The sequence below is a fragment of the Diabrotica virgifera genome, chromosome 3, assembly GCF_917563875.1.
Source record: "Diabrotica virgifera virgifera chromosome 3, PGI_DIABVI_V3a".
In the NCBI taxonomy this organism is placed as follows: Eukaryota; Metazoa; Arthropoda; class Insecta; order Coleoptera; family Chrysomelidae; genus Diabrotica; species Diabrotica virgifera.
The window spans coordinates 15,271,586-15,343,674 of record NC_065445.1 but is presented as its reverse complement, the minus strand read 5'-3'; the positions used below and the strand labels follow the sequence as shown (position 1 = coordinate 15,343,674).

At 33.1% G+C, this 72,089-nt stretch overlaps 3 protein-coding genes across 3 annotated transcripts in view; 2 read left to right on the top strand and 1 right to left on the bottom strand.

The window, feature by feature from the left end:
• Positions 1 to 2,174, top strand: part of LOC114327144 (protein-L-isoaspartate(D-aspartate) O-methyltransferase) — a 39,912-nt gene extending 37,738 nt beyond the window's left edge. Inside the window, exon 4 of the mRNA XM_028275662.2 lies at positions 1 to 2,174. This exon is cut by the window's left edge and continues 1,641 nt beyond it. The gene's annotated coding sequence lies outside the window, so the exon portion shown is untranslated.
• A 7,872-nt stretch (positions 2,175 to 10,046) lies between these two features.
• LOC114327143 (erlin-1) lies at positions 10,047 to 21,360 on the top strand. Its single transcript, XM_028275661.2, has 5 exons — positions 10,047 to 10,456; positions 10,516 to 10,596; positions 11,152 to 11,260; positions 15,727 to 16,031; positions 20,206 to 21,360. Exons 1-5 carry the CDS (start codon positions 10,334 to 10,336, stop codon positions 20,590 to 20,592), a joined length of 1,005 nt encoding a protein of 334 aa, XP_028131462.1. The 5' UTR covers positions 10,047 to 10,333; the 3' UTR covers positions 20,593 to 21,360.
• A 19,626-nt stretch (positions 21,361 to 40,986) lies between these two features.
• On the bottom strand, positions 40,987 to 65,791 carry LOC114327142 (probable serine hydrolase). Its single transcript, XM_028275659.2, has 3 exons — positions 65,481 to 65,791; positions 48,107 to 48,163; positions 40,987 to 42,047 (listed from the first exon to the last, which is right to left on the bottom strand). The coding sequence occupies exons 1-3, from the start codon at positions 65,512 to 65,514 to the stop codon at positions 41,203 to 41,205; spliced, it is 936 nt and encodes a 311-aa protein (XP_028131460.1). The 5' UTR covers positions 65,515 to 65,791; the 3' UTR covers positions 40,987 to 41,202.
• Between the last annotated feature and the right edge of the window lie 6,298 nt (positions 65,792 to 72,089).

Below are 72,089 nucleotides of genomic sequence, written 5' to 3'. Positions count from 1 at the left end.
ATTCAAAAATTTATAAAATTAAATTTGAATGTTTACGTCAAATTTTACATTTTCAAAACGTAGTTTCACTTCAAGCCGACAGTGGCGCTAGCGGCAACGTGCTTCCAGATTTCTGTGGGAGTTGGATGTATTACAGTCAATAGTATTTGATATTAGTTCTACAGTAAACAAAAACAAAGACAAATATATCTGACAAGTAATGATGCCTAGCTTCCCACTGTACAAGAAACATGATGAAAAGTCATATTCTAACGTTTTGGAAATGGTCTGACGTCAGAAACCTTAAATGAGTAAGTGCGTTTTTGTAATAAAAAAACTATAAGATGTTTAGCTGTGTCATCATCTTCTTTAAAATAAGGATCTTTTGATTGCCATATGTTTTTATTTCGATCGCCGTTTGCTTTCATTTTACTGAATAGGGCTTTTCAATTCTCATTCTCATTTGTTTCGGGCTTTTGTCATAATATATGTCATATAATATTAATATATCTATGTCATACGTTATTTGTATATACCAATGATACAAACCAAAGATGTATGACGTAGATATATTAATATTATATGACATATGACAAAAGCCCGAAACAAATGAGAAGCGTTGAAAAGCTCTATATGTGACGTTACTTTTTATCATCTTTGTATATTGATCTTTTGATTGCCATATTTTTTTATTTTGATCGCCGTTTTCTTTTGGTTTTACTGAAATTATTTTACTTCAGTACTTTTTATTAGTCGTTTTTCAAGCAGATTTATAATATGAAACTCTTCATAAAATAAATTACAGAAATTGCTGTTTTTCGTTTCCGTTTTCTAATTTTGTTCTTAATAACTCTTTTATATAATTTCTTTATAAAGTGCTATCATGAGCACTGGCTACACAATACAAAATTAAAAGTAAAACTACTTTATAAAATTGATATTGTTTGAAAATTCTGTATATAAGTACTAGCTTGTTGAGTAAGTTTCACGATTACCACTATCTCTTCGTTCGATGGAAAACATGAATTTTTCTGAGATGTGGTAACGGCCAGAAGTCAAAGGAAGCTAAATCTGACGAATAAAATGGATGTTGCAACAACTGATTTTCGCGATCTTTTTTTGAACTGTCTGAGATGTAGTGTTGCCTTTGAAAATATTATTTTTTCTTTATTTGCTTTCTGTAAGCCGTATTTTTTCTGAAAACTTTTAGGTACATTCAACTGGTCCAATAGGTTATGATAACAAACTGATCATTTTGGAGGTAATCCACCAGCAACATTTCTTTTAAATATCTAAAACATGACGTTACTTCCTGGTCATAACCTGTTAATTCGTTTCGTGACTGAAACACGTTTTAGCCTCTTCTTTTAATGCGTTTTTATGCCTTAGACACGGCCACAATTCCCTTTCCATTAAAAAAGTCTTCTCTTTTTATCCAGGATCATGCTACCAGATCTAAGTTTCGTCCATAGCGATGAAACCAAGAATTAAGTTGTGTTTATCTTTTTTAAACATTTTCTAAATGATGTTTTTGTACCCTTGTTAGTTAATATTGCACTAAAAGCTAGGTACATAACTTTTTGAAACCAAAACTTCATCCAAAATATTACTCACAATACCTAATGAGATCTCCCTCTGTTACAAAATAATATCCTGTATTTTTGCTATGATTTCTGATGTTGAGACACTTTTTAGGTGTTCTTCGCGTAGATCGCCTTCGAGACTTGCATGAGCCATGTTTGCACCCACTAACCTATCTTTTTATGATTCTAATTGAAGGCAAAGTGTCTTTATATGCCTTTAACGTTGTAGCGCCATCTATTATCAAACGACAAAACTTATTTAACAGCCTATTTTATACATGATATTGGTAGGGTAAATATCAGCCCTAACACATTTTATTAAAAACCTTTCAGATTGATATGACAGTTTGCAAAAGGATCGAAAATGAATCACAGGAGAACATAATCTGATCCATTTAACTCCCGCAGAAACAAATACATTTTTTTATAGTTCTTTTATTTTAACTAATGAGATCTTAATATTTTAAGATAGGTACTTATATTTAACAATTATATTTTTCTATTGAATTACGATTATGAAATTTTACTAATTGGTTGTCATAAACCTATTATTCTAATTTTCAATGACTTACATACTTAAGAAGATAGTGAATAAAAGGAATGTTAAAATTATTTGAGTTTTTTTTCTTCTACGTCTATGTCTTTATGCCCTTTAAAACCTTATAAAATGTAAACAACTAACCAGACATTCAAAGATACAACTATATATCGCACCCTCAGTGCAAGACTGCAGTAACTCAAAATTTTATGAAAATGAAGTTATCATGGAATTCGATTGTAAACATGCATATCTATCCCCTGTAAAACTTTAGTAACTTTCAAATGCTTAATGGGCTAAATATTGCAACAACAACAGTTTAACTGTTTTGCGTTTTTGAACATAAGTTCCGTGCAAAACTGTTGTAACTCTAATGTAACAGTTACAACAGTTTTGCACGGAACATTGCAACGCATTCGATAACAAGCAATGAAAAAAGTAAGATATTTGTTAGTTTAATATCTATATCTGTGGTGTTTAATTTTAATATACAGCTCATCTACGTAATCCATTAACGGCTGAGACAACAAACAAAGATTTTCGAGACCAATCTATTCATGTAAATTTTATGTCCTTTGTGTAATACAGTAAAACCTGTCAATAACGGTCACTAAAAATGACAGAACTATTGGCCGATATAAAAAGGTGGCCGCTAATACCAGGTTTTGTAGTCCAAAAATTTTGGTTTGGGGAACTTTGAAGCTGGCCGGCTAGTTCAGGTGGCCGGTTTTGACAGGTGGCCGTTAACACAGGTTTTACTGTATTATCATTTATTTTCCATACGATTTTAAAAGGAAAAACAGTTATCTTAAAACTTGTGTATTGACAATACTGAGAGGTCAAAAATATCTATTCTCAGAAAACTTGCCAAAGAACAGCCAAAAATTCAAAACGCCAAAAAAAGATTTGGTATACTTATGCCATTCGGGTATGATACCAGAAGCCCACCATAGTTTTTATAAAAATATTTTGGCACAAGATGATGTACGAGAAGAGGACAACAACTACGGTTAAACCTGTCAGCAACGGCCACTAAAAATGAAAGAACTATTGGCCGATATAGAAAGGTGGCCGGTAATGCCAGTTTTTGTAGTCTAGATATACAGTAAAACCTGTCAATAACGGTCACTAAAAAAAACTTTTGGCCGATATAAAAAGGTGGCCGCTAATACCAGGTTTTGTAGTCCAAAAATTTTGGTTTGGTGAACTTTGAAGCTGGCCGGTTTTGACAGGTGGCCGTTAACACAGGTTTTACTGTACATAATTGGTTTGGGTAATTTTTAAACTGGCCGTTAGTAGAGGTGGACGTTGTTGGCAGGTGGCCGGTAACACCGGTTTTACTGTAAAAGTAAATGTGTCTACGCTTTTTACAATTTTCTCCGTGCAAAACTGTTGTAACTTTGAAATTCTAATACTAAATGTGTAGTGATTAACAGTTTTTTCCGTGCAAAAGTGTTGTAACTTTGAAATTCCTAAATTTTTTGCGTTAATATTATTTTATTTAAATTTCTATTTTTGGTTAATGTAATATAGGCTGAAAAGCATCCAAAATCATAATTAAATGTTAATTTTTCTTAAAATGTGTGTCTTATTTCACCGATATTAGCACGAAAATAAACAAAATCGTCTTTATCTCGAAACTTACTTATTTTGACTTACTGCAGTCTTGCACTGAGGGTGCGATATACCGGGTGGTGAATTGGAAAACGGGCCATAGGAAATTCAATGTAAAATTTTAAACGGTTGAATTCCTGCTTTCCTAATTATTTTACATCAAAAGACATCAGAAACTATTTCTAGAAGATTAAAATCTATATTAAAAACAACTGTTAAAAATATGCTACGAATTAAACATATTCCAAATTTTTTTAAAAATATAATAAATTTTTCACATAATCACGCCAAAGTTAGGCTACACACAGTGCCATAATGTGTATCGGTTGAGTTCGGTCACAGTGAATTTATAAATATTAAAAATATTTGAACTGTCAAAAATTTTTATTTTATCATTTCTTGTTTAACACGTTCAGTGCTACTCATATATTAATAACATTCCTGCCGGCCTGATACATATTTTTGAAATTTTTGGATCTCCATTATCGTTAATATGTGTGTTATTATAAGAGTTAAAAACAAGACAAAATAAGTACACACATTACCACAAGTGCTATCACTCCTACGATACACACACTACAAGTGCTAGCACATAAATAAACATTATATTCGATATGGTATGTGACGCACCGGTGCGTCATCAGCACTGAACGTGTTAAAAAATAATAAAATTGATAAGATACCCTCAGTTGAGGAGAAAGTATTAATAACGAAGATGTTTTATTCAGTCAACAGAGAGTTTTTAAGCCTCTTATTTCAGCAACGTTAAATGTTATACGCTATTCTGCTCATGCGCATTAACTGAAAAATAACGTATTACTTTATTAGCGGATAAGGTATCCCCTTTTATTTAGGTAGAAATAAGGTTAACGTTATTAAGGGATTACGTATTTGTAAGATTGCCAAATGTCATATATCTAAATAATAAAAAACGAAAAAAGTCATATGAGCTGAACCAAAGACAACTAGAATAAAAAATATAGTAACGATGTATATAATTGTAATCAAAATTTGTTTTTCTTAAAAACTATCAGGTAAAAAACATAAATATTATATAATTGAATATAATCTGCTTGGCAACCCTGGTAGAATAATTCTAAATTACACCATTTCTTGAGAAATCTGACGCTTGATTGAATTGTCTTGTTAAACTTAAGATAGATGTTTTGTGTTTCTAAAGTAGTAAATTGTCTTTGGTGAACGTCTTAATAAATTGTCTTCCATTGTGGCAAATAATTCAATAAAGTGCGGATTTTCTGAAGGGTTTCAAAAACTATTTTAAGCAAACACGTTATCCCTTATTTATCACTCAATGCGCATGACAAGTATAGGTCTGGATCCCGCGTATGAAAAAAAAGTTGATTAATAGCAAGCTGAAAATTTGTTAATAGTTTAAGGGGTCTAGTCGGATAAACTTTGATATATGGGAACACTGGAACTGGGGCAGTTTTAATTGTGGAACAGATTAAAAATTTGGAATGGTCACACCACGAAAACGGCACATTTAATTTGTCCGACAGAACAGACTTAAACTCCCCGAACAGAGATTAAACTCTCATGCAAAAATCAGACTGCTACTTATCACCTGTCATAATTCCTGTCATTTGACATATTCTACATGTTCCACTCATTAAAACGAGTTTAATCTCTGTTCGAAGAGTTTAAGTCTGTTCTGTCGGACAAAATAAATGTGCCGTTTTCGCGGTGTGACCGTTCCAAATTTTTAACCTATTCCACAATTAAAACTGCCCCTGTTTCAGTGTTCCCATATATCAAAGTTTACCCGACTAGACACCCTTAAGCTATTAACAAATTTTCAGCTTGCTATTAATCAACTTTTTTTTCATACGCGGGATCCAGGCCTAGTATAACGTTTTACGTTTAACCATTTATATAAAAATACCCGTTTAACGTACGTCAAAAAGTAGAGGGTCTAAAATCTCTCTATTAGTGTCAGGGCCATAACTACAATGTTGGGGGCCCCGGGGCAAACGTAATCTGGGGGCCCAGCGCAAGGGGGGTCCGGAAAAATGTTTGATATTTAACCCCTTGAAAACGCATTTTCCCTCCTGTGTGAACGCCACACTCTCTTCTTTCTTTTTTTTCAGCATTTCTTGCAATAATTATAAAATTAGCAGCGCTAATGAATACATCTTCATCTGTATCTGACATTGTGGACGGATCATCAACGAATGCGTTCGTACGCTACAATGTAAATGGTCTTACTTTGTAGCGAACGAATGACCAAGCAAACGTAAATGCTACCAAGCAAAAGGTGCCTTAAGAAACTGCTACTCATATAGAACGGCGTCGAGATGCCAACTGTGACGTATTCACATGTCTGGTTGACTTTGAGAAAGCCTTCGACAAAATACAACACAAAAGGTTTGTAAACCTAATACGGAACACAAAAATAGATGATCAGGATGTGAGAATCATTACAAATTTATATTGATATCAGAAAGCCATCATTCGAGTAGACCAACAAAAATCTAAAGGGATTCCAACAAGAAGAGGAGTACGACAAGTATGTGTACTATATCCCCTCTATTTTTTAATATGTGCTCATCAATTAACGGAACACTATAGTGAATAATCTCAGATATGCAGACGATACAATACTCCTTGTGGACAGCAGAAAACTCAGAGAAAGGCTGCAAATTTTGGTTGAAAGCACTATGCATCAGTATTGTGAGATGTATGGAATGGCTCTGAACACAAAGAAGACAAAAATCATGATTGTCAGTATAAGAACAAGATTGAAGACGAAACAATCTACGTTAAAGGAAAAGCTTTAGAAAAAGTATCCAGATACTTGAGATGTGAGCTAAATCGGTAGGTATTATGGAATGAGAAACTGGGAATTGAAATTAGAACTAGAGTATTGAGATGTTACGTATTTTCTGTCCTTGTATGTGGAGATGAAACCTGCGTACAATTACGGTCGCAACTAAAAAAGATTTGCCAGTTTTGAGATACGGTTATACACGGGAACATTAAGAAAAATAAAAAAGAAAAATAAATATTCAACACTATAAAGAAAAGAAAAATGAGCTACTTTGGTCACGTACTAATGAAAAATATGGGTTAATGTGATTAGCTACACAAGGGAAAGTGTAAGGAAAAGGGGACCGGGGAGACGACGCACGGTAGGACACACCGTTTTCTAGAAAAATCGATTTGAAAGTTTTTCGTTTTTGGAATTTGAAAAAAAATTGAAAGATCTTTTCAACAAAAAAACGAAGTATTTTACCAACATAAAGTAAGAGTAACTTTTAGTACTCGAATACCTCATAATTTAATAATCTAGTGTCAAAAATGCTCAAAAATTCAAGACAAAAAAGTTATGCTATAAAATAACTGTTGACCTACCCAAAACGGACGCCTATGACCAGTACTAGAAATTCGCAATTAATGAAATCGATTTATCTCTGGACTATAAATAAATGTACCAGTTTTCGTCTTTCTAAACAGTTTTTTTTTAAATTTTTTTTTTAATTTAAAAAGCGAAAAATTTTCAAGTCGATTTTTCTAGAAAACGGTGTGTCCTACCGATTTAAAACAAGAGTACCTTTAAGTACTAGAATACTTCACAATTTCATAATCCAGTGTCAGAAATGCATAAAAGTTAAAGATAAAAAAGTTATGCGATAAAGTAACCGTTGCCCTACCCAAAACAGACGCCTATGATCGGTACTAGAAATTTGCAATGGATGGATTAGATTTACATCTTGTAGATAAATACGCGTACCAATTTTTGTTTTTCTAAATACAAGCGTTCTGGAGGTATTTAAGAAAAACTAATTACAAGACGCCATCTTCAAAGAGCTCTAGCTCCCTTAGGAAGCATTTTCGGACTAAGTGAATTGGGTTAAATTATCTTAAAATTATCTGAAGAATCTCCTGTCTTCGTTTATCGGTAGAGTTTCTGGACACCCTGTATAATGTATTTGGTATTATACTGATTCTGTGGTGTGAATTTTTAAAACTTTTTAAGTGTGGTTTTTGACCGTTGTGGGAAATTATTTATTTAGTTTTGTGTTTATAATTTAAACTCTTGTTTTATTTTCAAAGTTTTTTTGCTGTACCTAAGTAGAAAATGAATAATAATATTTTGTATTATACTTAAATAAAAAATACAGTATTTTCTGAAATGATATTTTCCAAATAGCTTATAAAATGGCTTAGTCAAAATTATAAAGGCTCAGTAAATAATAACAAAACAAACAATTACTTGTATTAATAACAAAATATTTTGTAATTACCCATTTTAAAAAGATCTCCATGAAAAAAAAATATAATTAATTTCATCATTTTCGTGTCTCATAATGTGGCGTAGCTACTTTTGCTACTACCCAACGCTTAGCTACTCTACATACAATTTGTACCTATTATTTTATTAAAAAAAACCAAATTTACTCTACAAATTATTGTATATATTTTGCTTTGCATTTTCATATAAAAAAACTGCGGTATAATATAATAATTATTATAATATAATATAATATAATATGTATAATATATTAAAGATTTAATATTGATAATCCAGATTTAGCCATACGACTCACACTCCCTTTAAGGGGAAAATTGACTCCATCCCAGGTACCTAAGGTATTAAAAGGATTGAGCTCTGGTGGGACTCTTTCCATGTTAACGAGCCCTAGGTGACTTGGTATGTACATACTTAATGTAAATAAAAAACAATGTTAAAAACTTTAATAATATGTATTAGCAGTATTAAAAGCTGTATATTATATTATAATATAATAATTATTATTATAATATAATATAAAATTATTAAAGTTTTTAACATTGTTTTTTAATGTATTTTTTTATTAATAATTATATTAGATACCTAATTACTATTAGACTAAGAGCCGCTATAGGTGAAAATTCTTAATCATTTTAGGCACGACGGGACCCTATAACTTAAATAGTAGAACCTAAAAGAAAACGTTTGAACACTGTGCCGTCACTTTTAAGTGGCACATGCGTCTACAGTGGCGCATCAAACTTTCCACTTATGGACGGGATACATAAATTAAAAAATACCCTCCCTAATTACCAGAATTTATTTTTTTTTCATTTTTTTAAGTTTTATGTGATTAAGACATAAGATTCATCGTAATTTTAACCCAGCACCCCCTTCTCCCTGCCCCCACCACCAAAAACTTTATTTTTCGATTTTATTTTTTTTTGGTGGGATGCAATCAATTTTAAAATTTCAAAAAATTTACACGCATAGTTAAGGGTTTTATAAAACACGTCTATTTTTTATAGACCTGTAGGTTGAGTGTACATAACCTCAAAAAAATTTTAAATTTTTTTTTTTTGAAAAAAAGTATATAACTTTTTTTTGGGGATAGCTGCAGATCTAATTTTTTCTTAGTCTTGTGTATTTTATCAAAAACTATATTTCTGATTTTTTTCAGATTTTTCTGTAACGTTGGTCACCTCCAAAAATCCAAAAAACTGTTTTTTAAGGGGGTTTTGGGGGGTTTGAACGTGTTTTTCTGATTTTTAAATATTCTAAAGAACTCAGTTACTTCAAGTTACATATAACCTATAAAAACAAAATTGATTTGATATATTATGAAGTCTATAAAATAGGGAAAATCCCCCAAAACCCCCCAAAAAACAGTTTTTCGGATTTTTGAAGGTGGAGAGACTTACGGAAAAATCTGAAAAAAATTTAAAATATAGTGTTTGATAAAACACACAAGATTGAGAAAAAATTAGACCGGCAGCTGTTCCTCAAAAAAAGTTATACGCTTTTTTGAAAAAAAAAAATTTCTTTTAATTTTTTGAGGTTATGTACACTCTACCTATGGGTCTATAAAAAATAGGCATGTTTTATAAAAGTCTCAACTATGCGTGTGAATTTTTTGAAATTTTAAAATTGATTGTATCCCACCAAAAAAAAAAAATTAAAACGAAAAATGAAGTTTTTGATGGTGGTGGCAGGGGGAAGCGGGTGGTGGGTTAAAATCACGATGAATCCTATGTGTTAATCACATAGAACGTAAAAAAATAAAAAAAATTTAATTCTGTTAGTAAGTTCTGTTAACTTTTAATTTATTTATCCCGTCCATAAGTGGAAAGTTTGATGCGCCACTGTCGACGCATGTGCCACTGAAAAGTGACGGCACAGTGTTCAAACGTTTTCTTTTAGGTTCTACTATTTAAGTTATAGGGTCCCATCGTGCCTAAAATGGTTAAGAAAGCGGCTCTAGTCGTAGTTATTTACAAACAAATTCTCTCCACTCGACCCTCGACCAGCCCACGACCACACAACTCGAAACACAAGTAAGTAAGTACGGTTGTGTGAAGCATGGCGCGAAGCCATGGAATTTATAGGACTAGCTCGGTCTGTAGATCGTTGTTCAAAACGTGGCCGTAATTAATTATTTATTCAGCTAATTTTCTGTTTTGACAACTGGTCGATGCCTTAACCTAAGTCCTAAATTTCAGGGAAAATGATTTTGAACCACACAAATAGTAAATAATACGTTTTTACACGTAAGATCTGCGGCTTTTTGATCATTATAGGGTATCTATAAAAATAATAATTATTATATTAATACTTATTAATTCTTGATAAACTTAGATTACATTTAAAATGCCGAGGCCTTCTTCATTAACTGAACATTTCATTATCGGCACAATATTGTCTTGTATTTTCTTAATATTTAATTACTCCCTTCATAGGATTGAGGAAGGACACGTAGGGGTTTATTTTAGAGTAAGTTATAAATAATATATAGATGGATTTAGTCTGATTTTCATTACTTATTTTTTTAGGGTGGTGCACTCCTACCTTCAGTTAGCTTTCCTGGATATCATATGATGATACCTCTATTAACGAGCTTCAAATCTATGCAGGTAAATTAAAAAACACTTTTATTTTTCTGTCTCTCGGCAGACAAGTCAATTTTTGAGAAAAAAAATTTTATTTATTAAAAACCCCAAAAAAATCAAGCAGTTTCTATTTCCAAAAACAAAAACTGACCTTATCTCGCTACATACATACTACTTGTAATTCCTAATTTCTTTCATAGTTTTTATCAAGGCTTGCATACGAATTCTACAGCTCAAAATAAGCATCGCAATATCCCAATCTTGTAAATAGTAAATGATGAAGAAATAATTTTTATTTTATAAGTAGTTTGTTCAAAATAAAATAAGATGTAAGTACCTAACTATACCAGTCAATCAAAATCCAAAATATTTAACTATGTTTTTCTCATTTCGTATTATATTAAATGTATTTCATATACATAATTGTATTTAATAAAAGCTGCATTTACTTATGTATTTAATTTTAAGATGTTTTTTTTCACATTGAAAAAACTCAAATTTTGACTTGTCTGCTTTCGTCTGCTGACCAAACTATTATCTTTAGTGTTTGATTATTAAGATCAATTGTGTTGGTTGTAGATAACATTGCAGACGGATGAAGTTAAGAATGTACCTTGTGGTACCAGTGGAGGTGTAATGATCTATTTTGATAGAATAGAAGTAGTAAATCATTTAAATCAGAACAGTGGTAAGTATTTGTTAAAGGGAAATTGTCTATATACACTTGCGACCAAAAAAGTCGGATTACTCGATGAATTATACACGTTAGATGTCTCGAATTTCCTAAACCTGTTGTCCGATTTGAGTGATTCTTTCAGTATGTTATAGCCATATTATTTAAGGAAATCGATGTAATAATATTGTTGCTAGACAGGTAAATGTCATTTTATACCGGGTGTAACAATCATACTGTGTTTTTTTCTTAAAGTTTGGAACACCCTGTGGAATTTTCTGGCATATATAAAATATTGAAATTAAAACTCAATTGTAGCATTGAACTTTATTAACCTTTTCTTTTTTGATTCATTTGCTTATGTTGGATAATAAAAAAGGTAGGTAAGTACATTAACAACTATTCGCGGTGTGCAAGTACTTGGAAAGGGAAACGAGAAACGACCGTGCGCGAGTCGCGGAGAAATATTGCATCTATCTTAAATAATTCATATTGTCAATTGAAATTGGCAAATTGACGTATATTTCATACCTTCTGTCATTGACGCAGAAAAATTATATATTGCTCCATAATATTGATATGATATGCAATTATTATATAAAGGTAAATTTAATTAATTGTATTTTGCTTGCAGTACTGCATTTTAATAACTGATTTTATTTACTACATACAATTGTTTACGTTTGCTAAACATAACCTGCATCTTATTTTTTCTTCTTATTATTTTTTTGGACTATGGTCTTGACAATTATCCAGCAACCAGGACTAATATAATTGGCCAATATAATTGGCCTTACACCTAAAGGTAGAAAGGCTTAGGACTAAGTAAGTAAGTAATTAAAAGTGCGAATAAAAGTACAAAGCGTAGTACCGAACTTGCACGGTCCCAATAGTATTTTTACTACAAAAACGTTATTACGTAGGTCAAAATTTTTGACGTAAGAGAACTGTCAAAACATTAGAATGTGACTTTTCATTATTGCTATGTTTATTATAAACACGGCAATAATGAAAAGTCACATTCTAATGTTTTGACAGTTCTCTTACGTCAAAAATTTTGACCTACGTAATAACGTTTTTGTAGTAAAAATACTATAGCCATGTTTTTCACCAATAAATCCTCATTTTCCACTTAGTTTAATAAACAAGCCTAAAGTAGGCTATGAAAAATTAACAATTTAATGTGACTATGACTAATGGATGTCAAATTGTTAACAGGCAAAAGTGTCTGGTTTGTTGTGAAATTTAGCAGATTTATTATTTAAAGTTACAATTAAGTCCGTATTTTTTTGTTTAGTGGAAATGGAACACGCTACAAGGAATTTGACCCACGATGAGTGTGTTCAAGCAGTGATCTTACATAGCGAAGGACTTAGCTACCATGCTATCGGCTCCTTATATTGGTAACAATTTTTTGCTAATGCACGGTAATGCAAGACCTCATGTTCACAAACTGTAACCGCAGACAGCATTTGTGGGACACAATTAGCAGAAGAATACGACAGTGTTTGCCACCTCCTAGAACTTTACAAGAGGTAGAAACTGTAGCTCTCGAGATTTGGAATGATATTGATATTGAAGACCAAATAGCATACCTCATTTGTAATATAAAAATACATATCTCTTTTATTATCGAACATAAGCGAATGAATCAAAAAACAAAATGTTAAGAAAGGCTAAGACTACAATTGAGTTTTAATTTAAATGTTTTATATATGCTAGAATATTCCACAGGGTGTTCAGAACTTTAAGGAAAAAACACAGTATGATTGTTACACCCGGTATAAAATGACATTTACCTGTCTAGCAACAATATTATTACATCGATTTTCTTAAATAATAAGGCTATAACATACTAAAAAAATCACTCAAATCAGACAACAGGTTTAGGAAATTCGAGACATCTAACGTATATAATTCATCGAGTGACCCGATTTTTTTGCTCACAAGTGTAGCTCATCGAATATTCAATGAAAATTTAGTTTTTGTTTATAACTTCGCAAAGTCTATTCATTTGTTCATTCCTTTGTGGATCGACTCTGCAATACTTGGAGCTGAGCTACCGATGAATTCCTATGTAGCTTTGTCCCCTGAATCCAAATCTGAAAATGGTATTAAAGGCTTAGGTGTGTTTACGTAGATTATGAATATCGTATTGCCAGTTCGATATCTTGCACCAAATTCGATATAGTCGATCTCAAAGAAAAAATTCAATCTTTCAGCTTACAAATATAAATAGTAATGTAGAAATAATGCTTGCTAACAGTAAACAAAGTTTTCGTTATGAAAATGCTTGTATTCTCAGATTGTTTTTTCTATAAGAAACATAATCCTTTTTATTGGTTCTTGCAGTTTCCAGTAAACTAGATAAAAATTTCAATCAATCAATTGGAAAATCAAACAAAATTAATTATTGTAGAGCTTAGCATATTGAAAAGGTTAGCATTCTGAAAAATATTGTTTTGAAAAACTTTATTATCGAAGTAAAAAACTTCTGTTATAGTTTGTATAAGTATTTAATTAAAAATCCAAATGGATTACAATAGTTGTTCAGAAGAAACGTTTTCAGACTTATCAGTCCATCTTCAGTACACTTTGAAGTACATACTTGTGCTAACAACCTCAAAACCAAACAGTGGTTGGGTTTAAATGGAAGACTACATACTTAAAAATATTAATTAAACTAAACTTACGTGCATAGAAATCGGCCCACTTAAAAATTTGGTAATTTTTGATGAATCGGATTTCCTAAACCTGTTGGCTGATTTAAGTGATTTCTTGAACATGTTATAGCCTGCTTATTTAGCAATATCACTGTAATAATATTGTTGCAAAACAGGTAAATTTTCATTGTATTCTGGGTGTACCAATCAAATTGTGTTTTTTTCTCAAGTTCGCATCACCCTGTGTAATATTCTAGCATATATAAAATACTGAAATTAAAACCCAACTATAGCCTCAGATTTACTTAACTTTCTGTTTCTTGATTCATTCGTTTATGTTGGATAATAAAAAAGTTAGGTGCTTTAACAACTAGACATGTTCTTCATCAATACACGGTGTTTCTAAATGAGTGCGACAAACTTTAAGGGGTAATTCTGCATGAAAAAATAATGACAGTTAGCTTGATAGACGTTTGTCCACAAATTTTTCGTTTCCTAGATACGGGATGTTGAATTTTTTCTTACAAACTGACGATTTATTTTATTGCTTTAAAACCGGTTGAGATATGCCAATGAAATTTGGTGGGCTTTAAGATGTAGTTATTGCACATTTTTATAATTAAGAATTTTATATTCACCATTAGCGCGCATACGGGTAATATGACCGATCATATTACTTGCATGTACGCCCATGGTGAATATTAAATTCTTAATTTTACGTCAAATAATCCGCAATAACTATCTCTTAAAATCTACCAAATTTCATTTGCATATCTCAACTGGTTTTAAATCAATAAATAAATCGTCAGTTTTTAAGAAAAAATTCAACATCCCGTATCTCGGAAACGAAACATTTGCGGACATACGTTTATAAAGCCAACTGTCTTTATTTTTTCATGCAGAATTATCCTTTAAAGTTTGTCGCACTTATTTAGAAATACCGTGTATTGATGAAGAACATGTCTAGTTGTTAAAGTACCTAACTTTTTTATTATCCAACATAAACGAATGAATTAAAAACAGAATGTTAAGAAAACCTGAGGCTATAGTTGGGTTTCAATTTCAGTATTTTATAAATGCTAGAATATTTCACAGGGTGATGCGAACTTTGAGAAAAAAACACAGTTTGATTAGAACACCCGGTATGCAAAGAAAATTTACCAGTTTAGCAACAATATTATTACAGTGGTATTGTTAAAGAATCAGGCTATAACATGTTCAAAAAATCACTTAAATCGGCCAACAGGTTTAGAAAATATGAGACATCAAAAATGACCAAATTTTTAAGTGGGTCGATTTCTATGCACGTAAGTTTATATAAAGTCATTGAAAATGGATAACGATCCAGGAACAGTATGAACCTGAAATAGCAATTACATCTGTCTTGGACTTCAATAGCCTGTCAACTATAGCAATAGTCTGTCAACCCAGTTAGTCAGTTAGCAGTAAATTGAAGTTTTTTTCAGATCTATGTATTTTAAACTGATTAAAATTTTAGGATACATTGTTGATACATAAAGACACCTGTATATGGAATACAATTAATTTTCATTTTTGTGAAAAACTCATGAATTTCATTTCTTCTTTTTTTTTAATGAGATAATCGCTCTGTTTTTTTATCCATGTATCCGAATCACTTTTGTCTTAGCTCATTTTAAAGCTCTGAGTATTTGTCTTAGCTGTTTAAAAACATTCTGAGTATTTGTTTTTTGAAAAACCTTTCTTTTTACATTATTATAGATTTTGTTGATAAAGGTGTAACAATAGCATTCATATAAACAATAGTATAACTAATTGTAAGAAATCCTATTTTTTTAGTTCTTGATATCGTTAGAAACTACACAGCCGATTATGACAAAACTCTTATTTTCAACAAAGTTCACCACGAACTGAATCAATTTTGCAGCATACACACCTTACACGAGGTTTACATTGATCTGTTCGATCAAATAGACGAAAATTTGAAGCAGGCTCTTCAAAGAGACTTACTGGAAATGGCGCCTGGGTTAACGATACAAGCAGTCAGAGTAACAAAGCCGAAAATCCCTGAAGTGATACGAAAAAATTACGAATTAATGGAAGGAGAAAAAACTAAATTGCTGATAGCCACGCAGCATCAAAAGGTCAGTATTTTTGGGTCGAATTTGTTTCTTATTAGAACAATTTGTTTTACAAATATACAAGTATAATTCAACATCAACCTTTTTTGTGTGCAATTAATAATGTCACTAGGTACACAATCCATATCAATCTTTCTCTGTTCCTCATGATGTGACTGAGGTATTCGATTGTGGCTGTTTTTATTGTGATTAACAGCTCTTTTCTTTTTGCATTCTTAATAAAACATCCTGATAGTAACGTGGTCGGAATAAGATATCTTCAGGATTCGATGATAAACCCACATTTCGAAAGCCTCAATTTTCTTGCAGGTAGCGTCTATGAGAGTTCACGACTCAGCTCCTTTCAGTAGTAGCATCAAAAACGGCTTAAGTAATTTTTGGATGTTATCGTACATATAAATACAGCACATTCCTTAATGATGAAATAAAAAAAGCAAATACACAAAAAACATCAGTTTGATTAAAATTTTTGACCATAAGTATCGATTAATATTATCTTCAGGTTTAGGCAATGGTTTAAAGAATTTAGTAATTATCTCTTGCGTGACAGTTTTTTAAAACCCCTTCAATTCAGATTGATATTCAGCACTGGCATTAACAATTTGCCGCTTAAAAATAACACTTCATTCCATAGTTGGATCGATTTTCACAAAGAAATCACAAAGCTCATTTGCCATTCTTAAACTTTCACTAAGATTTTTCAAAAGTGTTACGTTTTCAGTGCTTGTTGAAGTCTCTTCTTCAATGGGTTGTCAATTTCTCATTTCCTCCAAGTAGGTTTCAGTCAAATCTTCGTCTTGCGATTCAAGCAACTCCTGAAGCTCACTTCATTCTATTTGTTCACACCATCGTCTTATTCCACTCGCAATTTCGGCAATGTTTGAACTTGCACAGCTTTTAGTAGGGGAGGAATGTATGCTAAATGTGCAGTCACTCGAGCGTTATTGGGACCTATTGGGTTGTGAAGAGTAGATCCTAAAACCAAAAAAAGTTAAGTAAAGTTTTCCATTTAAGTGGAAACTTTCCATTTTTTAATTTAATTTTCCATTTCCAACAATCATTTTCTCCGATTGTAGCGCCATCTATTCATAATTCGAAAAAATGTCTCGGAATAAAAGTTACTTATTTTTACTTAAGGAATCCAAATCTGCAATAAAAAATGGGGGCTCCTATTTAAGATTTTAAAGTAACCTCCCACCCCACCTCAGTGGGGGTCGTATTTGGTGCCATTCGATAGATTTTTCAAAAATATCGAATAAGTGTATTTTTCAATTTTTCGATCCGATGTTCATTTTGCGAAATATCGCGGGATTTGTATTTAAAATTTTAAATTTAACCCCCACCCCTCTCGTCGTGTTTGATATCATTCGATAGATTTTTGAAAAATATTGAGCACATATTTTTAGTTTTTCGATCTGTCGTTTGTTTCGCGAAATATTCATTTTTTCTTGCGAAACTTTGTCACTCACTCATTTCCGTTTTGCATGTACTTAACTTACCTTATCTTAACCTTTAACTACACGCGCTAAGAATTCTACTGGAAATATATTTAAAAATTTAATTTTTGACCTTGCTTATCTCTCTAACCTATAACTGGAATGTGCTTTACAATTTGGTTTTAGTTTCGTTATAATCGGCGTGCTGGAAAGATCGTAATTTACATTTTATTATTTGTTGTTTCCGGTGGTGGACAATATACCCCAGAATTATATTACTATAAGTCGTAATATAAGTACATATTTTAATTGTTTTTTAGTCATTATGGCACAAAATATATTTATCTTTATAAACAATACTTTTTCTCCTGTAAAAAATCACATTTAAAAAATTTTTTATTAGTAATTTTATTTATCATGGAATCCAGTTATTCCATGATTCCAGTTATAAATCCCAATTGGCTTACTGAAAAGGAACTCCAAGTATTCACTGATGCCGAATAAGGTTTATAACAAACAACTAAGTGTGTTTAAAAAAAAATTAATCAAATCCGCTGTTTTTAAGTGTATTTTCTTGTGGCGTACAAAGTACGCCACGCGTGTAGTTGTGTTATAACTTGATGCGCGGGTAGTTAAAGGTTAATCTGACGATTTCGAGCTTTTCTAAGGATAGATTTTTTTTCGCCCCCCCCCCCCCGTAACGAACTTCCCTGCATTAAGAGCCAATATGTGGTAGAGGTACGTTTTCAGGGTACAAGGTTTCTCCCCATGTGATAATCTGACGCGCTCGGTAACTGCAAAAAATCCCCGCTTGGGCTCCCCAACCATTTATTCCAACGTAATTTCAATCATGTTAGATTATGAAAATTTAATGTGTATGGCTTCAGTTCTTGAAATTATTCTTTTATGTTTACGATGCATTTTGCTATGCCAAATTTCTTCCAGAATTCCATAACATTCATATCAGTATCATTTTAAAGGTTCGTCTAATGGAATAGAGCTTAAAGGCCTGGATTATTCCTTGATCCATAGATTTAAGTAAAGCCGTCGTATTGGGAGGTAAAAATATCACTTTTATATTTGGGTGCATAGTTTAAAGTTCGCGAGGATGACCTGGTGGATTGTCCAAAACTAGAACTGCTTTAAATTCTCTAAATTCTTTGATTTGTGCGAATAAAGGCCGGAACACACATATCCGCACCGAGCCAGCACCGAGCAGAGACAGACGGTGCGGTGTGGTAACCGAGCATTGCTACAGTGCTGACCAGAGATATGTCAAGAATAGATCTGGCTAGTCATATGCCACTCAATGCATCGGGGTGTAACGTCGATATCAAGTACGGTGGTCTAGCTATCTTTGTCTGTCGTGCAAGTGTGAGCGTATCTACCAAGAGGTGGGAGTAATGGAACGACAGTTACACAGAGGCGGCAGCCATCATATGCTAGAGAGAGAAAGCCAAGCGCCAGTAGAGAGAAATAGATAGACCACCGACCCGAACTGCTCCGCGTTACGCTATTTTTCGGAGTTGGCCAAATATATGTGTATAAGATCTTTGGTGCTGACGCGGTGCGATACTATGTGTTTCCACAGATAAATTACAGTAGATTCCCTCTATAACGAGATCTGCAATGGCGGACTAATTACGTCGTTATAAGCGGATCTCGTTATATCAGACAACAATAATATTGAAATGTTTTAATGCCTCTTACCTTACGTAGTTTATTAGGTGTCGATGGTCGACCTGAACAATGAAACTTCGTATAATACATAATACATAATACATAATACTTCGTATAATACCATCGTAAATATTGTAACTTTCCTACAATATGTATTCAATATCGGTCGATAGATAAACAGAAAGAATAAAAATGTATACCATTTTTATTCATTCAGTTGCGGTGCGAAACCAAAACTGTCTTAATTTTTACTCAGATCAGAGAGTGCAGCCAGCACTCTTATCGACGATTTCACCTCTTGTTAGAGGTTCATCAGAGACTGCATAGGCTGCTTTTCTCTGGCCCAGGTAAAAATTTTCGACATATCCATCTCCCACCGCAACTGACGAGATGGTAGTAGGTGCCTAGCGGCATCTGCTAAATAAAAGACTAACTTTACCACGCTGCAGACGGGGGTTGTGAATTGCATAGTGTAGAATTCCTTCCCTTTAGTCTTCACTGCAGCATCCATTTGGCTTGCATATTGTAGAAGCCTTGGAGGTTGTCACCAGGAAATGGGCCAATAAAGTTTTTCAATTAAAAATCTTTTAAAAATATTTAATTTACAAATATTTTTATTAGGTTGAAAAACTTAGTCTTTTAAACAGAAAGAAGTTTATTGCAGGCGGTGTTTATTACACCACTGGCCTTGAAACACCGATGTTGGGAATTTCTGTATAACAAGCAGTTGGGGAATTTATTTATAGCCATTACTTCGTTAAAAATAGGTAAAAATACATATTCTTGATTTAATTTTTCCTCGTTATAACCAATTATGCCTCGTTATAGAGGTGTTATAGTTTAATAAGAATTTCATGGGACATCTAGCGTACGTCGTTATAAGCGAAACCTCGTAATATCCGTGTTCGGTATAGAGAGAGTCCACTGTATCTTACTTTTTCTTTCTTGGCGTAGCACGTCCCTAACTCTGCCGTGTGTTAGCTCGGGCTCGGTGCGGAAATGTGTTTCCCGGCCTTAAGGGGTTTTTACTATATTTAAATAACTTCTGTTTTTAACTGTAGGTAGTAGAAAAAGACGCAGAAACGGAACGGAAGAAAGCGATAATAGAAGCCGAGAAAGAAGCCCAAGTTGCCAAGATTCAATTCGAGCAGAAGATCATGGAAAAAGAATCGCTGCAGCGCATATCCCAAATCGAAGACGAAATGCATCTTGCTAGACAAAAAAGCCACGCAGACGCAGAGTTTTACAAGCACAAGCAACAGGCGGAAGTGAATAAGATGCTGCATACCAGGGAGTACATAGAACTGAAGAAATACGAGGCGTTGTCGCATAACACAAAGGTCTACTTCGGAAATGAAATACCTCAAGCCTTTCTTGGTTCGGAAATAACCACGTTTGCTGATACGAAGACTTCTGTGGGAGAGAGTAAAACTTCAGCGGAAAGTTAAGATTTTAGGAACTGAGCACGTTAGTCTAGTCAAAGAAGTTATTGTTATACACGTTAGGACAAAAATATTGCATATGAATGACCTATAAGTGAAAATGACCCAAAAAGTATAAAAAAATTTGATATTTTTTATTTTATATTGTTTTTGCTATCAAGATATTTCAGAAAACCTTAATCTTAAGCTTATTACAAAGTCATTTGTATTTGAATGGTGTGGTTAAGTTTCCGGTGCAGGTAGAAAGCAATCCATTGTTAATCTATTGTACTGGGTGTCCCAATAAGAATAGCTCTCGGCCATATCTCAGGAACCGTTTATAGTACAGCTTTGAGAAAAAAATATTTATAACAAAAGTTGCCTCGGGAAAAGCCTGGAAATTATTTTCATAATTGTGGATCCACCGCTAGAGGGCGTAATTGAATATCAAAAATTAAAAAAATCTAAATTTTACAAAATTTACCTAATGAAAGGGCACTGGAAATCTGATCATCGTATTATTCATAAAATTCTGCGCATATTTGATTTCACAAGTTTAAGTCTACCTTTGCAAATAAGAGATGGGGGTGAGTGAGAACCTTCTTATGAAAAAATGGCTGTAAGTCCGGTTCTGCTAAATCGAATTTTGCATACTTGGTCTTGTTGAAAACAGCTCTTTTTCGTCAATGTAAGTGTCTTATTTTCGAAATAGCCTATTAAGTAATATGCAAGCTAGGAGGCGGTATTTAATTATTTTCAGAAATCTAGTTTTCTTTGGAAAATATTAAATACAAATATGCATTTTTAATCGTTTATTACATAATTAGACCAAATTAGCAACATAATACCGAAAACCGCATGTCGATACCTTTTTATATCTCGAGATATCTTAAAAAATGTGTAAATTTTAAACATGACTGTTACTCTCGCCGGTAAACGAGGTTAAGGAAAAGTAGTGTGCTATGGAAAAAACAAATAAACATTTTCCAGATGTAAACGTATATAATTAATTAAAACAACAATAAAATATAACAAAGAAATAAAAGCAACTACTTACTTAGTGACGACCTAAATGTTCAAATCGTTGCCCATCATTTTCGATGCAAGCATTTACTCTTTTAAGAGTAGATTGAACAGCAGTCTCAATTTCTGCTTTCGCAATGCTTTGAATGGCGTTTCGCATTCCCTAGATTCTAGATCATGTTTTCTCGAGTAGTGGGCCTAGCGGCAAAAACAAGGTCTTTAATCCATCCCCATAAAAAGTCTAAAACAGTTAAATCTGTTGCTATTCAATCTACTCTTGAAAGAGTAAATGCTTGCATCGAAAATGATGGGCAACAATTTGAACATTTAGGCAGTCACCAAGACTAAGTAAGTACTTGCTTTTATTTCTTTGTTATATTTTATAGTGTTGCTTGTCTTATTGTTGTTTTAATAATAATATACGTTTACATCTGGAAAATGTTTATTTGTTTTTTCCATAGCACACTACTTTTCCTTAACCTCGTTTACCGGTGACAGTAACAGTTATGTTTAAAATTTACACATTTCTAAAGATATCTCGAGATAGAAAAAAGGTATCGACATGCGGTTTTCGGTATTATGTTGTTAATTTGGTCTAATTTTATAATAAACGATTAAAAATGCTTACTTGTATTTAATATTTTCCAAAGAAAACTAGATTTCTGAAAATAATTAAATAACGCCTCCTAGCTTGCATATTACTTATTAGGCTATTTCGAAAATAGGACACTTACATTGATGAAAAAGAGCTGTTTTTAACAAGACCAGTATGTAAAATTCGATTTAGCAGAACCGGACTTACAGCGATTTTTTCATAAAGGCTGTATGACACTATGCATTTTCTTGTATCATTTCTAATATCGTTTCTGATATCGTTTCTTGTATACATTTTCTTGTATCATTTCTTGTATGTACATTTTTGCCCTGTATGACACTATGTAAGTTCTTGTATCGAAAATTGTATAAAATTCGGCACGTGATTGGTCGAAATTTTGTTTGTCACCCTGTGTCACGTTATGGTAGTACTGTATCTACAGTTGATTTTAAGGATTTTATAAAATTTATAAACTTTTAATTAACATTTTAATGTTAACCAGAATTTTACGTTGACTGTTTGAGGTTGATAATTTGTGTTTCTATTTTGTTTTGATATTTGTGCTAAAATATTTTCATAAAAATTATCTTCAGTTTGATCCAAATTAGGAACTATTGTATTTTCGTCTATTAAAAAATTATGCACCATGAAACCTAAATTTATAGTTTTAATTTTACTAGGAGGTAAATATATGGTTATTAGTAGAACAGTAGTCCATACCAAACGGTATATTAAGTATCAATAAAATATTTATAAATAATACATACAAAAACACAAATAAATTCATCAATACATGATCCCATTTTCATTTCAGCCTCCATTATGAGTAAGTAATTATGACATTTTACCATTTTAGATAGATGTTTAGATGTTTTACCAGCAGGTTTTACGTTTTTGCTCTTTGCGCAGAAATTGGCGCAGTTCTTGTACAATAATCTGTGTCTGACTCAAATTCTTGTATCGTTTCTGATATCGTTTCTTGTATCTGTGTATGACACTATGCATTTTTTTGACATATCAGAAACGATATTAGAAATGATACAAGAAAATGTATAGTGTCATACAGCCTTAAGAAAGTTCCCACTCACCCACACCTCTTATTTGCAAAGGTAGACTTAAACTTGTGAAATCAAATATGCGCAGAATTTTATGAAGAATACGATGATTGGATTTCCAGTGTCTTTCATTAGGTACATTTTGTAAAATTTTGATTTTTTGAGGCAACTTTTGTTATAAATATTTTTTTCTCAAAGCTGTACTATAAACGGTTCTTGAGATATGGCCGAGAGCCATTCTTATTGGGACACCCGGTACTTTAATTATTATACCTGCTATTCAATCATTTACCTCGAAATTTAATAGTATAAGAGCTGTGAGACATTTTTGAGTAGGTATTTTAGGCAACCTGAAAATTTTTCTGGTGACTTTTCTATAAAAGCCTAATACAAAAATGCCGGTCTGGCTGGAGGGTAGCGGTTATTTTCCCCAAAAATCCTCCCCCAAAGTTTAAAAAGGGTAAAAATTGTTATTACAAAAAATATCATTGATATGACTTGAAAGTAAATTTAAATATTCAAATATAAAGAAAATAAACAAGCCAGGCGATTTGAGGGCGATTTTAACTCTGCAAGATACTTGCATGGGCGCCCCAGGATTATTTTAAGGGGGTGCATCTGAACTTCAGAAGATTTCATCTGAATCTGTACATACTGTTAACGAGTATAAAATATACAACTATACATGCATAGCTATGTACATTCCTTCCGGACAGGGAGGTGCAATTGTTATTTTGACAGGGTACTTTTTAATTTTAAAAATAAATATTCTACAAAAGACAGGTTTTTTTAAAAAAAAACCGCTATAAGTAAGCAGCAGTGTGAGACAGAGCGTATACCGATAGCTGTTTGCGTCCTCTGTTGTAGTTGAGCGAGTCCGTTCGCTCGAGAAAATCACGTGACCTGGCGATATCCATGTTGTTGTGTCTCGAAACGTTAGAGTAATTATTATATATATTATAGTTTTTTAAGTAATTTTTCTTAATTAAAGGAAAGTAATACGTACTATACAATAGATTTTGCAAATATGATAGAAAAAGACAAATTTATTATTATAAATATACAGGTAGAAAAGTATAAAACTATAAACTAAATTAATTCGGTGTCCGAATCTTGTACTTTTTCTTCAAACTCCTCATCTGAGCTTAAATGTTCATTCTGTTCTTCTTCGTCAGACTTCGTCAGAATATGTATTTAGAATTAATTAAAAATTAATCAGTGATTAATTAATTGAGTTGCTACGTATTATCTGTAATTTTATACGGAGTCGAAGCCTGGAGAATCACGGGCGCACCTGAAGAATGACTTACCATTGTTGAGATGTGGTGTTATCGAATAATGTAAAAAATATCATGGACACAACACTTAACAAACACGGAAACATTAAGAAAGATGAAAAAGGCAAAAGAAATACTCAACACTATGAAGGAAAGAAAAATGAGCTAAAATAAATATTCATTCTCTTCTTCTTCGTCAGACTCCCCTCGAGACTCAATTTCTTCTACCTGATCTGTAAATATTTGTAATACTTATTTAGAATTAGTGAAAAATTACTAACGCTTAATACTTTTCCTTATATAACCAATAACATCACGTGTTTTATTTCTTAGTGTAGGTATGACCAAAGTAGCTCATGTTTCTTTCTTTTATAGTGTTGAGTATTTCTTTTGCCTTTTTCATATTTATTATTGTTTCCGCTTTTATTACGTGTGTCCATGATATATTTAACATTATTCGATAACTCCACATCTCAACAACGGCAAGTCTTTCTTCAGATGCGCCCGTAGCAACTCAACTAGTTAATCACTAATTAATTTTTAATTAATTCTAAATACATATTACAACTATTTACAGATCATGTAGAAGAGGAATCTGAGTCTCGAGGGGAGTCTGACGAGGAAGAAGAGAATGAATATTTAAGCTCAGCTGAGGAGTTTGAAGAAGAAGTACGGACACAGAATTAATATAGTTTATAGTTTTATTCTTTTCTACCTATATATTTATAATAATAAATTTGTCTTTTTCTATCATATTTCCAAAATCTATTGTATAGTACGTATTATTTTTCTTTAATTAAGAAAAAGTTACTTAAAAAACTATAATATATTATAATAAACACTCTAACGTTCCGAGGAACAACAACATGGATATCGCCAGGTCACGTGATTTTTCTCGAGCGAACGGACTCGCTCAGCTACAACTAGGACACAAAAAGCTATCGGTACACGCTCTTTCTCACACTGCTGCTTGCCTATAGCGCTTTTCATTTATATGCACGCGTAATTTGTTTAATCACCTGACAGTTGGAAAATTTCACCAAAAAGAACCTGTCTTTTTAGAATGTTTTTTTTAATATTAAAAAATACCCTGTCAAAATAACAATTGCACCTCCCTGTCCGGAAGGAATGTACATAGCTATGCATGTATAGTTGTATATTTTATACTCGTTAATAGTGTGTACAGATTCAGATGAAATCTTCTGAAGTTCAGACGCACCCCCTTAAAATAATCCTGGGGCGCCCATGCAAGTATCTTGCAGAGTTAAAATCGCCCTAAATCGCCTGGCCTGTTTATTTTCTTTATATTTGAATATTTAAATTTACTTTCAAGTCATATCAATGATATTTTTTTGCAATAACAATTTTTACCCTTTTTAAACTTTGGGGGGGATTTTTGGGGAAAATAACCGCTACCCTCCAGCCAGACCGGCATTTTTGTATTAGGCTTTTATAGAAAAGTCACCTGAAAAATTTTCAGGTTGCCTAAAATACCTACTCAAAAATGTCTCACAGCTCTTGGACCATAACGATACTACTGAAATACAAATGACTTTCTAATAGGATTACTATACGGTTTTCTCAAGTAGGCAATATACCACAAAAGGTAATTTTCATAAGAAATGAAGGTTAGACAGGGGTTTTCATAAGAACCCAACTTTTAAAGTTTTTTTTTTATTTAAAAAAGGCATTTATTTTTTAAAGTTGGCTTGGCTTTTATATTTACCCAAATTAGCAGAGTTGATAGCGTTATAGACGTTTTCTATAATTCTCTTCAAATTTTTCTCTAGTTTAAGCTGTTTTGTCCAACGTTTCCTTGAAAGCCAGATTCCGTTCCTAAGCTACAATCCTGGAAGGTCTTCTAAAATGTTTTTTGAAGATATTCTTCTTTAGGCGCGATTCGATTGAGGGTAAAATTGTACATAAATCTGCCCTCCTGCGCACACAGACAGTATGTACGTTGCTAATCTTTCAAGATAGGAATGTATGTATCTGGAACCGTGCAAATAAGTCATTAAAAGAATATATTAGTGTTTTTAGTAAATGTATTATTTATTATAATTCTTGTGTTTTTGGATTTGTGTTTCTCTGTAGTAAAATAATAAAATATTATATAGACATAACATTTTTACACTATTTGTCGCCGTGTTGTATAATTATATCCGAAACTTACATGTCAATTACAAGGACCTCGCTGGAGTAGTTGGTAGGGCGTTAGCTCCGAGATTGGAAGGGCGCGAGTTCGAATCTTTTGAATTTTTTGAAAGTGGTAGATAAGAAAGTTAGTTTAATTTTTAAATAAAATACAAATAACCTGTTAAGTATATTTACTTCGTTTAAATTACCTATATAATAGAAGAATATCTTCTTACGTGCGTACAAAGTACACATAGATTCTTTTTTATCACTTCTCCATAGTTTTTAAATAGGTGAAAGTCAGTGCGACCTAAATCTGGTAAATAAGGGGAATGTTTCAACAATTTATATTATAAGTTCAACAGGTTTATCATTGTCAAAAGCCGCTGGGCGAGTGCACTTTTACACACCACACGTTTTCTCTCGAATTTTTTATATTAAGTTCCGATAGATCTGTAAGAAAAGGCCTTTTTTTGGAGGCAATGTTGTATTATGTTATCGTATGGAATGTGAAACCTTGGAATTACTCGTCTGTCTTGCTGGATATACATAATACATACAGTAAAAAAAAAAAGGAAGAATTAAGCAGTGGCGGATCTAGACATTTGCCTTTGGAGGGGGAATTTTGCCTTAGGGGTAACTTCCAATGAAACACCAACCAAAAGACATAAAAAAGATAAACCCAAACTACATAAAAGACATAAATAATAACTTATATGCATTAAGTTCCATTAATTTTACTAACTAGCGTGTTTATTGGATTGCATTTGTCTGTCTGTGGTGTAAGTTTCATGTCAGCTAATATATTTTTGTTTCAATAATTTTTTTCTTTAATTTTGGACTTTTGTTAGAAGGGAAAATTTCCCCTTTTTTCCCTCCCCGTAGATCCGCCACTGGAATTAAGTCAGATTCGGCTGTGGATTTCTGATCTCATTTTGACTTAATGTATCGTTATATTTGTGGTTTGTTTCTTAGTCCAGGAATAATATTCCTAATAAAATAGCTCCTTTCGTATACTCTATTAAAAAATTAAAATAGCTAACGTCTTCATTCAATGTTTATTTGTTTATTACCAGTTTAAATACATAACCCCTGAGGCTCCCTCCAAACCGGTGATATATAGTTCCTAAGTCATATTGGAGTTCCCATCATATTGTCAAATGCAAATAAGTTGTTTTCATGGATTTAATAGTTATATTTTCATTTATTCTGCCAATTTTTTGGAATTGATTAAAATGATCACAAGAAATTCAGGAATCCAATCAATTGAAATAAGTTAAATACAACAAATGTGACCAAATGTAGTGAATATATTTTGGATATTACTGATACCGTTATCAACGTCATATGCAACATTCAGATTTTTAGTGAATCTAAGAAAAAAACACTGAAAACTTTTGTTTTCTCCACTCATTTGATATAGGCACTCCTGCCGAAAGGACTGTGGTGAAAATAAATTGTAGTAAATTTTGTAAAAGTGTAGAAAACAAAAGTTTTGAGTGTTTTATTCTTAGATAAAATAAACTTGTATCAAGTAACGGTCGAATAATTCACTTATTTTTAGCGAATCGCTTAGATATTCACTTATACGCATATGTTGGTATTTTTGTTCCTTAAATATGAGATTTGTTCCCATGATAATTCTATTCTAAAAGTATTATATTATAAGAAATATCAGGATTAGATTTAACACTAAAAATCTTTTTGTATTCACTTTGCAAGATAAATATATTTTCACTGATGAAATTTATCCAGTACCAAATTTGTACCAATGAACTGTTTTTATTAAATAAAGTTTTTTTACTTATCAGATTTTTTATTGTTCGCCATAATCACTTGATCGTCTGCTAAGAAAATATTTGTTATGTAATTAAAAAACTCATACAGAAGTAAAAACTTCAAGTTGTATAGTTTTATAAAATCGTTTATTAAAAAACTTCATAAAATGTCGTGCAAAACGTTTTCGTTCTAATTCAGAACATCTTCAGTGCCTAGAATGAAGTATTTCCACGTTATATTAAGGCAAAAAAGGTTAAAATTGTGACTGTTAATGAGAAAAACATGTTGAGAATACTTACATTCTGCTAAGTAGTTGAAACTAGCACACAAATTAAAGTGATAACATCATAATATATGGTTTACATGTTAGATTTAATAAAAATATGGTGACTACCAGTCGATGTTAAAAGATTAAAATCAGTACATGCTTAAAGGGCAACATGCTTCCCTGCTCGAAAAACTAGGTACTTGCCAGTTCAATGGGCACAGACCAACTGATAAAATAGGAAATGTACTTTCAATATGACATGACAAAATAAGATAAAGTCAATTTTTGGTTAATAACTTCAAAAAGTGTAGTTTTAAGTTGATTTTAATTAAAATGTAATGGTTGTTAATAACTGTTTGAAAATGTAATTAAAATTGTTTAAAAAATTAGAATCTATTGTAAAGTCTAAATTAGCAACTCTATTTCAGAAAAAACTTTTGGATTGGTGGATTGAAGGTTGGTATAATATATGGTTAAAAGTGTGACGTCATCGGTTGTAAAATGATAAGGTGAAATTTAGTATAATAAAATGAGATATATACTACATAGTAAACAATTAATGACCTGACGTGGAAGGATTGGATGGTAAATAAAGTAAAATTCTAATTTTATAATATGTTTTAAAGATATGTACTATTGGTTGCCTAACAAGATGGGAAGTGTTTAGATTTAGCTGCATACTGTTGTAATGATTAATTCTGTCTGTAAAGATCTGTCTGTTATGTAATTGTTCCCTAGTTCTATTTCCATTCTTGTCATTCTCTTCTCCAATTGTTTAATGCTTCCTGAATATAATAGATTTTGAATAAAGTCGGAGATAAAAAACATCCTTGCCTCAAGCCTTTTGTGACAGGAAATGCATCTGAAATTGCATTTACAATGTTTTATTGGCTCAGTTGACCGAGGCGCAGTCGATCGACAAGTTTAGTGGATTTGCGATCGAGGTTCGAGCCCCAGCCCGTTCATTTGAAATTAATAAAAAGACCAACGTCGTAGTATAAAATTCAATTGAATCTACGGCTTGGTCTGGAATAAACTGGTGTCTGATCGGCCTATGGAGTTTATTTTAGATTTAACCTCAGCAACAGTTGGGTTGTGATCAGAGCTACATTAGTTTGTACATATCGTGATACTAATAAGTGCGTTACCAGAGCCTGCCGGCGACTTTTTTTAGTCCACGACAATGCATGCGCTCTTTAGTTTCCTATATTTATTTAATGTATTATCGATGATTCATAAGCATACCAGTATATTATACACTAAGCGTCAAAATTAACGCACCACCTTAAAAGTGGGACATTTTTCATGTGTCGTATTTCCTAAACCTGTTGTTCGATTTGAGTGATTTTTTCAATATGTTATAGCTTTATTATTCAAGAATATCGATGTAATAATATTGTTGCTAAACAGGTGAGTGTCATTGTATACCGGGTGTAACAATGATAGTGTGTTTTTTCCTCAAAGTTCGGAACAATCCGTGGAATAGTTCAGTGCATATAAAATATTGAAATTAAAACTCAACTGTAGCCTTGGGCTTTCTTAATATTTTTCTGTTTGATTCATTTGCTTATGTTGGATAATAAAAAAGTTAGGTACTTTAACAACTAGCAACGTTCTTCATCAATACAGGGTGTTTCTAAATAAGTGCGACAAACTTTAAGGGGTAATTGTGCATGAAAAATAATGACTGTTTGCTTTATAAACATATGTCCGCAAATGCTTCGTTTCCGAGAAACGGGATGTTGAATTCTTTCTTACAAACTGACGATTTATTTATTGCTCTAAAACCGGTTGAGATATACTAATGAAATTTGGTAGGTTTTAAGATTTAGTTATTGCGCATTTTTTGACTTACAACTAAGAATTTTATATCCACCATTGGCGTGCATACGGGTAATATGACCCGTATGCACGCCAATGGTAAGTATAAAATTCTTAGTTGTATGTCAAAAAATGCGCAATAAGTACCTCTTAAAATCATCTAAATTTAATTTGCATACCTCAACCGGTTTTAGAGCAATAAATAAATAATCAGTTTGTAAGAAAAAATTAAACATCCCGTATCTCGAAAACGAAGCATTTGCGGACATATGTTTATAAAGCAAACGGTCATTATTTTTTCATGCAGAATTACCCTTTAAAGTTTGTCGCACTTATTTAGAAACACCCTGTATTGATGAAGAACGTTGCTAGTTGTTAAAGTACCTAACTTTTTTATTATCCAACATAAGCGAATGAATCAAAAAGCAAAATGTTAAGAAAGTCTAAGGCTACAGTTGAGTGTTAATTTCAATATGTTATATACGCTGGAATATTCCACAGGGTGTTCCGAACTTTGAGAAAAAAACACACTAACATTGTTACACCCGATATACAATGACACTTATCTGTTTAGGAACAATATTATTACAACGATATTCTTGAAGAATAAAGCTATAACATACAAAAAAAAGCACTCAAATCAGACAACAGGTTTAGGAAATATGAGACATCAAAAATGTCCCATTTTTAAGGTGGTGCGTTAATTTGGATGCTTAGTGTATTAATATTAATTAATTATTAATTAATAGTAAATATACCTTGTACATGTATGTATCAACAGTATTATTTATATTATTTTAAAGTGCGCATTTTAAAGTGTCGTAGTCTAAAAGTCGCCGACAGGCTCTGCGAACGCACTTAATAATACTTCAATCAACGATAATACAGGCTAAAACCGGGAATTAAATGAACAAACACATAATTTTGGAGTGGAATGGTATATTAATTCATTCAATTAAAAACAGGAGAAATTTTTATAAAACGTCACAAGAAAGTATGCCCAAAAGCCATCAAAGCCTTTAGGGCAAAATAAATAAATTAATAAATAAATCAATATTGATAATACCTCACTGCGAAAGTGTTAAATGTTTTATACAACATTTGTACAGAATCTGCAGATGTAAGACAAAAGCATTCTTCATTTTGTCGTCAGGCGGGCAATATCTAAAATTGGACCATTGCTACCGAGTTTTTCTAATAAAAGTCTCATCAGACATTGTCGTATATACTTTTTTGTAATAGAAAAGCCTCTTGTAGGTATTGCACGCCTGGCGATGATTTGTTCGCTTTACGTATTTGGTTATTTGAATTTGATATAAACTCACTGATTAAACTAATGTCTTTAGGTGTGAAAGGTAAATTGATTTTTAGGCGTACTCATATTGTTAGCGGTTCGCAACTCGGAAAAAGGACAGCACATTAATGACAATTCATTTTTCCTTAAAGCTTCTCGTTTACCTTTTACTCTTTTACTTTTATAAATACATATAGTGATCATGTTCTTGAATTGTGATAAAAATATTGTAGGTATAACCGCCAAAGTTGTTGAAAGGTTATATCTTTTCAAAATTGAGGTTGACTCACTGAGGTTGGCCGTGGTGTTGTATGCAACAGCCATGCCTTGTGTGATTCTCCATTATTTTTATGTGCTTTGTGTGATTTTGTGTATGTGTCAGTGTTCCGTATGTTTGTGGATTGTGTGTTGCATAATATGTATTGTGTATGATTGTAGATGTTTCTCTGATGTTGTACTTGTTTCCCATCCTTTTTAATTTTTCTGATAAGCCCTTTACACATGGTATTGTTGTCTTCCTTGAGTCTCTTCTTGTGAGAGTTTCTTGATTGCTTGTGGTATTTTGTTGTTTTCATTCTAATAATAATAATAATAATATCGTATGGCATTTTTGCCGGGGAGATCCTTTCGGATAGTTCCAGCGCCAATTACATCTTTAACCCTGTTTCAAGTAACTAGTGTCGATGTACACTAGCCCAGGGGGACCGACGGCTTAACGTACTCTCCGAGGCACGGTGAGACGGCTCGTGCCATTATTGGAAATGAAAATGGTTTGTCTTTGGCAGGGATCGAACCCACGTCTACTGGCGTATGAGGCCAGCGTTTACGCCGTTACCCACGGCCGCTCACGTTTTCATTCTTGTGGAATTCCTTGATTACAAATGACAATAATCGGTAATAACTTTTTTGTTAAAACCTTTTTTATCAGGTTTTTTCTTTCTGAAATGCCTTTTCATTAGAGCATGTGTTTTGGGCTCTATCATATATAGTGATTTGATAATTCCATTTTTGATGTTTAATCACAGTGTAAACAATGTCACATTGGACAATGACGCACGGTCATCTTACGTAGAGGTAATGTGAACTGGCCATCGATATCATACGATTTGACCCAATTAGACTCTTTCTTGTGGGGTATTCATAGAAAACCCCACAAGAACAGTCACACATTTCATCGTTCCCACAATTTTCTATTAGCTTAGCTCAGCTTAGCCACCACGGACATTTTAACGATGTTATATTCCCTATATAATGCCATCGAGGGGCCTTTCAAACGAATAAGAAATTTCGATGTACCTCACACACTACATCACATGAAACAATCAATCATACCAGAAAACCATGTGCTTTCCTTTTGGCCAACAACGCTAATGAAACTAAGTATCTCGGATTTTGTGTATAGATACAAGTATACAGGATAGTTAAATTCACAATAAGCATTGAGAGCAATAGTATTGCTGCCAAAAGATTCTACCGGATACCTACACTAAGCATTTATTTTCACAAGTTTAGAACCGTTCACAATAGAATAACATAACGTGTGATCCAAAATTATTGTCACCATAGGTGGCTCTGAACGACAGAGATATACAGTGCATGTCAATTACATGACAGAGATATACAGTGCATGTGCAATTCAGTTAATATACTTTCCAGTTTACGTCAACTTTGCAGTGTACGTCCATAGACTTAAATAATGATAGACGGAGTGTCATTCAGAGCGAAGTGACGACACCATCTTTTTTCTTTGGATTAGTGCTGTTTTATTCTTACGCATAGTAAAGCTGCGACAGTAGTCCTCCCCTTCCGTGCCTATAGTCACACTTAATGTCATCTTAGTTTCTTGATACAATGTGGTAGAAAGAGCTACCGCAAACCAGTCGAAGATATCTTGTCGTCAGGAAGCACAGAGTGTAAGCTCACTCTATGTTAATTATACCTCTATGTGTACGTCAACTTAACAAGAAAAGTTAGGTTATATAGAGATGTTGGTGGTGGACATATACAGCATCTTGTTTGATTTTATTTATTATTGTTACTTATAATTTTGTTAATTCTTTTTATTTTTGATTAAAGTTCTGTGTTAAAGGTTTTGACTGATTTTTTATGTTTTATAATGTTAATCAACATTAATTGATAAACCAATGATATAAATTCAGATTAAAACAAGACATACGTAATTTTTTGCACGGCTAGCTTTGATCCCAATAATTGTGGATCGCTCGTTATAACTTCACATAGCGTGAGGTCGATCTTTTAAAAATACGAATGAATACTTAATAATGTTTAGGTAGAGAATCCTAAATATCACCCGTGGATTTTCTTTAAGTAGAACTCACATATCACATATTTATTTCTAATCTAAATATTATGTGCACATTGGTACATATATGTAAATTAAAGTAGACCGCCTAATTAGTAGTCTGTTCAATAAGTCTTGCGATAAGAGAGGGCGTTGCTACTAGTCTAATTTGATTTTGTTATGTTGGTACACTCTTCATATGAACGTATTTGAAGTTTCATTCCATTCTTTGTTTACAACTCAACAACCCATTTAGTATCGACGTGTCACAGTATTTTTTACAATGGAAACAATCAAGCATCGTGTAGTGATTGAATTTTTATTTTTGGAAGGTTTAAAAGCAAAGAATATTTTTATAAACGAATGTTGAAAGTGTATAAGGACTCTTTGCCTTCAATTAGTACAGTAGAAATATGGGTTGCTGAATTTAAACGTGGTCGTACAAGATTTTGATGACGATCCGCGACAAGGACGTCCAAAAACAACACCAGAAATCGTAGAAAAATTACAGGATATGGTATTGTAAAATCGTCAAGTGACTGAAGGATATGTAGTAGAAGCCCTAGGGTCATTGGGCAATGTAAACAATATTTTGGCTGAAGTATTAGCTTCAGGAAGCAGTGTTCACAATGGGTGCCGCATTCGCTAACAACGGAACAAAACCACATTCCAAAATGACTTTCTCAGCAACATATAGAGCGTTTTAGAAATGATAAAGTAGATTTTGTGCGTTGATTCATCACTATGGATGAGACTTGGTCACTTGGACCATGATCCTGAATCAAAATAAGAGGCTAAAGATTGGTGTTAGCATCAGTTTTTTGGAATGCGAGAGGATTTTTTTGTGGGTTACTTGCAAACTGGCAAAGCAATAAATTCTGGATATTATTGTAACCTTTCAGACCAGCTGAAGGAAAAAATTCGTGAAAAAGCCCCGGTTTGCAGAAGAGAAATATCCATTTTCATCAGGACACCCACCGTGTCATATTAGCATTTTGACAATAGTTAACATCCATGAATTAAAGTTCGAATTGTTGGAGCATTCACAGTGTTCATCAGATTTGGCCCCTAGCGACTTCTATCTCTTTTAAAACATAAAAAATTCTGCGTGGAAAGCTTTTTTCATCAAATGAGGTCATAACAGCTGTGGGAGCATATTTTTCCGCTCTTCCAGATTTTCACATGAGGGATGGAATTTATAAATTAGGATCTCTTTGGAACAAGTGTATTGATGTTCAGGGAGACTATACTGAATAATAAAGTAAAAAAAAAATACTGGATCCTTTGTAAAAGGTATATTTAAAAGACCACAATAAGGGTTCCATCACATATACAAAACGTTTTCGGATTACCAAATAATCCATCATCAGTGTTTAAAAGTCAATAGCATGCATGAGTGCGTGAGCCACCAAAAAGTTATGGGTGAAAACCCTTTAAATGTTACAAGATCTTAAATGATACTACATATTGTAAATAAAATTAATGGATGTTGCAAATATTCCTGGATATTACCCAGCGAAGAGATAACCAGACGTGCGAGCTCCCACGTCGCATAGGATTAGCCTGGGCAGCGTTTGGTAAACTGAGCTATGTATTTCAATCGGACTTACCCATATGCCTGAAAAGGAAAATCTTTGACCAGTGTGTATTGCCTGTACTCACTTATGGAGCGGAAACATTAACACTCACAAAAAAGGTAGTGAACAAGATTCGCATAACTCAGAGGGCTATGGAACGCCAGATGTTGGGTGTCTCCCTGAGGGACCGAATCCCAAACGAAGAAATACGTCATAGAACAAAAACAACAGATGCCGTCGAAAGAATCGCGTCGCTCAAGTGGAATTGGGCAGGACACGTCGCCAGATTGTCAGACAACCGACGGACAAAACGTATTGTCGAGTGGAGGCCACGAGAAAAAGCACTACGGAGCAGAAGACGACCACCAACCAGATGGGCTGACGATCTGAAGCGTATTTTCGGCAACTGGATGCAAGCCGCACAAAACAGAGAAAGATGGAAAGAGCTGAGGGAGACCTATGTCCAGCAGTGGACGAGTACGGGTGGATGATGATTACCCAGCGCAACACAGGACTCTAACCCACGTGGATGTAATGTGAAAGGGATGAACCTCACATATTGAGAGTTGAATGTCAACTGAAATATGTGAGGTTGAATATGTGAGTCCTGTATTGCCTTGGGTAATATCCAGGAATATTTGCAACATCCATTAATTTTATTTACAATATGTAGTATCATTTAAGATCTTGTAACATTTAAAGGGTTTTTACCCATAACTTTTTGGTGGCTCACGCACGCATGCATGCTATTGGCTTTTAAACACTGATGATGGATTATTTGTTAATCCAAAAACGTTTTGTTTATCCAGATTTAGCCATACGGCTCACACTCCCTCTAAGGGGAAAATTGACTCATCCCAGATACCTACGGTATCAAAAGGATTGAGCTCTGGTGGGACTCTTTCCGTGTTGTCGAGCCCTAGGTGACTTGGTATGCAGGTGTATCTCCCAAAAATTTTCGTACACATCTGGCCGTTGCGAGTAGTACAGCTTTCTGCATGGTCTTGTAGAGATGTTCATTTAGACCCAGCCTTTTTATGCTTTCGAGGAGGTTCTTCGGAATGACTCCAGTAGTAGACATAACAATAGGTATCGTCTGGGTACTTTGCATTCTCCATTGCCTTCGTATTTGAATTTCTAGATCTCTGTACTTGGCGATCTTTTCAGTGAATTTACTGCGTAGATTATTGTTGTTAGGTATCGCCACATCAATTAGTGTTGTTTGTCTTGTTAATTTATTAACTAGTACGAGATCTGGTCTATTATGTGCCACTGTTTTGTTTATTATTATTATTATTATTATTATTATTATACATAAGCAAGGGCAGAGGGACAAGTCCCTATTATGCCCAAAAACAAAGAAATTACATAACTAACCTACTAGTAGATACAATATAAAACAAAAGAAAAAAGATATAATTTTTGTTTACATAAAAAAAAATAAAATAGTTCAGCTATAATAAGAAACGGTCAAGTCTGTTTTTAAACGTGTTAGTAGAGGGGGCCGTGACAATGTTATCACTAAGGTTATTCCAACTCTCGAACACTCTATTTGGTAGGAAATTCTGCCTTGATCTCGTAGAAAAGTTCTCTTTTTTAAGTTTGAACTGGTGACCTCTGAGGCGTTCATCTTGGTTTATAGTAAACATTTCGTCGAGATTTCCGAAACTGAATTTTAATATTTTAAAAGTGGTTATTAAGTCTCCACGTTGTCGACGAAGTTCGAAGGAAGTTAGATTGGCCATACTAAGTCTCTCTGCATAGGAGGGTCTTCTCAGTCCCAATGGAATTCGAGTTGCTTTTCTTTGGACGTTTTCCAACAATGTTTTGTCTCGAACCAAATCAGGATGCCACGTTGGACCAGCGTATTCAAGAATCGGTCTTACGTAAATAGTGTAAGTTTACAGAATGACTGCATTGAAACTCTCGAAAAACACCTCCGAATAAGATATAGTCTGGAGTTCGCACGTTTACAAATAGAAGTAATGTGGTCGGACCACGTTAGACTGCTGTTTACGATAACACCAAGGTCGCTATACGAGAACACTGAATCTAATGGTCGCCCGTTAACAAAATACGGCACAAGTGGGTTATTTTTACCAATTCTAAGCACTACACATTTTTCCGCGTTTAAGGGTAGTAACCATTGGGAACACCAAGTAAAGATAGAGTCCAAGTCCATTTGGAGGGTTAACTGGTTTGTCATAGGATTGGCATATATTTTTGTGTCATCAGCATAGAACGATATTTTACTGGAAACATAATAAGGAACATCGCTGGTATAAACCGTAAAAAGCAGAGGTCCGAGGACAGAACCCTGAGGCACTCCACTTTCCACTAACCTGTCCTGTGAGAAAGATTCGCCAACTCTAACTTTGTAATGTCGATCTGTCAGGAAATCATCTATCCAACGAAGTAAAGTACCGCGAACTCCGAAATGTTCTAGCTTATGTAGAAGTCTGCGCTTAGGGACACGGTCAAAGGCTTTAGAGAAGTCTAGATAAACAACGTCGACCGGCTGCGAACTGTTAAGGGATAGCGTCCAGTCGTTAACACAATGTAGGAGATTGGTTAGAGTAGAGCGGCCAGACACAAATCCATGTTGTTGTGTTGGAATGACATGTTCCTGGAGAAGGAATTTAGTCATCTCCTCGGAAATAATGGCTTCCATGACCTTACCAACTACTGACAGCAAGCTAATCGGACGATAATTGTTGGGATCGAGTTTGTTGCCTTTTTTAAAAATAGGGGTGACGGATGCTAATTTCCAACTAGGGGGTAAGGAATTCTGGATAAAAGAAGTCTGCATAATTAACGTTAAAGGTATTGCAAGCGTGTCTGCGCATCTTTTTAACATTTTTGGTGTTAAACCATCTAAACCAGGTGAAGCGACTGTGCGAAGTTTCATTAAATGTTGTTTGACATGATCCACTGTAAATTCGACTTGCTCTAAGGATGCGCCGACACGGTTACACCTAATAGGAGGTAGATTGCCATCATTCGATTCTTTAGTAAAAACCTGTGAAAATGCTAAGGAGAGAGTTTCGGAAGAATCTGTGTCAGAAGAGCATAAAGTCTGATTAGGTTTTTGTAGTAAAGGTATGGACACTTTAGATGTCAATGAGGATCTTATGTATTTGTAAACTTTTTTAATGTTACCGCTTTCAATAACACTTGTTTCAAAATTACGTCTTAAAGTTTTTAGAAATGTTTGTAAATTATTTGAAAATCTGCGGTGGTTTTGAAAATCGCTGTAAAGCCCGGTCTGTTTAAATTTCCGCCAGAGATGTCGTTTGTGATTAATTTTTTCTGTTGCCGTTTGATTAATCCACGGTTTAAGATTGTTTTTATAAGTCTTACGGATGGTAGTATTTTTAGAAATTATATTGTGGACGGTATCGAGAAATGCAGTCCACATTGATGAAGGGTCGTTTAAGTCAGCAAAAAACAAATTCCAGTTGATTTGAGAGAATTCAGCGTCGACTTCAGAAAAATCTGTTATGGTGTATGTTACAATATTATTTTTGCGGGGTAGAATTTGATTGAATTGGATGTGAGCCGTTATAACTGCATGATCTGACTTTCCTATAGGAGAGCTGATTTCGAGAGATGAAATCAGCTGTTCGTCGTTAATAAGCACCAGATCTAAAGTAGATGGTTGGTTATTAGTTCTAAATCTGGTAGGTTCTGTAATGAGCTGTATTAAGTTCGAATTTACTACAAAACTTTTAAATAAATTATGAGAGTTTTCGGTGTCAGATAACGAAGTTATTGGCCAGGTGATCTCCGGAAAATTAAAATCTCCAGTAATAATGAGATTATCGAGAGATGATAGTTCTTCAAGTTTAGTAAACATAATATTATCGTGTGCAAGTACTGTAAGAGGTGGACGGTATATACAGACTAAATTAAGGCAAAATGGATTTTTAGTAATAGACACGTGAATAGCATCTATTCCAGGAATATCTAATGGGTTAATGTTAATTTTGAAAGTTGTGGTAATAATATTAGATAAATAAATGCATACACCACCACCGACACGATTTTCTCTGTCTTTACGATAAATTGTATATCCATTGATGTTAACAGAAGAATCAGGGATTGAGGGTTTAAGCCAGGATTCAGAAATACACATAATGTGTGGCTGAAGAAGTTGCACTGTGCATACAAATTCATCAAATTTTGCAGAAAGTGAATCTAAATTCGTATATAGAAATAGCCAATCATTAAATCTATCGGTAGAAAAATTATGAACGAAATTTCGTGATTCTGGGAGTGCCATTAATGTATTTAATTGTTAAGTCATGTTCACCGTTATTTTTGCGAATTTCTAGTTCATTTCGGAGTTCTTTTAAGCGTGTTTGTTGGATGGGCGTCTTATCGTCAATTATTGAGAATTTTTCCGTGGCTTTGTTTTCCAAAAGTTTTGCTTTATTTCTCAAAATATCTTTAACGTGGTATTCCGAACTCATTACTACCTTTATCATTCGGGGAAAACGTTGGTTCGCTTTGCCGACTCTGTAGAAAGTGATTTGCTTTTCCTGACAGCCAACAGTTGCCAAGACAAGGTTAATCTTATTTGCGTCGTCATCTTTTCTGCGTTGTGCATCCCCAGAGGAAGATTCTGGAACGCCTCTGATTAGAATATTCTTCGCACATGTCATGCGATCTACAGCTTCGTTTGCAATATTATCCGTGAATTCGGTAGACTTAAACAAGTCAATTTGGCTGAGCTTGTTATTTAACTCAGTTATTTTACTTTCAAAATCATTAATTTTCGTACGAATTTCCATTTTAAAGTCCAGCAAAAGATCTTTTATTTCCGAAAAATTAGAGATATTTGAGCTGCAAGAATTACATAGGATACTTATCCCACGAATTTTCTGTCGAGTAACGCGATCGTCGGAAGAAAGATCCGTGCATGTGATATGTATTTGTCGCTTACAACCATCGCACTGAAGTTTACGGTCAGCTGTTGCTATGTTTTTGGAGCAGTTAGAACAAACTGAGGTAGAAGGCATGATCGGGTTTTTTACTGGTATGTAATTAGTATAGTTTGTTTTATTATTAATAAATTGTGAAATGGTACTCACAGTTGTTTATGTTCACTGTAATTGCACTTTTTTTACACAAAATTTTTTACAACCACTAATGACTATTGGTATATGGAAACTGGTATGCAAAATTTCTTTGCGAAATTATTATTATTTACAGCGTAATCTTGAAAATTACTAGGAGCACAAAAATGTACGTGTGTCGTTAATCTACTAGCTATATATCTCAAATGTAATCTCTTATGTAATGTAACCCTTATTGGGGTCTTTTAAATATACCTTTTACAAAGGATCCAGTATTTTTTGTGATTTATGGTGTATACAGCCAGCTACAGGAATTTTATTTTCCTTGTGGATTTTTGCATAATAAAGTGTATTTTAAACCATAACATTGTGTTTCTCTTATCGAACCGTAAAACTTATTGAACAGTCTATGAAAAATATGCTACTTCCACTTCATTTTGCCAACAGAAACTCTGTTATAGCTGGTACTACTGCTTCTGCGTTAGTTAAGTGCACGTGATGAGTACCTTCAACATTGACTCGCACTAATTTCTTAGCATACTTTTCTATATATTCTAAAGGAACGTCGTAGTTTTCTGGTGGATCTACCTTCAAGCCGTCACTCGCTCGAATATTTAGAACTTCACAGGTTATTTCTCTAGCAAAATTCAACACTAGATCCATGGTCATGAATCCTAAGACTCCTACTTTTAACCTTGGATCTCTGGTGAATAAATAACAGCCTTCTTTGTGTGGAGCCTTGGTCATACCCCGCCTTAGTAAGATCTTACAGCCTTCTCGGTCGACAGATCCGGTATGTGCCTGTACCATGAGGTCCAGCATATTCTCATAATCGTAGCAAGGCATTTCGTCTACCGATTTCCTCTCGTAATCGAACATTTTATCTAAACTATGACCTGCTATGGCGATCATTTTGTGGGAGCTTCTTACACTAGGGCTGGAAATATCAAGAGATACGTATTTAGAAACCTCGGTAGGATAAATAGAGGCATATAAGAAAGCGATACCCCCACCAAGAGAGTGGCCGATGATTGTTATATTTTTCCAGTTGAAGTATTTGACTACTCTTCTTAAAAAGTGGACGCCATCGTACCAAAGATAGTACTGCAGACCTTTTGGTATGTGTGATGAGAAGCCGTGGCCTGGTAGGTCTATACAGTAGATCGAAAAGCCTTTAGCTACGAGCAGTGGTGCCAAGTTGTCGAATGTTCCGGAGTTGTCTTGCCAGCCATGGATTGCGATGATCGGTTGAACAATTCTAGAGCCCCACCACTTTCCTAAAAAACATAATAAATATTAATTAGAGAATATGAGTATAAATACCTGTACAAACATACAGGTTTTTAACAAATTAATAACAATGTAACGTGTCAAAATCGACATTGAAGAGAGAACACATAAATAAGCTACATTCATTTGAAATGTGGTGTTACAGAAGGATGCTTAGAAATATAGTATGGACACAGAAAAAAACAAACACGTAAGTATTGCGAGAAATGGGCAAAGAATAAAGAGAGAGGTTGGCTAATACAATTGCAAACTCTTGTGTGTCTATAACTGTTCTTATTAGCTGCTCCAAATTTAGCCCTGTCCGTTGTCGGATGTTTCTAAGCCACGATAGTCTCTTCCTTCCTAATCCTCTCTTTCCCTCGATCTTTCCTTTCACTATAAGTTGACCATATTGGTACTTATATTTCTCAATATGTGGCCTGGAATGATGTTTTGTTGAAACTTTCACTGTGTTGAAAAGTAGTTCCTTGCCTATTCTATGCAGCATTTTTTCGTTTGACGTATAGGATGTTCAAGAAATTTTAAGGATTCTTCGGTAGATCCACATTTCAAAGGCCCTCAATTTATTTGCTGTTGATGTTTTAAGGGTTCATGTCTCAACTACATAGAGAAAAGTCGACCAAACTACAAAATGTTACGATTTTAATAAAGTCGAACTTCGTGTTTTATTTGAGAATCACAAAGCAGTTTTTTTATTTTTTCGAAAGATTTTCTGGCCTGTTCTATTCTAGATCGTATTTCTAAATCAGGATTTAGGCTGCTATCGATCCAACATCCCAGGTACTTAAATCTATTATTGACCTGTTCTGAAGTATTGGAATGGATGATAAAGATTTAAGACTTTTACAACATCTGAATCTATTAGAATCAAGTAGCTTCCATTCTGGTGTAGACGGCAAAGAAACAAACATGAGACAAAATTTTCATTCAAAAAGGTGTCCAGTAAGGTAGCGTGTTATTCCTAACTTTGTTTAACATTGTTGTTCTTTAATGTATCCACTGTCTATTGTAAAAAATAAAACAATAGAAAGAAAAGTAAAAAAGTTTTGCAATATGAGTGTACCGATCAGTTTTTAGAGAAACAGACGTCGTGAATTTAGTAAGTTTTGAATATAATACAGCTAAAATATTGGGTTCCTTTTTCTAGTCTGTACACAATGCACGAGCCATCATTGATGAATACTAATTCTGCATATGTGATTGACTGGCTGCAATTATAAAGGAAATGGTAACTTATATGTAGACATGTTTTTGCAGAAAGTGTTTTTAATATCTCTATCAGGTAAAAAATATACGTATAACAAGGTAACCTTGTAATTAAGTAAAAAAACAAAAAGCACTTAAAATTATTAAATAGGTACGAAAATACTCAAGGTCATTGATGTAATGAAATATTGTTCTAGCAAAAATAACAGCAAATGTGTGTAACTTTGTTTAAACAAGAACTGAAAAAACTATAATATAATACCGTATATACAACAAAATATAATAATAAAACAAACACAATACAAATGAATCAATAAAATTATTAGAAAAAAGTGCAGAGAAGCTAAAAAAATCTGGATGTCAGCAAAATGACTAGAAATAGGGATTTATATAGGCATAGAACAACTTGAGGAAAGATAAGACACTTTTAATGTCCACAAAACAGTCAAAGAAATGACAGATAGACACAGAAAGAGGCAAGCAATAATTTTAAGAAATAATAAAAACGAAATAATTTTAGATACAGAAGACAAACAAGAGAGATTGTACTTTTCCAATCATTCTATTTCCAGTGGTCTTATTTAGTTGCATTGAGTTTTATATTAAAAGGTCTCATTTTCTACATTGTTTATATCATTTCATTATCCAATATCTCTGTTTTATATCTCAAAGTCAATCTTCAGTGTAGTAAAGCTAGCCCGAATCCTCATTTGAGATTTTTTGTCTCTCCATCCGTTTTAATTTGCTCTTCTGAGCTAAGCCATTCTTAATTAGTCTCTTCATATACTGCTCTCCTATTTCTTCTTTAATTTGTAAGTCCTTACTCTTTCCAAATCACAATACCCAGAGTATTGTGTTACAATTCGACACAGGAAAGTATATATTCAGACACTTTTTGACGACGATAGCCGACAGACCTTGCTCTACACCATCTACAGATTATTGAACAAATGAAAACGGTCAAGAAATAACCAAAGAAGTTAATCATGCAATAAAAACTCAGAAAAATGAAAAAGCCACAGTCCAGACAATCAATGTTACAAAGTACTTAAATTAATTGTAGATAACGAAAGTAAAATCCTAGACTTGATAACAGCACTACAGTAGGAAAAATGAAAGAATACCCATGAACGAACATATAAAACACGCTGTATTTTCCTGCCACCGTGTAATACAAAAAATTGGCCAGCGCAAGTACATGTAATAATTATTATTACATGTAATTGCGCTGGGCAATTTTCTTTGTGGCACGGTGACAGGAAAATACAGCGTGTTTTATACGTTCGTTCATGGGTATTCTTTCATTTTTCCGACTGTATGCACTATTCAATAAGATATTATGACACAGGTAAAATCAGACTGGCTAAAGTCAACAATGTTATTGAATAAGAAAATTTTTAAGGAAAGACAGCTCTAGATTAAATTCGATTCGGGTCACCACCATCGGCTGGCCAAGGTTTCTGCTTTTCAGCGTCTTCAGAGTCGCCTGTGGTGTAGGTATCCCGAAGCGAACTGAATCCCCAAGCTGTCGAAGTATGCATAAATAAAATATTAAAGGCGTACGGACGCGTTAGCGACATCTGTCTGGACACAGAGAAAATTCTCCTGTAAGTCGGAGTGCAAATTCTTTTGTATAACTAACTATCTGTTGCCTTATACATTTTAAGCTTTATACTGGGATTTGGTCTGGACCTACTGCTTTACCATTTTTGCTGTTTTTTAATGCCGATTTAATTTCTTCCTTTAATATCTTTAAAACCATATCATCTTCTACTTCGACTTCCATCTGCTCTGTTTTATTGTCTTTGAACAATTCATTTATGTATTGTGTCCATCTCTTTAATTTTTCGTTAGTACCTACTCAACAGAAGTCTCCCATTTGTATCTTTTAGTATTCCCGGTTTTCTTTTTCTGTCGTTCTGAGTTAATTCCTTAATTTTTTATGTGTGTTAAAACTATCATGTCTTTTCTGGTGTTCTTCTATTTCTGCGCATTGTTCTTTTAACCATTGTTCTTTTGTTTGCTTAATTTTGGACTTTATTGTTTATCCACATTTTCGTACATCTGATTATCTTTGTTTTTATGCTGACGTCTTTCTTCCAGTAAATCTAAGATTTCCTCTTTCATCCATTGTTTCTTTTTTGTATCTGGTTGGTGTTAGAATTTCTTTTTGACTTTTATCTATTTCTGTCTTTATTAATAACCATTTTGTCTCCGTTTCAGTATTTTGCAGAATTTGTTCTTTAACATTCATTAATCGGTTATTAATTTCATCTGTCAGGCGTTGATTTATGAGTGGGTTTCTTAGTTTACTTGTATCGATTTTTACATCTGTTTTTCTTCGTTTTATTATTTTCATTTTGAGCCTAATTTTGCTCACTACTGGGTTGTGATCTGATCCTATGTCGGCACTTGGATAGGTTTTTGCAGATATAATTGCGTTCTTGTATCTTTGTCTAATTAATACCTAATCTATTTGGTTTCTTACAATTCTCCATTCTTGATCTGCTGGTGACTTCCAGGTTTATAGTCTTCTCTTGGTAATTTTAAACAATGTATTAGTTATGACAAAATTATTGTTTTGGTAGAATTCGATACATCTGTCACCCCTTTCGTTTTTGTTGCCCATACCATATCCTCCTGTACATTCTTCTACTTTTTCGTCCCCAAAATTTGCGTTAAAATCTCCCATTATAATTGTAACATCCTGCGTTTTAATGAATTTTAAAATATTGTCTAGGTCTTCGTAGAAAGTTTCAGTATCGCTCTCTGGTTTGTCCGCAGTTGGAGCATAAACTTGTATTATGTTTATTTTGGGATTATTCTGATTTATTTGTAAGAGGATAATTCTGTTGGAGTATGGAATGAAATTTACTTCAGCTTTCTCAATGTTTTTGTTTAGTATTATCCCGACACCATATCTGTGTGAACCGTCTTGACTTCCTGAATGGTATATTGTTTTATTGTTGATTTTCATCTTTCCAGAGTCGGGCCATTGGACATCGCTGATTCCTAAAATATCTATATTCAGCCTTTCCATTTCTTTAACGACATTATGTAGTTTTCCAGCTTGATGTAGACTTCTAACATTCCAAGTCGCTACTTTGCAAGGTTTTCGCATGTTGCCGACCGGGGAGACTTTGCAAGGGAGATGTTTGGTTATGTTGTTAGTCATGATGATTAACTAGGGATGCTCTATGAGCATTTAATGCATTGGTTTACCGTTGCCTTATGCATTTTCACGCCGTTGACCATGTCTGGTTCGTCCACCTTTAGAAATGATTTCTCATTTCTAGGGCAAGAAGGTGCCCTTCCACTTACCGACTCTTCCACCGAATGACCCGAAGCTGTTGGTCAGTAAGTGGGGGATTGCTTATACCGGCAATCACTCCGACGATAGGACCTTGTTTGTTATCTAGCAGCAAGGTTCATAAATAGACAGGTTGCATGGTAACTTTCCACCAATCAGCGTCGAGAATCTAATGGCGGGAGTGACGTCACCCAGAATGCTGCATTCAAATTCATTCACTTCACTCACTGAAATGAACTCGGAAAGTAGGAATGTATTGAAAATGTGTATATTTAAAAAAAAATACGTTTGGATTTTTAATGACTATTTCATATATTCTTTAAAAAATGTGGTAGATACCTGTAGAGTTACAAAAATCATAGAATATAATTGCAATTAAATACATGCAGTAGAATAGCATTACTACTTAATTAAAGCAGAAAGAGATTCTTTCTTGTATATATATGGGACTAAATCATTCAAATATCCTAGGTATATTAATAATGGGTTGAATACAATTTACTTTTTTAAATGATTTTGAGTAGGTATATAATAATTTTGAATTGGGGATAATGCATGTAGTACATTATTATCAATTCCTCCTAACATGTAAACCATGGTGAAAAAGAGATTCAACTAAAGATTTATGTATCAAAATTAGTAGTTTTTCCCTTAAGTTTAACATTAGAGCATCTGATTACCTTAGGTACTGGATTATAATATCCAAAACTATTAAAACATTATGATTCCATTCAATAGGTACCTGTGAAGTTTTACATTAACAGTAAATTATAAAAAAATACAATTTCAGTGCAATAAAGGGAATTTTCCCCATTTTATATATTCATTTAGTTTATAATTGTTTATTCAAACGATCTTCAGATGGCTGCAATATTGGTTATAATTTTATATGAAACAATTACATATAATAGATCTATTATCTATAGACTTAATTAGATATATTGTTCAGTAAGTCTAAGATGTAAACTTGATGTGAAGAACTGCAAGAGACATTACAGAACTGTAATGTCTCTATACAAGAATGTCCTTTACTATACAATACAGCAGAAAGAAAATCCAGTAAGTAAGTAGGTACTTAATACAACCACATTAAAATGTATCTTAACACTTGTAAAAGAGTTTTGGGTTTAAGTTATTATACTAAAAACACTTAATGATATCTATAGATACATTATATCTCAAGATATAAACACAAATTAAAACACTAACCATATAACAAAATATAGCCTCCAAACCACGTATCCTATTACGTTTACAAACAATTCGTAAAATTGATCGTCTGGGTGACGTCACGATGACAATATTTCATTTGTCAATGTCAAAGTTACCATACAACCTATGGTATAGGGACCTTGATCTAGCAGGATGTACCGGATGATCATAATCGTGATCATCTCACGTCTCACGGCCAGGTGAGGTTGACATTTGGATAGGAGAGGCTATGTATTGCGCATCACTATCCCTTACATCCCCATCCCTTACATCCCATCAGTAACATATTAGCAATTACAAATTATTAATCAATCTTACCAGTTATGTGTCCCCAGGGAACGGGTACTTTGATTTCTTCGTATTCACCCGAGGTTCCTGAAACAAATTAAATATCAAGTAATATTTTGTATAATTATATTAAGTTAAGAGCACACAGTAGTAACAGGTAGCAACAAACGCGTTCCAACATTGCGGCTGTAATTTTGAATATTTTGTCGAGATATTTGGCACACATATTCGTAATATAATAAAGAATGGCGGTACAGAGCCCAATTTCAGAAATATGTTAGTATGTGGAAATTACTCTACAACTAAATAAAATATTGCAAAAAGGAGCCTGTACCGCCATTAAGAACGTCACTGACTTGGCAACATTTCGCGCCTATGTGTATAAAAATTATTGTTTCTGATCACGGTTCTTAGACATTACTACGGTTGCCCAGATCGACTAACCAATGAACATTAAGGGTGCGATTACGTCACGAGTGTACTGTCATTTGAATCGTAATATGATTTTTTTCGAATCCTGAGAAAACTAATAAGTATTTTAGAAAAATTTAAACGCAGGATGAAAAATTACATTATTACCGAGGGCGGAAAGCTCCTTAGAATAAACAAGCAGTTTCTATTGAATGAAACATTTTAAATTAAATATCACACTTCTCTTTTATTTTCAGCCCTGTAACTTATTAAAATAAACATTATAGAAGTTTTCATGGACTTTCGGCCCTCGGTAACAATGTAGTCTTTCATTCTGAGTTTAAATTTTTCAAAAATATTTATTAGTTTTCTCAGGATTCGAAAAAATGAATACAAATAAAACACATTGAGAATTTTGACATAAGTCAAAATTTTGCATTAACTCAATGTAAAATTCTAAACTGTTGAATTCCAGCTTCCCTAATTATTTTACATCAAAAGACATTAGAAACTATTTGTAGAGGATTGAAATCTGTATTGAAAACAACTGTTAAAATTGGTCTACTAATTAAACATATTCCAAAATTTTGTAAAAATGTAATACATTTCAGTTTTTCAGCCCAAAATTAGGCCACACACAATGCAATAATGTTCACATTTTTGAACTGTCAATATTTTTATTTTATCATTTATTGTTTAAAAACAATACAGTTGATAAGATACCCTCAGTTGCGGAGAAACTATTAATAATAAAGATTTCAGTCAATGGTGTGAGCACTGTCAGTTAAATAGTAACGTGTGGCCTAACTTTTACACGCATACCTATTGTGGCAAATGTATCATATTTTTCAACATTTTGGAATGCATTTAAATCGTAGAACAATTTTAACTTTTGATTTTAATACAGATTTTAATTCTCTACGGGCCGATTGTTCAATGGGAGATTATCTTCAGATTAAAAATAATTTTCAATTAAACTTAATATTGCGTTGTTCAATGCAAGTTTAACACTTAACCATCTGTTAACTAGAGATTATCTTAATCGCTCAAAAACGAAGGATTAACGCTGTTAACTAAAGATTTGTAACCTTACTTTCTGGTTTTAAATTAAATATTTTCAAGAACATTCCAAATTGGAACAACCATAGTTATTGCACTAGCTAGATATGTATGTATTTTGAATTGTTCTTTCTATAAATTTTCAGTCGTAGATAAGATTTGCAGTAATAATGCAGTAATAATCTATTACAATTTCGTGTCTCTAATAATAATGGTTATTTCTCTTTTATTTTGATGACAGAGATATGACAGAGGACGAATATTTCTTAGCTGTTTTTAATATAATTTTTTTGTCTTCAAAAAAATGTGTTTCTTAAAAAATTTATATTAGTACAAAAATAAATTAGATCTCTCAGTGCTTATGCTTTTTATCTCAGTACTTATGCTTTCTACAAATTTATGCATGATAATTATTAATTATTTATAAATACATATTTCCAGAAGTTTCGCTTTTTTCATTATGTGTAAAAATCAGGTAAAAACAAATTGGAAAAACTTTTAATGACATTTTTGTGAAGGAATAGGAATATTTTTATAAGCTAAAAAATTAACATTACTATTTAAACATGTTTTTCTACAACCGTGTTAAAAATGCAATTTTTAGCACTCCATACGAGCGTTAAAAATGCTACTTAAGGCACTAGTGCTTTAAAATTTTTATGGCACTGCAGTTCGTATTGACCGTATAGACCGTGTATGAGTTTTTAAATCACACATTTTAACTTTTAACTCATAGTAGTTGTAATTTTAATTTTGTATGTATATTAGACACTTATTATTCAATTGTGACAATTTGCTGTAAGTGTGTTGTTTACAATTTTTTTAACAAAAGATATTTTGAATTTGAATTTTGATGCAATGTCAAAAAAATATAAAAATTGAATATCAGTCAAGTTCAAGTAAAATTTTTTGTAGATATTGTCCTGTAATTACGTTTGTAGAAAAAATATTGTATGATATGCGTGTTACAAAATAAAAATTTTTAAGGCACTCATGTGAATTGCAGAACTCGCTTCGCAAATTCTGCAAACTTTCACATGCGTGCCTTAAATGTGTACTTTTAACACTTATATCATAAATAACTATTTTTTACGCAAAGTTAGCAGTTGTACTTTTAATACTTTCTTCCATTTTAAATATGTTTAATAATGTAAATTAACTAATACACTAATGTAATAATGTACTAAACACTACATGTCAAAAATCATTAACTTTATAACACAGAACACATTTTTATGTACAATTTTCATGATAAAGTTTGTTCCAAGTCGTTAATTAATAACTGGCAACGTTGTCGCCGCTTCAGTACTCGGGTTTAATAAATCCGAAAGTTAACTAACATTGAACAACTTCTAAAAAAATAATCTTTAGATTAAATTTAATTAAAGTTTACTTAATCCATGAGTTAACTACTGATTGAACAACTGGCCCTACAAGTATTCTCTCATGACTTTTGATGTAAAATAATTAGCGAAGCAGGAATTCAACAATTTAGAATTTTACATCGAGTTTTCTATGACCCGTTTTACGATTCACCACCAGGTATAAGATAAAATGTGTATTATTTGTCTTATTATTTAATAATAACACAAATAATACACATTAACACACATTCAATGATCGAAAATCATTTAAAAATATGGGATTGTGTATTCTTGTGACGTAAAGTCAAAAATATATGTCTCCCCACCACCGTTGGTCAAGACAACCGTAATAAAGTCTAATAACCGTGGTTTTTGATAGTATAAACTTCACTGTCAGTGTCGAATTACCGACGCACTGTTGCCTCACTTTTGAAAGTTCGCAGAACTTTCGAAATCTTGGACCGTGTTTGTTGCTACCTGTTGATCGCTACTGTTTGCTCTTAATAAATCGTGCAGGACATGATGCAGAATGACATTCTGTCTACTGCCATGGTCGATAATGTAGCTTCCAGAATAATTATTTTAAACTGTTTGTCCTTTTATCTAGTATCTGTTATTTGTGCTAAACCAATGCCAATTATCAAGAAGGTCGACCACAAAGACCAACTCAGCAGATGCCTGTATTCTTGTATTCATCCAAAAACCATTTTATCAACAGCCAAAATGTCCACCTCCGCAATGGCAGCAACCAATTAGACAATTCCACCCACAGAACCAGATTCAGGCCTAAATTACAACAGCCACTCCGACAGCAACACTACAACCAATTTACAAACAAAAACTGTAAGGTTTGTTCCAACAACAAAAACCATCATGAAACGATCAGGAAACTGCGCGCAGACAGCAAAATAATAGGTTCCATGGGTTATTTTGTTTACTGCGCAGTTTCGTGATCGTTTTATGACGGTTTTTCGTTGTGTTGGAACAAACATATTCTCTTTCAATTCCCGGAGTTATTGTGACTGTAAAAATTTCAACCCTCTAAAAGGGGCGCCAACCACTCCAGGTGTGGAAGAACACATCGACGCCATATTATAACTTGTTTGACTAATTTCCTGCCAATTGTAAAAATTTCAAACAAATGGTGCAGTTATAAAAAAATAGGGAAAATGCCACAGCTGAACTAAAACCATAGGCATATTAAGGGTAGACAAGGCATACTGACCAAAATAGCGTAAAGCGCGGGCAGTCTATTGGTGGTCTGTTTATCTCTTTTTACTAAGCGATCCTGCTCATGTGACAGACAAAGATGGCTAGACCACTTAATCCTTAATATTGGCGTTACACCTTTATGCACAGAGCAGCCCATACCTTGCCTGGTCTACCCTTTATTATGTCTATGACAAAAACCCAACTAGATCTCCTAGATCCCCGCGGTCATTGTACTATAACTTACTGAAAAATTTTTACAGATACCATAGAGTAATGAACCTTATCGGCGTTTCTAAAATAGTTAATACATACTTAGTGATTGCAATATCTTTCATTTTCATTGTTGTTCTATTATCGCTAAAGTATATGGTACCTGTATGGTATCAGGTCCAAAGTCTACAAACGCCTAACAAAGGATATCTAATAATTCCTAAAAATACTTATTACTATTGTATAAAGCAATAAAATATTTACCGGTTTAAAGTTCGTTTTTTTATTTCTAAACTATTATACTAGATCACGATACGGTGTAACGAGCTTATCAAATAATTCCACTCATTAAGATATTGCCGTTAGATTTAACACGTTGATCGTCATAATGATATTTTTGCTTTCTTCCAGGTTAATTGTTTTTTTTTTGTTTAAAATACATAGTAGAAAAACAACCCATTTATAAGATTGATAAACGTCAAAATTCATAGTAAACAAGGTATCAAAGACATGCCGTATTGTTTATCCTTATTTCCCTTATTGTGGTTTCTATGGACAGGCGATTTAATTTTGCGATATTAGTTTCTGTGAGTAAAAAAGAGACCTAGCATAAAAAGAAATTCGTAAATAATTTCATGCATGTGCAGAGATATAAGGTGAAGTGGCGTAAGATCGTAAAGGGGGCAAGTTCGTAATTGCTCTAAAAATATCATAAGATACATTCAATTGTACAAGTTAACGAGTAGAAATCTTTTCTGGATTAGTATGAACTGATTGACATATATGTCTCTTACTCAGAAGTAATTCTTCCATTGTTTTGCCATTTATAAAATGTGAGTACGTGTGCAGTACATATCTAAACTAGAGCTGTCTAACAAAGTTGCGGTATTTTACAGCAAATTTTGCGTCTTGTGTAGTTATTTTTGGTAGATATTAAGAACACTGCTTAAAGTTTACGTTAAATAAATAAATCCTTTAGATTATTTGAAACTTACTGGAAAAAGCACAACTCTGGTCTTGTCCCGCAAATATTAGTGCACGGGGCAAGTTCGTAGCATGTGGACAATCCATATATCAATCAATCCATAGTGGCATATCTATAGCCTGGTCCTGGTCTATTGTTAACATGTCTCTGGGTAAAGGTCCCTTTAATAAATCGTCTTGCAATCAATGTATGTTAAAATTCATTTCTTTTTCTTTCCCTTCATTTTCTACTTGGTGTTCCTTCTTTCTAGCTTGGGTGTTCATCGTGTAATTTCTGAAATTGTCAATCGGTGTTCAGTGCCACATTGGGCTCCTTTCTTTACTTGTGTATCTCTAATTTTAACAGTATTGCTTTTGTGGCGACACGCTTCAATTACTATTTTGCTAATTTTAATTTTTAATTTTTAATAACTTTTTCAAAATGAAATAATACGTGCCATTTAAAATTCACATTCTTTCGGCTCATAATATCTATACGAAACCAGATGTTAATGGCCTGTTCAGTTTATGCATGGGAAACAAAAATTCCGCATTTAATAAATTACCTTATCAGACCTTATGTCAATACATCCCTTTTTAAATGCATTCGAAGACGGTTCTTAAAACCACATAATGACAAACTGATGTTTGTAGTTCAGTAGAGTCACAGCAGGCACCCTGTGCGGTCACACCCCCGCTAGAATAACAAACCCTCTTTCGAGACATTTTCACGTTCTTTTTACCGATTAAAATAAATATATTATTGACAGACAGTTTGTTGTTTTTACATTATTTATTTTAATTTCATTTAATCGTTTCCGTGGACAATAAGATCACACACGCAACCACCACACCACGGAACACTTTTGTTGAGAATTATATAATCGATAATGTTTCTGATGTATGTAGCTTATTTCTTATGTCTTTGAAAACTGCACAACCATCTGTTCTTGTATCCTGTACAATTCAAAGTTATCTATCTTTAATATATCCGTTATTCCAGCTGATTTTCCTTAACTTGGCTGGTGTGTCGTGATTAGAAAATATTCTGACTGAATAAACTATTAAATATTTCATATTCGTTACTATTAAAGAAAATATGCAAATTTTATAAGTGTAAAAAATAATTAGAATACAATACCATGGAATGTGAGTGTACTCATATAGGTTTAAAATATTTTAGTTTTGTGTTAAAAAACTGTTAGACGGACTTCCTTGTGATTTCGTGTTCTAATTTACAAATTTAAACATGCCACCATTTTTGTTGTAAATACCTATATTATATGCACACAATATTCAACACTTCTTTATCAAGTACAGTCCGTCTAATTTACTTACCGTTGCACGTCATTATTTACGCTAGAGATCTAAGTTGACATTGTTGCCCAATTACAAAAAATTCTTGAATTCATTTTAAATCAAATACATCACACACTTTTTGCGGAAGTGGATTATACAGCAAAACAAATTAATATTCAATGTAAATAAATAAAAACTTTAGAAATAGAAAACAAGAATTAAGTTATAATCTTATGTTAAAGTACATAAGAAAAACAGTAAATATAATGAAACAAATACTTATAGTAAGGAATATAAACAAATATGAAGTGTCATCACCGCAACTGTCAAATAAATGTTACCAATTTATGCCAAAATATCACCTTCGTTCGATTATAGTTACAGTGTATTCCGAACAAATGTGCTTCATAAAAACGCTTTATAATCCATTTATACAAATTAAATGAAATATATTATTGTATATTTCTTTAAGTTAACATTAATAGAAATCTTCAAATATTATTTCTACGCGTATATAATAAAATATGCCTAGTGGCTGTAACGCCAGTGTACTCGGCAAAGTGATTCTAAAAAAGAACACAACTACCGCCTAAATATTTCGTGTTGGTATCATGTGACGTCTCGGGCTATGACGCGGATGACGTGCAACGGTAAGTAAATTCGATGGAGTATATACAAATTTAACTCCATTACTCTACTTCGTATTATTCTGAGAAATTGATTTCAGATGTTTCCACAGAATATAAGATATTTCTCTGAAACACCTGAATTTATGTGACTCGAGGGTTTACTACATGAGATGATGTGTCTCTGACAGCACTGTTTCCACAGCAACTTGAAAGATGCAAACAAAAATTGGTTTAGGTACCAAATTTAATTGTTACTGTTGTTAGTAAACTATCATTTATTGGTAAATTATATAAGATTACTCAGTTTTGATTTTCTTCAAGCTTCACATATAGTTCTGTGATGTCTCTTGCGGTTCTTCCCATTATCTTTAAGTTCTTTAAGGTTCTTCTGCGGTTCTTCCCATTATTATTAAGTTTACATCATCTGCGTACATTATAGGTCTGGATCCCGCGTATGAACAAAAAGTTGATTAATAGCAAGCTGAAAATTTGTTAATAGCTTAAGGGTGTCTAGTCGGACAAACTTTGATATATGGGAACACTGGAACAGGGGAAGTTTTAATTGTGGAACAGGTTAAAAATTTGGAACGTCAGATTACGAAAATGTCACATGTATTTTGTCCGACAGAACTTCCAATTGATTTGTTACCCTTTCATTAAACTCTCATGCAAAAATCAGACTGCTATTTATCACCTGTCATAATTCCTGTCATCTGACATGTTCTACGTGTTCCACTCATTATAATGCCCATTTGGTGATAAATAGCAGCCTGATTTTTGCATGAGAGTTTAATGAAAGGGTAACAAATCAATTGGAAATTCTGTCAGACAAAATACATGTGACGTTTTCGTGGTCTGACCGGTAACATCGTCTCCAATAGTTCATTTCCATGGCCTTAATTTTTTATTTATTTCTTTGGTTTATTTCCCAGCGTTCGGCGCCGTACAAACCAATACTTTCTATTATTGTTTTATATATTCTTCTTTTATTTTCTTTTGGTATTTTATTATTCCATAATAACCCGTGTAGCTGTCTGGTGGCTGATCTTGCTTGGCCAATCCTGGAATGTATTTCGTCGTTACTCCCTGCTTTTGAAATTATTTGCACTCCTAAGTATTTACTAACAGTTGTTTCATTGTTAAATTATTGTGAGTTGTGAAGTAATTTTCAAGATGGCTACTAAATAGGGCAGAAGGAAAGCTGCCGCTTGTCATCATTACCTTACCGTTATAGTCCAAGAGCTGGGAGCGGATTTTGCTCGTGATAAGTAATATGGACAAACTATACGGGGATATGTTAAATTAGTTGTGTACATAACGTTCTCCTAAGGGCGGAAACCAGAGTGGGGGACGAGGGTAGTTATAAGGGGTCAAAGTCGTGGTTTTTATTATTTTTTTTGTGGCGCTCATAGTGCACCAAAATTTGGGAATAAGTAGGTCATGATGTAAATAATCAAGATATCCAGGGGCGCAACCCTGCTTGGGGGACAAAGGAGTGGGGGTAGGGGTGAATATAAAAATTATAAGGGTTTTTTTGTGACGCTCATGATCGAGATAGTGGACCAAAATTTGGGAATAAGTAGATCATGACGTAACTAAGCAAAATCACCAGGGGCGGAGTGCACCACCCCTTTGTCCCCATAGACAAAGTCCATGATCAAGAGGTCGACCATGCCGAAGTTAGAGAGATGAAGTTAATCAGGCTATGACGGCAAGAAACTTTGTAAAGGATGGTGCCTTAAATAGACAAGAATGGAAATGAGGACGGATAGATGAAGGCAGTTGTAAAAAATCCGTTCATAATATACAGATAAAATTTAAGCTCTAGCTAGGTCACCAAACCCTGATGAGCTAATAACATAAAACCATCTACATATCTGTTACCCAAAATATTTTCTGTGATTTGTTTTTCTATTTTAATTATTATAATGTTCTTGTTTACATTGCAAATTAATTTTATGATGTCTAACATAACCAAGGTGAGCATTAATGCAAATCTTTGACAGCTAAACAAAGGAACTGAATGTAAAGTAAGTAAATGAAAACAAAAAGTATGGCTGCATATTTCGTTGTTATCGTATTTCGCATCTGATGAGATTAATTTGTAGGAAAGTCACATTTTAATATAAGTAGGTATTAAGATTTTATTTGAACGCCAGTAGTTACTTCATTTGGTGTTACTGTTTCAGTTTGCACTGTTGAACAGTGTCTGTAATTTGTCTTCTATTTGTCTGGAGATAAGTTTTTTTGTTCAAAAACTACATACAAAAAAAGTTTTTTGAGATATCTTACGATTGCATTGTTGAGCAGTGTTTATAATTTGTCTGGAGATAAGTTATATTGTTTAAACATTAGGTACATACAAAAAAGTTTTTAGAGGGTAATCTTACGACATTTTCTAGAAATTTAAATTTTTAAAGATGAAATATCATACATACTATTGAAAAATTGATAATATTTCTAAGTATTCTTCTTCTTTCAACAGCCCTAGACTTTTAACAACAGCCCTTAATTTGTCTCTTGCTACCTGGTAGCAAATATTACATTATTGAAATTTTTAAAAAATTTAAAATTTTTAATCAATATTCAAATTTACAGTATGAATGTATTTTTTAGTCTGGTAATGTAAATATTATTTTCTTCGTCTTTGCGTATGGCTTGTAAGTATTAATTTCTTTTTTCCGAATACTGACGATGATAAAACGAGAATTCTTTTCGAACGATTCTCTGAGTGAGAATCAGCAGATAAGTGTATCACGAAAGAGATTAAAGGGACAATTCAGTCAGCAAACAGATGTATAGCCTAAGATTCCCAACTTCTAAAATGGGTTGGCCATGTTTATAGACTCCTTGATAGACGCTCACCTTAATAAACGTCTTGCCAAGTTAATCTGGGAGGAAGCCCTGACATGGAGAATGCGGTGGAAGATTAAATACGAAGGGATTTAAGGCTGACAGCCGAAGTGTGACGTCACGACTGCCATATTGTTATTATCACTTTTAGTCTGGGCTGATTATCGGAGAAGAGGCCATTTTTGGGAAAAGTTATTTACCAGCAATTTTATTGCTGAAATCGAAGCTTATGATTATATATATTAATAATATAGGTATGCAAAGTCCGCAGATAGTGTGCTACTTTTTTTATAAACAAAATGGCGCCCGAAAATCGTGTTTTTTTCAATTATTGCTCTATAAATCCGAAGATTTTAACTTTACAACAAAAACACTCAAATAAAAATTCACCGCAATTAAATTCTGCATAGAGACGTGTTTTTTCCGATTTACTTTGACGAAAATTTAACCCGGAAAAAGCGGGTTTTTCCAACAAAATCTTTAATTTCAACTAAACTTTTAAGTAAGTAATTGTTAATAAATAATTAAATAACTTGGTAATGTAAAAGCCCTTTTTGTATAGATTATAATTCCAGAAGTCGATTAAAATTGAATGAACAATTTAGCAACAATTGAATTGTTAATTAAAAATTTACGGTCGCTATAATAACGACAATAATTATGATGCATAAAAACAATTATGATTTTTTCATAAAAAGACACTATACCTATCTAATGTACTTTACAGAATTGAAATTGGACTATTTAAGCGGCCTCAGGAATATTTTAAAATTATAAAGAATTTTTTGGCTTAAAAACAAATAGAATATCTCGGAAAATATTAAACTAAATTGAATTGTAAAAACGGTATTCGAAAAACAGCGGCAGGACGCTTCTTTTAAAAGAAAAAACGTTTAATTATGATGAGTAGTTCCTGAGATACAACCGGTCAAATTTGACCGGAATTTACGGCAAAGATATAAACAATAGGATCATAATTTTCAAACCATCACCTTTTTATTTTTGTCCTCTTTCTCCACACCAGTTTTCATATCCTTAAAATATTCATAACATATATTATTATAATAAAAACTATCGATAATACGTGGGAAAATTGCCAAAAATAGCAACATTCCAATCAAAAATTAGGTTGGAGAAAATGTAACCCTCAAAGTTCAAAATCGGTATACGTTAAAAAAATGCATTTTCTCTGCTTTCCATGGAGCAATTTCCTTCATTCTTTTTTTGTTCCCAAGTAACTCGAGTAGAGCCATCGAACTAACACATTATTAAATGTCAGACTTGCTTTTGTTTTGTTATAATAAATTAATTTATTTATTATAACACAAAATTTTAATTTGTTTAAATAAAAATTGTTTAAATAATTATACAGCTTTCAAATAAAAATATTTATGTTTTTAACTTTAAAAGGTACACTTGTAGTAAGTTTATCTAAAAAAAAGCCTACAACTGGAAAAAATATGTAGTTTTCTGTTCTTATAAATAAATTAATCTATTATAACAAAACAAAAGCAAGTTTGACATTTAATAATGAGTTAGTTCGATGGCTCTACTCGATTTATTGGAGAACAAAAAAAGAATGAAGGAAATTGCTCCATGGGAACCCGAGAAAATGCATTTTTTTAACGTATACCGGTTTTGAACTTTGAGGGTTACATTTTCTCCAACCTAATTTTTGATTGGAATGTTGCTATTTTTGGCAATTTTCCCACGTATTATCGATAGTTTTTATTATAATAATATATGTTATGAATATTTTAAAGATATGAAAATTGGTGTGGAGAAAGAGGACAAAAATAAAAAGGTGATGGTTTGAAAATTATGATCCTATTGTTTATATCTTTGCCGTAAATTCCGGTCAACTTTGACCGGTTGTATCTCAGGAACTCCTCATCATAATTAAACGTTTTTTCTTTTAAAAGAAGCGTCCTGCCGCTGTTTTTCGAATACCGTTTTTACAATTTAATTTAGTTTAATATTTTCCGAGATATTAAATATTCCTGAGGACGCTTAAATAGTCCAATTTCAATTCTGTAAAGTACATTAGATAGGTATAGTGTCTTTTTATGAAAAAATCATAATTGTTTTTATGCATCATAATTATTGTCGTTATTATAGTGACCGTAAATTTTTAATTAACAATTCAATTGTTGCTAAACTGTTCATTCAATTTCCATCGGCTTCTGGAATTATAATCTATATGAAAAGGGCTTCTACATTACCAAGTTATTTAATTATTGATTAACAATTACTTATCTAAAATTTTAGTTGAAAATTAAAGATTTTGTTGGAAAAACCCGCTCTTTCCGAGGAAAGTTTTCGTCGAAGTGAATCAGGAAAAACACGTCTCTATGTAGAATTTAATTGCGGTGAATTTTTATTTGGATGTTTTTGGTGTAAAGTTAAAATCTTTGGAGTTATAGAGCAAAAATTGAAAAAAAAACACGATTTTCGGGCGCCATTTTGTTTATAAAAAAGTAGCACACTATCTGCGGACTTTGCATACCTATATTATTAATACATACAATAATAAGATTCGATTCCAGTAATAAAATTGCTGGTAAATAACTTTTCCTTGTATTTTACTAATTAGCCCAGAGTATTTGTATGCAAAGCACATGCAAAGGTTGAAAAGCGACGATTGGCCCAATCTCAAGCCTTTTTAATTTCTATAAAGTGGACATTTTGCTTCCTCTGCTGCTTTTCTAGTGTTTTGAAGATAATACCACCATAATTCGGACTTAATATCTATGAAATATAGTTTTTTTAATGATTTTCCCCAAGCAAAGGTTAGGAACTTTTGTGAACCATTGTAGTTGTGATTTCGTATAATAAAAATGGTAAGTAATGTGCTTTGCACCGGATTGAAAACACTATAGTGATAAAGGTATATGTAGATTCTTTTTGTTTCCAAAGGATTTGGTTGAAAACAAGGGGTGGATTTCATAACTAAGGTAAGAAAACATATAATTTATCGCCCGTGGGGGACGACTTACAAATTATGCCACCATGAGAAGCACGTCGACATGTCATATCCCCTCCATATTAATCAACCCTCCCAGTGGATAGCAACAAGAACCTATTGAACACGGAGACAACTTTTAACTAACGACATATGCATGTATCAGAATAACCGACCTTAATTGAGGCCATGAGAGCCAGAGTGGCCGAACTGATTTTAATATTATTTTACATAATCAAAGAAAATGATAAGAAGCTAACAATGTCCGATTGTTTTATTAGTTTTATGTTGACCAAGAATCATTATTGGTCAACATATAATTACTAAAACAATCGGATATTGATAGCTTCTGCTCATTTTCTTTGATTATGTAAAGTAATGTTAAAATCAGTTGGGCCACTCTGGCTCTCATGGCCTCAATTATGCAGGTTATTTCATCCTTTTTTAAGTACATACCATACGTAATAGTATTGGGTATTTTCATCCACAACACAAATATACAAAAATATTTTGGCTGATATTAACAGGTAAATTTCTAAGGTGGCCGTAGATAACAGATCATAAATAAAGGAATCTAATTACATTATTTATATTATAATCGGTTTTGGAAATTTTGAAACTGGCCGTTAGTACAGGTGGCCGTTGATACAGGTTTTACTGTAATTAAGTATTATAAATAATGTTACTACAGTTCCGTCAGATTTATTCCACAGAAAAGTCTCTTGACGAAAAACAAGAAGTATTAAAAAATCTAGAATATTCGAGATGTCATCGAAAAATCCCGAAATGTCTAAGTAATGTCTGGAACGTCAGAAAATATACATAAGCACAGGAAGTTGACAGTTTTTGTGATATTATAAACACACATCTATCACATAACAGAGTAGGCCATTTCAAGACTTTGACGTATATGTCACCACCGGGAGGCAATAGGGCCTTTTATTCACAGTCATTTGTTTCGAGCTTCTGTCATGTATCATCTAATACAGTTGAGTCCGCGAGTCTTTACCCGTGCGTCATTAATACCTGGCGAGATAAAACACATACTTTTTATCTAGCGTCATTCTCTTCCACGCATGAAACTCATGACAAACCAGCTGCCGTTTGTTATTAAGTAAAAACACATGTTATTTTTATGAACCATCTAGACTCAGTGCATTGAAAAGAGATAGGTACAAAAAAAGACGATTCGGTATGTTTTCATATTTTAAGCACAATTTGTTTGACGTTTCTGCTTTGTTTACTTTTATGGCTGTCAGTCAGTTGAATTTTTTGCGGTTTTTGTCGAATTTTTGCGTTTTGAAGTTTCTTTATATTACACAAACAGTTGTTTTCACAACTAATTTTATATTGGGCTTTGAACTTTTAAGGTAAATAATTATATTTTGGCAATTAATAATTAAAACATACAAAGCTAACGTCATTCACACAGTAAAGAAATGATTGTGTTTAGATTTCCGTCAAAGTGAATAAAATAACAAAAATAAAATATGTTATTGAATTTTTTTATAAATTGTTTATTTATTTATTACTCAATAATAATAAAAAATTTATTAAGCTACTTCAAACATAGCTGTAATTCTGCACAAAAATTTTGAAGCAAAACTTACATTTGACATTCTATATATTTGATAACGTCAAATTTTATAATAAAACCCGTAATCGGAACAGCAGCCACTTTCTGTCACTTGTTGTTGCGTGAAATAGATTTCCGACTTATTTCGTATGCTTTAAATGATGACGCACGGGTAAAGACTCGCGGACTCAACTGTATTAATATATCTACGTCATACGTTATTGGCAGGGCCCCCGCTACCATATGTGCAAATTGTGCAATGCACACGGGCGCCACCCTTTAGGGGCGCCAAAACCCAGGGTAAAAAATTGCAAAAAATTTGGAAAAAAAAACAAAAAAAAAACAAAAATTAATTTTAACATAAAAGTTGAGAAATTAAATAGGATTACGTATAAATAGAAGAAAAACATGAGAAAAACAGAATACTTCGGCCATATAATAATTAGAGGACCTAAATTCCATCTACTTCGCCTTATAATACAATAAAAAGTGGAGGGAAAGAGATGGTTTGGTTGAAATTAACTTTCCTGGTCGTGAAATATTAGATAAAGAAGACGAAGGTATAATAAATACACACAAAATTTTATTAGTAGGTATATCATCCAGTTACTGCCGATTCCTACATGCAAGACCATGTGGGAAGTCAGGCATTTTAATTTATTTTGTTATGATTTTATTGTGTTTGTTTCATTTTGATATTTTAGTCTACAAATAATAGTCCATTTATTCACGGTTTTTGCTGTGAATTTTAAAGAACCGCTTGCATTGATATGAAATACACATTGGCATAGGTACACATAATACACATAGCTAACAAGTAAAAAAAAGTGATATTGTGCCGATGTGTGCTTTTGCACTGGGGGTGGGTTCCACCACTCCTCGGGGGTGAAAAACATACGTTTAAAATAAGCCTGGAATTGGATAAACTGAGTAATTCTAAGGAACTTTATTTCTATAGAATTTTTTCAATAAGTTAATACTTTTCGAGTTATTTGCGAGTGAATATGTTCATTTTTTAACAAAAACCCTGTTGGACGGTTTTTCCAAAATAACTCAAAAAGTAAGTATTTGATCGAAAAACATGTTCCTATCAAAAAAATAGCTTACAAAAAGTTTAAAAAATGGCTGGCATATGAAGCCTATAATCTTATTGGTATTTCCAATGATACAAACCAAACACGTATGACGTAGCTGTATTAATATTATGTGACGCATGACAGAAGCTCGAAACAAATGACAGTCGATGAAAAGCCCTATTAATAAGTGTATTTGCAGAGACAGTCAGGGACTAGTTGACGACAAGTGGAACATTCCATGACTAAAAGTCCGCGACAGGGTCCGCGAACGAACATATTTTATTTGTTTATATTGTTTGAGATTGTGTTTCTTAAATTGCTTACCACTTTAATAGTTCTAGTTGTATTTTACGAACATTTTGTTGTTGATTTTGTGTAGTTTTTAGTTGTATAAGTAATTGAACGACTTTATTTAGTTTTAAGGAGTGACTAAATAAAGATGAGTGAATATTTTCGAAAGTTGTTGGCAGACAATACAGATGTTGCTTGTAGGTACAGTAGTTAGTTATTTAGCATTTTTATAGTACATTTTATAGCTTGTTATTATATTTAACCATTGTTTATATCTCTTAGATCATAACTTATTTAGTTCAGTTGGTTTTATGCTTAAAATGTAGCACTGATGGTAACAGATTAAACTGAAATTTATCACGATTACTTCGCATTCTACCCTTCAAAACATAACAGAAATGAAGCATATTATCGATTATTCCAGTAAAAAATTTAAATTAATCCTTGTACAAAACAAAATTACAAATAAATGCAACTAAAATGATCTAAAACACATTAAGAGCTGATAGAATAACATTTATGTTTGCCTCCCGCTGTCAGATCGATTTTAAAATTGACAGCATGTTGGAGTGGCCTATAGGGCTTTTCATTCACAGTCATTTGTTTCGAGCTTCTGTCATAATGTTGTATAATCCGTGTATCGTGTATGTTAATGTCATACACGGATTATACGACATTTGACGGAAGCTCGAAACAAATGGCAATCGATGATCATGGGGCTTTTCATTCACAGTCATTTGTTTCGAGCTTCTGTCAAATGTCATATAATCCGTGTATATTAATATTATATACAGATTTAACATATGACAGAAGCTCGAAACAAATGAAAATCGATGAAAAGCCCTATAGATTGATTTTAAAGAAGTGTAACAGTAACAATGTTATCGTAGTTATACAGTGATGAGCGCGCTAATAACCGGCAAAATAGCGCAAAAGATGGAAAACATAATACATTGCGAAACAAAAAGAGATGAATCTAGTGGAGATGGAAATGATCGTTATAAACGTATAAATTAACATTACATTACATAATTTCCCACCTTTAGACGTATCAGAGGAGTATGACAAATGACAACTGTCACTGTGACAGTAGAATTTTATTAAACACTCCTGTCACAGACGTCTAAAGGTGGGAAACTATGTAGTGCAATGTTAATTTATACGTTTATAACCATATCTGGTAATACTATATTATTTATCTATGTTTATAAAGATCATTTCCACCTCCACTAGTTTCATCTCTTTTTGTTCCGCAATGTATTATGTTTTCCGTCTTTTGTGCTATTTTGCCGGTTATTAGAGCACTCATCACTGTATATTTAAATTTTTTATTGTTCACTTATTAATAAATTACGGATATTTAGTACGCCACTGTAGGAAGTCGATTATTGATTCATAGAAAGTTCACGCGTTCACGTGTACTACTGTCAGAGTCAGAAATTAACGAGTCATTTTCTCACAAAAAACAGTTTTAAATTAACCAGAAATTTTTTACTTACCGTTTTGGTGACCATTACGTATATGTTCCGTCATTTTTATCAAAAATCAATCCACATAACCTGCACAAAGTCTCTTCTGTTTATTTTGAAATGTCACTAAAACTAGCAACACCACACAGAACTGAATGTCTAATAATTTTGATTAATAAACTATGATAATGAGAACCTTATCGATTTTATAAGGTGATTTTTGTACGACCTTGACGTGATAAAAGTTTTAAAGCGGAATTACAAAGTTAATCCTGACAAGACCAAGGCAGAGAAATTGACTATTCAAAACGAGAAAGAGAAACGGAGTGACTATTCATGTTGTTTTAGTAGACTGTTTACGTCACATGATGTAAGAACCGTTTGCCAGTGGCGTAACGTTTACGAATTATTGGCTATAAAAAGAACAATTCTTCTTCTTCAAGTGCCATCTTCGTTCCGAAGGTTGGCGATCATCAGGGCTATACGTAGATATTCTAGGGCATTCCCGTAGATTCTTTAGCTAGGAATTTCGTCTTCTTCCTATGGACCTTTTTCCTGCTATCTTCCCCTGCATAATTATTCGAAGCAGTTCATATCTTTCGCTTCTTGTAATGTGTGCCATGCCAAGTATTGCAGTTTTCGATTTTTGATCGTAAATATGACTTCCTTTTCTTTATTCATTCTTCTCAAGACCTCGACGTTTGTGACTCTCTCCGCCCATGATATTCTCAATATTCTGCGGTACATCCTCAGTTCAAATGCCTCTAATTTTTTGGTATCAATCTTTTTCAGCGTCCATGACTCCATTCCGTAGAACAGCACAGAAAGTACGTAACATCTCATCAGGCGAAGTTTCATTTCAAGGCTCAAATCTCTTCCACAGAACACTCTCTTCATTTTAGTGAATATGGATCTGGCTTTTTCTATTCTTATTTTGATTTCTGCTGAGCTATCGTTGTCTTCATTTATAAAAGTGCCTAAATATTTGTATTTGCTAACTCGACCGATAATTTCATTCTGTAAATATAAATTTTGGACATTTCGTGTTGATTTCGATATTACCATAAATTTAGTTTTCTTTATGTTCAAAGATAGTCCATATTCTTCGTTGCAGTCTGCTATCTTATTCACCAATGTCTGTAGCTCTTCAAGTGTTTCTGCGATCAGAACGGTGTCGTCTGCAAATCTCAGATTGTTTAATCTAACACCATTTATTTTAATACCTATGGATTGCTCAGAGTGTTCTATTCATTACGTCTTCGGAATAGAGATTAAACAGGGTTGGTGACAGTATACACCCTTGTCTCACACCTCGCTTTATTTCAATTTCTTCAGTGGTATTATTCTCTACTCTCACTACTGCTTTCTGATTGTAGTACATATTTACTATTAGTCGGATGTCTCGTTTATCTAAATTCTTTTTTGTCAGGAGTCTGATTAGCTGATCATGCCGCACTTTATTAAAGGTCTTGTTATAATCAATGAAACACATGATCTTGATTTATGTCAAGACATCTTTGAGACATAACGTTCAGTGCAAACAACGCCTCTCTTGTCCCGAGTCCATTTCGGAATCCAAACTGGGTATCATTGATGTCCATTTCCAGTGTGTATAATTCTATTAGTGTGTATAATTTTCAGGAATATTTTCAATACATGGCTCATCAAACTGATTGTACGGTAATCACTACATTGTTTGGCATTCATCTTTTTTGGTATAATAACAACGTTGGATAAAAGCCATTCTTGTGGTATTTTTCCTGATGTATAAATGCTATTGAAAAGTTAAACTAAAATGTGGATCGAGTCTTCTTCTATCAGTTTAAGGATTTCTGTTGGTATTTCATCTGGACCTGGGGCTTTACCGTTATTCATTCTTTTTAGTGCCTACATTACTTTCTCTTCCGTTATTTCTGGACCTTCGTCTCCTTGTATGTTACTTAGTTCAGATTGTTGTCTATCATCTGCAAAGAGTTCTTCAACATAGTTTTTCCATGTCTTCAACTGTTCTTCTAGTTCTGTTAGGTATTATGTTTCCGTTGACATTATACAAGGTATTTGGCTGCTTACGTTTTTCTGTACCTGCAAGTTCTTTCACTTTTTTATGTACATTAAAAATATCATGTTTTGCCTGCTATTGCTATATTTTTTCACATTTTCTTTTATTAAAATCTTCCTTTGCTATTCTGATTTCTTTTTTGATTTCTTTCTGTATTTGTTTATACTTGTGTTCGTTTTTTCCTTTCATTATTCTCCGATTGTCCATGAGAAGAAGGATTTTATCAGTCATCCATCTTTGCTTTATTTTTGGTTTTTCTTTAGTCAGAATTTTCTTCGCAGGACTTGTTATCGCCATTTTTACGTTTTGCCATTTTTTATCTGTGTTGTTCGTTGGCTGAGATGTTTCTTTTTCATCAAGTGTTTTCAAATTATTATTAATACATCTTTGCAGTTCCTCCTTTACCTCCAGGTTACATAAATGACTGACGTCTATCTGTTTTGCTCTTCTTTTCTGCTCCGATCTTTTTAGTTTAATACTCATTTGCGCTATTAAAAGAACAATACTTAATTAAAATCATGAATTGGTTGCACATGTGAGTCCAATTTAAATCGGTTGTAGTGTAGAAATAAAATTCATACTTACTCACAATCTGTTTCGAACACTACGATTTACTGTCCATCTTCAGGTCTCCAGAAAAGAACTCAAAATAGGTCAACCTAATGCCGATTCAAGGAAAAAAGTAAAATAGACACGTACTAAGCGCTTCTTTATGGTATGGTGCTGTTTAATGGTTTTCAACTTCATTACAAATCTAAAAACAGAGAAGGTTGGATCGCTTTCCTCTACGCTTTCTCGTTTGTCCGTTTTCCGTGATCTCTTGAGGATTATGCCCTTTGTCTTACCCGCAGCCAACTCTAACCAGTGGATTATTATCCATTTCTCTACTTGGCCACATGTAGGCTGTGAGTAGACAGAAAGTAAGACACTTGAGCACACGTTCATCTTTGATCCTTGAAGTCACGGCGGCAGTTATAGTCACCATTCGAACAGCCTCTGATCAGCTTTTGAACTGGTCTGGAACAGCATACGCCAAAAAGTGATCAAATTGGTTAGACTTCATGAGAACCTGATCAAGATCTCTTTAACGCTATTCACGGCCTGTTCAAAAGCTGATCAGAGGCTGTTCGAACGGTGACTTCAAGGATCAAAGATCAAAGTGCACTTAAGTGTCTTTCTTTCTACTGCTGCGCACCAAAGGTAAGGTCCTCTCTGCTCCGCGCCATCACTAGCATAGCGAGGTCATTCGCAAATGCGAAGGAGTTTATTTCCTCCTCGTATTGTTGTGAGTAATAACCTCGTAGTATGCTCGGATCCATACCGTGGTCCTAGAACTGACCACTGAGACACTCCAGTTGTCACACATGTGATAGCTGGAGTTGTAGTTGTTTTCTAGTTTTTTTTTAAGAATATAGCACATGCTACCGAATATGATATACTTACCACTATTTCTAGTGCTTGTCGACTTCAAAAAAGCTTTCGATTATATGGAACACTGGGTTCCTTTACGATACGAGAAACTAGATTGGGGGACAAGGTATTTAAATATTTGGATCATCTGCGATATGTGCTTGTGGTGTCATATCAATTTGGGAGTATGTCACTACTCTGCAGAACAACGACATTCGAATAGTTTTTTTGGTATATGTTTGCAGTGGAATAGAACCCCCATCATCAGGCATCACATATTGATAACCTCACCTATGATATAGATACTTAGAGCATATCCGCAATTAACAATGTAATGTAGCTAAAATAAAAACAAATCTAATATTATTAACGTTTGCACATAGAAACAGTCAAACAAAACGAGAAATCAGTTTGCCGTAAATACCAATACCATTAGAGCTACATATTGAAAAACAAAAATGAAGAAACATAATAACTTAGAAGGCAACGGGAATATTGGGGAAAACCAAACCAGTTACAAATAACAAGAGATTTGACAAGGAGTGCCAAGAACCAACAGATAATGAAAATAGAGCATATCTAAAGACAAATCAAGCAGAATGGCGGCGAAAAACAGGTCATTCTAGTCATCAATGAAGTTAAAACCACGACATATTGCTTACTAAGGATCCTATAGCAAATGAGTCTTTGGGATTCATATCTTTGAACCTGGCTCCAAAAACAATTCCACTCAAGAAACATCCAAAGAAAAATTAACGAAACGTTAATAAAATCATTTTTTTGGTAAAATTGTGGCTTATTTCCCATTAAAAGTAATTGATCCAAAGAAAAACTAAAATTATTATATACAAAACACTACTGAGGCTGGTCCTCACATATTGGGCAAAAACATGGAATGTAACGTAGAAGGATGCGAATATAAAATACCCCGCAAAATATTTGGAGTTATAAAAGACCAATGGCTATGGCGCAAAAGATATAACTTTTAATTTATAACAACTCTTTAATGAACCAGATGTCGTAACATTCATTAAAATACAGCGACTTAGATGGGCTGGACACATAAAACGAATGCCAGACAACACGATTGCTAAAAAGTTTACCACAGAAACATCTGTAGGAGGAAGAAGTAGAGGCTGATCACGAATTAGGTGGTTAGATGGAGTTGAGACCGACTTAGGGATATTAAGAATCAGAAGATGGCAAGAGGTCGCCAGAAACCGAACAGAATAGCTAAGAATCTTAGAGTAGACTTTGGATTGTCGGGCCAAAAATGGTGATGATTGAAAAACAAAAGACTCCTACAATATCACCAAACAAAGATATTTAATTAGTGCCTGCCTGTTTTCAGTTAAAGCTCATAGGTCTGAATACTGCAAAAGGAAATATGTATCGATAAAATCTCAAACATGAAGATCAATGAAGGGAGGGAGTTGCATATTACACTTATAGATAGAAAAGAAATACGTTCATTAGACAATAATAACTGACAAAAGTAAGAAGCTACGTTGCAACGCAAAGAGTAGATAAATCGTATTTACATTAAAACAACATAAGAACTTGAATATACAGGGTGAGGCAAATAAAGGGCCTATTAGAAATATCTTGAGAACTAAAGGCAACAGAATCATGAAAATTGGAATAAAGGGGTTTTGAAGGATGATCTATTAAATGAAAATATTTTCATCTCTTTGTAACTTCCGGTTATACCGGAAGTTGCTTATAACTTCGTTTTTTAAATGGGACACCCTGTATATTTTTACATTTTTGGATTCTCTTCGATGTCTTCTTTCTTAAAATATGAGGTTTTGTAATATTATACAGGGTATTTTAAAAGATAATTACGTTTTTTTATTAATTTCGTAGCAAAATTAACACCCTGTAGAATTGTAGTAGTTTGACATCTAAAACTCTAATTACGTTCAAATGATTTTTAATATACTCTACTATTGTTAAGAATCATTAGTATTCGAGGTGTGCAAGTACTTGGAAGGGAATTGAGAAACGATCGTGCGCGAGTCGCGGAGAAATATTGCAACTATCTTAAATAATTCATATTGTCAATTGAAATTGTCAAATTGACATATATTTCATACCTTCTGTCATTGAAGCAGAAAAATTATATATTGCTCCACAATATTGATATGATATGCAATTATTATATAAAGGTAAATTTAATTAATTGTATTTTGCTTGCAGTACTGCATTTTAATAACTAATTTTATTTACTACATACAATTTTTTACGTTTCCATAACAAAACCTGCATCTTATTTTTTCTTCTTATTATTTTTTTGGACTATGGCCTTGACAATTATCCAGCAACCAGGACTAATATAATTGGCCAATATAATTGAAAGTGCGAATAAAAGTACAGAGCGTAGAAATAGAGGTCGTTTTGCCGAACTTGCACGGTCCCAATAGTTATATTTTTAATTTTAGTATACAGGGTTGGTCGAAACTCGGAATGAATATTTTCTGAGTTTTCTTAAATGGAACACCCTGTATTTTAGTATTGTAATGAAATGATATTTTATGGTACTTTTTTATTTCTTAAGCATTCCCTATACCTAACTGCTTTAATTTGTGCTTAATTGTTAATCGCACCAACAATCTTAACTAAGTAGGTATTTCGATAGCTAAACCATTATTGGTAATTTTAAGGACCAGTCTGGATTAATATGTATTTATTTCTGAAAAATTATTTGGGATTGAGTATTTTCACGGCCAACCTAATAAAATTTTACGTATTTTTTGTTGCAATTAATGTTTAGCTTGAATCACCAATAACTCACAAATTAAAGCAGTTAGGTATAGGGGATGCTTAAGAAATAAAAAAGTACTATAAAATATCATTTCACTACAATACAAAAATACAGGGTGTTCCATTTAAGAAAACTCAGAAAATACTCATTCCGAGTTTCGACCAACCCTGTACTATTACAATACTAAATACTGTATACAATACTAAAATTAAAAATTTAGCTATACTAATGATTCTTAACAATAGTAGAGTATATTAAAAATCATTTGAACGTAAGTAGAATTTTAGATGTCAAACTACTACAATTCTACAGGGTGTGAATGTTGCTACGAAATTAATAAAAAAACGTAATTATTTTTTAAAATACCCTGTATAATATTACAAAACCTTATATTTTAAGAAAGAGG

Coding starts and splice junctions, on each gene's coding strand:
- LOC114327143 (XM_028275661.2), top strand. CDS start 10,334: ATGCCGAGGCCTTCTTCATTAACTGAACATTTCATTATCGGCACAATA. Junction 10,457..10,515: donor ACGTAGGGGTTTATTTTAGA/GTAAGTTATAAA, acceptor TTATTTTTTTAG/GGTGGTGCACTCCTACCTTC. Junction 11,261..15,726: donor TCATTTAAATCAGAACAGTG/GTAAGTATTTGT, acceptor CTATTTTTTTAG/TTCTTGATATCGTTAGAAAC.
- LOC114327142 (XM_028275659.2), bottom strand. CDS start 65,514: ATGACGGAACATATACGTAATGGTCACCAAAACG. Junction 48,164..65,480: donor ACGTAATGGTCACCAAAACG/GTAAGTAAAAAA, acceptor AATTTGTTTCAG/GAACCTCGGGTGAATACGAA. Junction 42,048..48,106: donor TCCCTGGGGACACATAACTG/GTAAGATTGATT, acceptor TATGTTTTTTAG/GAAAGTGGTGGGGCTCTAGA.